The sequence below is a fragment of the Hyperoodon ampullatus genome, assembly GCF_949752795.1.
Source record: "Hyperoodon ampullatus genome assembly, chromosome: 4".
Taxonomy (NCBI): domain Eukaryota; kingdom Metazoa; phylum Chordata; class Mammalia; order Artiodactyla; family Ziphiidae; genus Hyperoodon; species Hyperoodon ampullatus.
The window spans coordinates 136,909,295-136,981,383 of record NC_136917.1 but is presented as its reverse complement, the minus strand read 5'-3'; the positions used below and the strand labels follow the sequence as shown (position 1 = coordinate 136,981,383).

Here is a 72,089-nt window from a genome sequence, read left to right as displayed (position 1 = left end):
GACAAAATCCTAGATTATGCCTTCAAGTTTGCATACCTAAGCCATTATAACAGTCTTATATCTATGTTTCTAGCGTCTCCTCTTTCCCCACTGCACTACTGATGCTGTTTCTCTCTCCTGTGTTAATCAGTTTACTTGGTTTACTTAGGTGTTACAGCCTCCAATACTCTTTTTTTTCTAAATTAATTAATTAATTTTTGGCTGTGTCAGGTCTTCGTTGCTGCGCGGGCTTTCTCTAGTTGCCGTGAGCGGGGGCTACTCTTCGCTGCAGTGCGTGGGCTCCTCATTGTGGTGGCTTCTCTTGTTGCGGAGCAATGGCTCTAGGCACGCAGGCTTCAGCAGTTGCGGCACTTGGGCTCAGCAGTTGTGGCTCATGGGCCCAGCTGCTCCGCAGCATGTGGGATCCTCCCGGACCAGTGCTCGAACCCGCATCCCCCGCACCAGCAGGTAGACTCCTAACCACTATGCCACCAGGGAAGTTCCCGGCCTCCAATACTCTTATCAGTGTCTACATGTTCCCTGACTTCTCCCCCACCAGTGTGCTGAATATCTGATGTTCCAACCATAATCTCTACTCCAACCATAATCTCTATTCACTATCTACTCCAACCATAATCTCTACTCACTATGTCCCAAATGTGCTCTAGTGCTTTCCTACCTCTGCTACCATGCTCACAGTCTCTCTGGCATGCCCTCCCACCACATCTGGAAGTCAGAATTCTTGTGAATGTTTGAAAACATTTTCACAGTGATGTTTAGCAAACGTGAAGACTTTTGACAGAAAAACTGTTTACTCACTCTGAAAAGATATTCCAGTCTGATGTTAAAGGGATACACATGGAGTAATGGCTATTTACTTGACAAGCTAGGTAGCTAAATCCATGTTGGTAATGAGTGGAATTAAAAAAGCTGACATAAGAAGAAAGAGAATGTCTCCTATCATATCTTAATTTTGATTCACTGAAGTAGCTATGTGGCTTTTATTCCTTTTGTATAAAATTCTGAACAATTATTTAACTTAGAGTTTAGCAGGCATTTTGATCTTCCAGTTTTATTTGCTAGCCCAAATCTCCTTACTGACTAACTTTGCATTTTAATCAAATGAATTTTATGCTTTTCAAAAGAATAATGCATATAACTTTAGTTTTCAACAGATAACTTTTTTGTACTTGACAGTATAGGTTAGGGTGAGTTGATGATAGAGGAACTGGCCATAGGGTGGTAGCTCTGGCTAGTAACTAGAACTGGGTATATGTTTAGAATCAGATCAGATAAGAATTGCAACAGTGGTTTTTCAAGAGATTTGGTGGGGTTGGAAGGAAGCAAAAAAGATCACCTTTTAAGTAAGATATACTAGAGAAAGATCAAATGAGCAGTATTCAAAAGATTATTAAACAGAGGAGACAGTCTTTGGTTAAGTTTTTAAGCAGCACCAGGGAGAGCTCCCTGCCTATGTTAGCCTCCACTTGGAGGAAACTAATGGTCTATTCTTTTACTGCTGGCAGCTGGGAACTTTTCAGATGGACTTGATTCCCAAAGGTAGTCTATCTGACAGCAAAATTCTCAGTCCTGTTTAGTCCGATCCCAGTCCTCAGTGGATGAGGCTCCATACTCATATACCTAAAAATTATTGGGATACATAATCCAAGTCAATTGGGAGTTCAAGCTACAGGATGAATTTTAGTGGAAAGAGATTCTCCTAAAGTCTCAAGGTCTTCTTGGTTAAAGTTTTCTTTCTCCATCATATAATCATCCTTGAGAAATGGGCTGAAAAAAGTCACCTTGCCCAAGAGTATACCTCCCCTGACCCCACATCCCAGGGCAGCACACAGCCCTGGTTGATACAGTGTTATAAAAGCCAAACTCTCTTTTCCCAATTCTGGGCAACTCTGAAAGCCCATTAAAGCTTCAAGGCCTTCATGGGGTCACCTGAAGTGTTGTTGGGACTATACCATAGCCCAGCTTCTTATTCATCCCAATTCTGCTTCATTCCCTTCTCCCAAAAGTGTTGATCGTGAGAACAAGCACCCTGGAAAAAACATTAAACAACCAGATTGATAGAACAATTCAGCCAGTTGACATCAATCCCAGTCTGTCATTAACCACCACAGTGCTGATACTATGGATACATAAATGGAGTAGCCGGAGTAGCAGAGATGGTAGCTAAGCAATGGCTAAACAACATGAATCCTCACTTGCTAAAGCTGATACAGCAGAATCCCAACCTGCTAGAGACAGAGACCAATACTGAGCACCTAATATGGCACAGCTCCTTGAGGAAACCAATTGGCCATTTGATGGCAAGTTTATTATATTTGATCCCTTCTACTATGGGAAGGGACAGTGACACACTTGGTTGGTAACTGACATGTATTCCAAGTGTGAGTGTGACTTATTGTCCACAGAGTTTTAACTAGCATTGCCATTCAAGGACTTATGGAATGTTTGATACACTGATACATCATCCTTTATAACTTTTCATTAGAGCTATGGGCCCACTTTACAGCAAAAGGGGTGTGATAGTGAGCACATGACCATGAAGTCCACTGGTCCTGTCACATACCATGCACACAGTAGTTGATGGCCTCATAGAGAATGTAATGGCCTACTAAAAACACAGCTGAGGTGCCAGCTGGAAGATGATACCCTGCAAGGATGACGGGTGTTATCTTCCTGGATACAGTGTACATGCTAAATCAATGACTACTGTAGAGTGCAATGATCCCAGTAGACAGAGTACATGGGTCTGGGAACCAAAGATGGAAGCAGAAGTGGCCCTGCCTACCATCATTCTCAGTGACCCACTTGAAAACTTTATGCTTCCCAACTCTGCAACTCTGTCACCAGGGAAAACAGAAAGAGTCTCACTGAACACTAAGCTACAGCTGCAGGGGTAAGAGCTCCCTTCTCTGAAGGAGAACTTGATAGGTTGCCTAAGCACTCTGAACAACTTTTGCCAAGGTACTCAGCAAGCAAAAAGAGAAATTACCATTCTGGCAGAAGTAATTAACCCAGACCATGAAGAGGAGGTAGGGATGCTGTTATACAATGGGGATAGGAAGGAATGAATATATTTGGCATCCAGGTTGTCAAATGAGATGTGCATGAGACAAGAGCAGCAGCCTCGAAAGAGCATGGTAAGAGGACCTTGTACCCCTCAGATCAGGGTCTTGCCACCCCACCAGATAAGCCATCTAGACCAGCAGAGTTGCCAAGGATGAAGCAAATCTAGAATAGAAAATAGAGGAAGGAGATGCTGAGTATCAGTTGCAGCCTTTAGACAAGCTGCAGCACCAGAGGCTGGAGATCAACCACTAAACTTTCTCTTATTTGTTTTGCTGAGGAAAAGAGGCCCATCAGAGCCCTGAAGGAGTTACTCTCGACCTCCTCTAAAGCAAGTGGAGGCAAGTAGCTCAAGGGTTGGACTGTGAGAGATGCTGTGCTGTCCTATTCGAATCCTCTTTTCAGGACTGAAGAAATGATTCTTCAGCTGCTGGGAAGTTTGTTGAAGGCTTTCAGATCTGTTCTCAGCCCCTCAAAGAATTACCATAAGCTTCAGAGAGCCAGACAGCTGTCTTGCCTCTCAGAGGAGCCTCTATCCAATGACTAGTCAATATGGGGTTATAAAGGCTAAGCTCCCTCACCTTAACTTGGGACAACCTTGAAGGACCATCCCAGCTTCAACCATGTGGTTGGCTGAGACCTTTATTGTATTTGCATCACAGCCCAAATTCTCCTTCTACTTAATCCTGTTTCCTTCCTTTTTCAAAAAACACCCTAGTCAACTTCCTGCATACTAATCTTCCATTTCAAAGTCTGCTTCCCAGGGGACTTAATCTGATATCTACAACAGTAAGTGAGTTAGGTACTTCTGAAAATTATATAAACTTTTGTTAATGGCTAAAACAGATATAACCTTCATGGTCTGTGAAAGAAATATCCATTATATTGTGTGTACTCAGTTATATCATTGATGTGTTCAATTTATGGAAAAGTATAAGTTCTCTGGAGTTATTCTGATTTTTATCCAGTAGGAATGTAGATATGTACAATTCAAAACATCCTTAAATGTTGGGAAGATACCTTAATACTGAAGAGAACTAAAGTTATAAATCCTTAATGTCCATATCCCATAATCATAGCCAAAGATTACATCATATATATAAATTAATTTTCAACTACAATATCCCAGGTTTTAGTTTCAGGAGGATCATTACTCAAGTAGAGTAAACTCTACTTTATTGTCCATCATGAGCAAGAAAAGGAATGTGTTGATTAATTATATTCTTTTTAATGGAGATTCCATATGTACTACGTTTGAATTACCAATTTTCAAATAATTCAACACATCAATATACATTTAAGATCCAGGTGACTAAAAATAATCTAACACTTTTTTTTTTACAATGCAAAAGTCATTTTAGGATCTTGTTACATCACACATTTATCAATATAGACATTGTCATTTAGACGTGCAGGAACAACTACTAATGGAGACTTCTGCTGTTGGGTCACAGAATACTTATACTGTTATAACACAGTTTGAACTACATGTTCTAGTTGCAAAGACCACCAGAGACCATCATGCTATATCTTAACTGTACCCCACAGTTGAAAAGGAATAGATGAAGTGTTTGTTTAGCTTTCTGGTTAGAAACTAGTTGGTCAGTATATACAACATAAGAATAACTGGGGGAAAAAAGTGAACAGTAGTAGTAAGGTAATGCAAAAATATGATAGGCCAGGGTTGAGTAACATGTGTATCTATCCCCTCAGCTCCGTGGAAATCATTGGCAACGTGAAGCTCCTTCATTAGCATCTTTGCTCACGAAAGAAGACAAGGTTGCTCTGATATATTTCCTCTGAACAACTACAACTCATTTTATGAATACACCTGACATGTACTCAGTACCATTTCAGTGCTTACACTACCTTGTTGTCAAGGAAACAGCCATCAGGATCACTTAGGAAGTAGTGAAAAGAAACCTGTAAAAGAAGAGAAGTATATTGTATGTTGCAGTGGTAAGAGTTTCCTTCTCTGAAGGAGAACTTGATAGGTTTCCAATGTTAATGAATAGAACCCAAACTCACTGCAAAACATGAAATCCGAGCATGACAGAAAAGATGTTATGAACAATGCTTGCTGAGGGCAGAAAATTAACAAGGGTGAACTGGCCTTATATTTACAGAGAGATTTAGTACATAATATACTCATTATATCCAACATAAGGTATGCTATGTCCACATTTGAAAATTAATAAACTGGTTGAACTTAGTAAGTTAGTCATTGTTTTTAACTTAGTTACTATAAACAAGTACATAAGCAGTTGACCAAATGCAACTAAGTTATTTCAAGTTATAAATTCACTTGCTTGGGGGATGTGTTTTTGTTAAAGTCACTACATTGAAATGATTAAGAGCTCAGCTTCTAAGTCAAATATCCTTGTAATCAAATTGCAGCTAACTTCCAAAGGGAGAAAAAAAAGATGGCACCTTCAGAAGGGTTTAAATAAAAATCATTGAATGGAGGAATTATTTGCAGAGGTGGGGGAAAGTTGAAAGGAACAACAAGGGATGCTGAATAACTCAGGGACTCACAAAAATGGGAAGCCATTGCTACCCCCAAGAACTCAAGAAACAGTATTACCAGAATTTGGTGAAACACCAACAGGAGCTATGACTGTATGGGAAACAGACTCTCCACAGCCAGGCAGGAAGGGAGCAGGGTGGCAGTAGGGTAGGGAAAAATAACACCACTTCCCTCTTCTTTCACCTTTAAGACTTCTGCTGAGATCTCCCTTGTGTTGAAGGCTCCCAGAAGCCAGAAGAAAAGGAAGCCTAGATGATGCAGCTTGAATAGTTTTGCCTCCCAGAGCAGGGGAGAGGAGAACAGAAAATTGATCTAGGGAAGCAAATGGAAAATGAAAGCCAACATACCTGCTTGTGGTTATATTACCTGAGACATATTACTTCTGTCTATGTTTCATCATCTCTAAAATCCAACTAATAATAGTATCTTCTTCATAGGGATATTGTGGAAATAATATATGAAATAGCTAGAAAATCATAACTACTCAATAAAACTTAGCTATTGTTTTTTTTAAGTCAGTTTTTTAAAATAAAAATTGTCAAAGTAATTCATGCTATGAAATGTGGAGAGGATAACTTAGGAAGCTGAAAATTTGGAATAGATTCAAAACATAAAGACCTAAACATATACAACAGTGTTAACACTAAATGGAACATTACTTTAACTTTTTTTTTTGCATTCCTCCAAAAAATACTTTTCAAATTATGAAAAGCAATGCTTTCTTAGTTGTACAATGTGTAAACAAAGTCTCTAGTTTTAATCTACCAATAGCAGAGGCATCAACTTCTTTCACATTCATAGCTAGTTGGGGGTCTGTAATCTGAACACAGAAAAATGGCTCCCCAAAGATGCCCAGGTCCTAATTCTTAGAAACTGTGAATATGTCACCTTATACTGCACAGGAACTTTACAGCTAGGATTAAGTTAAGGATCTTAAAATGAAGAGATTATCTTGGATTACCCAAGTGGGCCCAAAGTAACCACAGAGTTCCTGAGGAGAGGAAGACAAGAGGGTCAGAGTAACAGAAAGCAACGTAATGACAGAAGCAGAAGTTTGAGTGACTTGAGGCAGGGGTGATGAATCAAAGAATGCATGTAGTCTCTAGAAGCTGGAAAAGGCAAAGAAACGGATTCTCCTCTAGAGCCTCCAGAGGAATGCAACACTGTAGACACCTTGTGTTTAGAACTTTAGCTGTAGAACTATAAGGTAATACACCTGTGTAATTTTAAGGCACTAAGTTTGTGGTCACTTGCTACAGCAGAAATAAGAAACTAAAGAGGGTCTCTGCTTATTGTTGCTTTCTGACATCCCAGATCCATTTTCCACCCTTTCCTGTTTGGGTCTGTGCCATAGGAGGCTAATCTTTGGCTTCTAGCTGAGATCAGTGAATGGAGGCAGTGGCAGGAATGGGGAAGGCGAAGAGAGGCGCTAGAGTACTTATCCCTGTCCTGCCCACAGATCACTGCATTTTTGGCCTTTGATGGTGTCTCCCTACAGCTCCCATTCATAATAGGTATCCTTACTTCCACAGCTTCAGGATCCTAGGCCTAGGGTTGGTCACTCCCCACGGTGGCTAGTCCCAAATGCTTCACTACCCCTGTTGGTTCCCTTAACCCTGCCCACACTTCCCTAAATCCTTAATAATTCTCCGGTTAAGCCCTTTGAGTGTGCCATTTCTTTGCTGCTGGCAAACTGTCTGATTCAATACAGAATATCTATTTTCATATTCATTTAAGACACAATTAGTTGAGTCTTACATTTTCCTTGAGGTGTTCTGAAAGAATACCAAGCATAAGAAAGTTTAAGACAGTGTAATCATCTACTAGTAATTAAAATGATAGTTTGTTCATCTTTTGAATTGATTTATAACATGTCTGTCCCCACTTTAGAAAAACTGAATCCTCCTTCACTTAAAAAGCCCACAAAAAGTGTTACCAAACATACCTTTAGAGAGTAAATACTTTCAAGTGTTTTAGGCACTTTAATGTATTTTACAAAGGCACAAAGAAGAGTGGAGAGAAATGCTTTTCATGAAGTAATACAGTTCATTGCAATACTGAAGGTCAATCAGATAGACATAACAGATCATTACAGGAATAAATAAATGGTAACTAGAATTTAATTTTTAAAATGTATGTGCCCATCAGGAGCACATTTATTTTGTTTATAATCTATCAAAACTATTATTTAACATGGCTGCTTTTAGAAACTATATAAATGAAATGTTAAATATCTGGATTGATCAAAAATATTTAGTCTTCAGGAGATGTGCTATAATATGGAAAATAAGTATCCAAAATGACTTATAACTGAAATGCATTTGTCACTTTATGTCTAGATTAGTAAGTGTGTGTATATATATATATATACTTAATAATATATATATACTTAATAATATATGTATAATTAATATATATGTATATATATACACTTAATAATATATACATACTCTTAATTAATACACTTAATTACGCCTAAGTGAGAGTTGGTCAAAGTTGCCAGAAGAAGAAACTTTCTTCTGTACATGCTTAAATAACAAACATTCACACTTTATTGAATTAGACAAATTAGGTAAAGAAATAAGATAGCATAATTTAAAGAACACTCCACCAGTCCCCTCAAATTGGTCAAATAACTGTACTTCATAGAAATCATGAAATCCTCTCTCCTTTTGGAAAATATCAAGCCCTACGAGATTAATTTATGTTGTACAGGCAGATGATGAAAGATTCTGGGAAATAAAGCCAAAGTGGGCTTGAGATTCCTCACATCAAGTAAAATTGTTTTCAGTTACCATTTTGCTACACAGTCTACCCCGACTCAACTCTTTCCACATTGTTCATGGATGAATGTCACAAAGGAGAACAGAGGACTGAGGATGACTGGGGATACATTACTGCTCCTGGAAATGCCATAGAGTCTTACATATAGAGACACGATAGTGTCAGTTTTACAGTCTCACTGAAACAAAGATACAAGAACAGGCTTCACTCTCTAGATATTGCATACCAAAAAAAAAAAAAAAGCCTCAAATCAAAGGGTTGTGAAAATACAAAATTAACTAAATACGCACAACTAAGATTATAATTTTAGCACTTGCATTTAACTATAAAATAGGCTCCTGTCTCTACAGCCTTATTCAGAGCAGAAAAGTTTCATACATACACTGTCTGCACTAATTACTTGTTTGAACTACCCTAAGCTGCCTTCATTAGAGTCACTGGTACTCGTTAGTAAAACATAACATGCTTGAAGTGTACAAGTATGGATGAATGCTTGCCCTTCCAAGTTCAATTTAACATTTTTACATAATATTGTAATAAATAATTTGTACTTTACAAGAGAAGTAAAGATAGGACTGTAATTAATATATATGATAATTAGTCTGTCTTTGGTATGAGGTATCAGTGCCTCTTTAACTTGATGTGTACTGTATTGTAATATACATGGAATCTACATTATAGAAGTGTGATATATTACACATTACATCATGGATAGTACTTATAAAATCTATGCACAACATTCATAAATATGTGCTTATATTAGTATTTTTGCATGTTGTATATATATAATATTCCTCTGGCATCTCTAAGAAAACAACAAAGCTATATATTTCTACATGGCTAGAAAAATTATAATCATCAGCAATCTATTAACTAGCAATTATGTCTTTAGTGTATTTCCCATTCTGAGGTCTTTTGCCACTTGAACAGGAACATACGTCTACAATGTCCTTCCTATTGCTACTACTATATACCATCAATGATAATAACTATAGTACTAATAATGATAGTTATACTGCCTTAACTACAATGCCTATAGAACAAAACTGCTTTCTATTTACAAATTATTTTCACATCGATTACCTTATTTTGTTCACATCAACCTTGTGATATTCAAATATAATCTTTAATGATAGGGGTATGCATTGCAGTGGGTAGGAAAGAAAAATTAGATTATGTCTCATTTATCTCTTGCAAGTAAGGGTTACACTTGACCTTCCCTGTGAATAGACTTTCATGCATGCGTGCCTTTATGAAACCTTAAGCAGATACCTTCAAAATGGGTTTTCTGGGTTGGTGCTTGAAAACCAACCAAACATCAGCTGATATGGGGCTGCCTCAACCCATCAGTCACATCAGTTGAGAGCAATGAGGGTACCTGACTGGCCACATGAAAATAGGGAACAAATGTAGAATGCACAAGCCAGGGCTGAGAGAACAGGACCTACTGCATGATAGTCCAGATCACAATGCTGTGCACTAGAGCTGAGTCAGGATCAGTGTGGGTATCCAAACAACACCCACAGAGTTCAGAGTCTGGCAGGATGGCTCCTTAGGCATGCAGACCACAGTACTATAAGAAGTGGAAGGTCAGGGAGCCTGATTCCTCCAGCTCCATTTGTCTTTCTCAGGATTGCTTTGGGTATTTGGGGTCTTTCATGTTTCCATACTTACAATAGTGAAGACATGGAAGCAACCTAAATGTCCATCAACAGAGGAATGGATAAAAAAGATGTGGTACAGATATAGAATGGAGTATTAGCCGTAAAAAAAAAGAATGAAGTAATGCCATTTGCAGCAACATGGATGGAGCTAGAGATGATCATACTAAGTGAAGTAAGTCAGATAAAGACAAATATCATATGATATTGCTTATATGTGGAATCTAAAAAAAATGATACAAATGATATTTACAAAACAGAAACAGACTCACAGACTTCAAAAACAAACTTCTGGTTACCAAAGGAGAACAGTGGGGTGGGGGAGGCATAAATTAGGAGTTTGGGATTAACATATACACACTACCATATATAAAATTGATAATCAACGGGGACCTACTGGATAACACAGGGAACTCTACTTAATATTCTGTAATGACCTATATGAGAAGGGAATATGAGGAAGAATGGATATGTATATATGTATTGTGTGGGCCAAAAAGTGCCTTCGGTTCTTTAGCAAAAATAAAAGACACATTTTTCATTTTCACCAAGAACTTTATTTAACAATGTATTCACCCTTTTGTTCCACTACCTTCTGCCATTTTTCAGGCAATTTCATAATTCCATCTTCCCAAAACTTATCTTTTTGAGCAAAGAACTGTTCCAGGTGCATTTTACAGTCTTCCAGGGGATTGAAAATTTTCTGTTAAGAGAATTTTGTAAAGACCTAAATAAATGGAAATCCGAAGGTGCAATATCTGGTGAATACAGCGAATGAATCAGAACTTCCCAGCCAAGCTGTAACAGTTTTTAGAAACATGCGGTCTTGACTTATCCTGATGGAAGATTATGTGTTTTCTGTTGACTAATTCCGGGCGCTTTTTGTCGAGTGCCACTTTCAATTGGTCTAATTGGGAGCAGTACTTGTTGGAATTAATCATTTGGTTCAACGGAAGGAGCTCATAATACAGGACTCCTTTCCAAGCCCACCATATATACAACATCACCTTCTTTGGATGAAGACTGGCCATTGGTGTGGTTGGTGGCGGTTCATTTTGCTTGCTCCATGATCTCTTTCATTCCACATGTTGTACAGTAACCACTTTTCATCGCCCGCCACAATTTTTTTTTAAAAAACAGAACGTTTTCATTACATTTCAGTAGAGAATCACATGTGGAAATATGGTCAAGAAGGTGTTTTTCATTTTACTTACGTGGAACCCAAACATCAAAGCGATTCACATAACCAAGCTGGTGCAAATGATTTTCAACGCTTGATTTGGATATTTTGAGTATGTCGGCTATCTCTTGCATGGTTTAATGTTGATTGCTCTCAATTATTGTTTCGATTTGATTGCTATCAACTTCAACTGGTCTACCCGACCGTGGAGCATCATCCAACGAGAAATCTCCAACACGAAACTTTGTAAACCACTTTTGACATGTTTGACCAGTCACAGCACCTTCTCCATACACTGCACAAATCTTTTTGTGCGTTTCATTTGCATTTTACCTGTCTTGAAATAATAAAGCATAATATGCCAAAAATGTTGCTTTTTTCTTCCATTTTCAATATTAAAATGGCTACACGAAAATTCACCAACTTTGATGTCTTTTTTTAAATTCACATTGATATGACAGCTGTCATATACAATCTAACAAAATTGTTTCGAATGAAGTTAAAGACAACCAAGTGATACTACAGCCATCTTATGGAAAAAAACAAACAAAACTTTTGGCCCACCCAATATGACTGAATCACTTTGCTGTATGCCTGAAACTAACGCAGCATTGTAAATCAACTATACTCCAATATAAAATAAAAAGTAAATTTTAAAAAAAGAAGTGGAAGGTGTGCTAAAAATCAACTTGCTTCATCATTCTGCCTTCTCAAGAGACCACAGAGCCTATTCCCTTTTCCTTTGATTCACCAGGTAACCTGGATATGAACTGGCATATGAAGTAGATAGAACACCTGGGGGGAACAAGGACCAGGAAACTGAATAATGAACTGGGTGTCTTTTGGCCGCTAAACTGATCTATGGTAATTGCTTACTCACTTCTAGCAGAGACTCGTAAACACATGTTCTATGGCACCTTTCCAGGGGTTTTGGAAAGGAAAGAAGGTACAGTATTGTGCTTATATTACACCTTTTTCAACAACTTTAAATAGATTTGTGGAAGATTTCATCCTTTGAATACTGAAATTCAATCTAAACACTCAGAGATAACTTTCATTTTCTAACTTTTTCCCCCAAGAAATTACAAGTCATCCTAACTAATTTAAACAAGCAACCCACAGTCCCTTTCAGATAACTCTGTAACTACTTTACAGACAAGGCTTACAACACTTACTTGAAAGACTAGGAATGTGAAAAATACACATGACTCCAGCTGGAACTTCAGAATGAACTTCAAAGGGCTCTCTTTCCCTAACAGAAAACTGAAAAACCAGGCTGGTTGGCTCTGGTAGAATCTCACTTACTCCAACTTTAGAGAGAAAAATCATTAGCGCCCAGATCTATTTTGGACCAAGGATATTTCGATTACTAGAGAAGAATGCTATAAATGCTAGAGGAGAATTGAACTGTTCTTCTTTTGGTTTCAGTTGGAAGTATTTATTTGCCCACCCAAAAAGTTTCCCAAAATATAGCTTATTGAGATTATTAAAAAAGATAAATATTTAGAAGGACACAACATACTCAGCATATTTTAGAAAATGTTGTTGATATTAGCAGCAGCAGTTGGTTGTTTATACGACTTTGAAACAAAGACCAATCAAGATAAATCCTACAAGTTCTAACTAGTATACTGATTCAGGAAGTGATAGTTATTAATACTTTCTCTTAACAAAGTACATATAAATTATATATTATAAACATGTCTATAGATACCTTTAGAGTAATGCTTTCTCTTAAAAAGTATATATATGAGACATATATAAAACATGTATTTCATATATGTTTGTAGGTGTGGTGTGTGTGTATCCTACCAACATAGGATATTTTCAGACAATATTGAAATGTCTCAAAGTCTAGAATTATCATCTACATTATGATCCTACATATATAATTATGCATGTGATGGATAGTATATAAGTGTTCTGTCTCCAAATCAATGCACTATATTACCTCATTTGTATCTTTCTTTTTCTCTCAGTAGATAGATTCTCTGGGAGAATGAGAAAAGCAGCTCTTGACATCTGTGTACTTAGTCTGACACAGCTGGGGCTCAGTATTGCTAGGAGCTGGCCTGGCCCTCACACCTAAGGCTCAGTATTCACCCGTTTGACCCACCGAAACAGTCTCACAGATATCAACATGAAGCGAGGTTTCTCTGTGACTCTAAAGACTAAGACCACTTCATAATTTTGTCTACTCACAAGACAAAAACCAAGTCACTGTACAAACCACAGAAATATCAAATATCTCCTGGCTCATTTAAGTGAGCGCTGCTTCTTTAGCCATGACAGCTTTATTTTCCTTCTGGTCTTCCCTCCTTCTAGAAAAGATTGTTAAGATACCCATCACAAAATTATCCCTACCTTCTGATAGCATCCAATCCAGAGTGTGCAAACCCCCATTTCTTTGAACCCTCCCCCCAAATCACCCAACTAAAGTACAAATCCTCAATTCTTTCTAATACCCTTTTATCAAGACACTCCCAAGTTCTCCATGGTGTGCAGTCTCTCTTGCAGCAATGAACAATAAACCCGACGTGTTCTACTACAAGTGAATTCCTGGTGGTCTTTGGATGGAAGGCATTAACATACATAAAAATCCTACAACAATATTATGTATCACATGATTAATTTTTAAATAAACATAGATGTGTTATATATGTATAAAATATGATTAAACGTTTTATTATATATGTAATACATGCATATGGGAGTGTGTGTCGGTAAATGCACAGAAAAATGACTGTGACTAACAGCCTCTACTCTTAGGGAATGAAGAGGTATTGGGGTGTTTGAAAGAGGGTTTTTGTTTTTGACTTGTTTTTTAAATTTACAAACATATGTTTTTGTATTAATTTTGAAATTACTTTTTTTTACTCAGTTATTTCTTTATATATTTTCCCATACATTTCCAGAGATTGTAACAGTTAGGAATTTTATTTGGTTTTAAGTATCAGAGATGTGTCTGTCTATGGTGAAAGAAATGAGGGGTTTATCCTCTGAATGTAAAGGAAGCCCATGGGCAGAATTCTAAGACAGCCTCCAAGATTCTCAGCCTCCTGCTATACGTGCCTTTTGACTGTGGACAGGACCTGTGAATATTATGGGATGCCACTCCAGTGATTAGGTTACAGTATGTGGCAAAAGCAAAAGGACTTTGCAGATGTAATTAACGTCCCAAATCAGTTGATTTTTGAGTTAATTACAAGGGAGATTTCATCTCCCTTCATCAGGTGAAAACCCTTAAAAGAAGGACTGAGCCCTTCCTGAAGAGAGAGATTCTTCTGCTGGCCTCGAGGAAGCTAACAGACATGTTGTGAACTATGGAGATGGCTACATGGCAAAGTCCTGAACTAGATGTTGAGAGTAGTCCCTGGCTGACAGCTAGCATGAAAATGGAAACCTCAGTCCTACAACTGAGAGGATATGAATTCTACCAACAACCTGAGTGAGCTTGGAAACAGATTCTTCCCTCAGTCAAGACTCCTGATGAGAATGCAGCCTGGCTGACACCTTGACTGCAACCTTGTGAGACCTTGAGCAAAGGACCCCTAGGTGGGTACTTTGCTCAAGGATCTAGGCCATGCCCAGACTCATGACTCAAGGAAATTGTGAGATAATAAACAGGTGTTGTTTTAGGCCGATAAATTTGTGGTCATTTTTTATGCAGCAATAGATAACTAGCACAACATTTCAGAGATGGTATCACGACTCTAGAAAATAATCAGAGATCCAGGAAACTCTTCCATCTGCTCACTGTGCCTGGCTTCTTCCTCATGGTCATCCCAAAGATACAATATGGCTGCTGGAGCTCCAGCCACAATGCCCAAGTTCCAATGAAAGAGAAGAGGGGAAATAAGAGCAGGAGAGATGCATGCTAGTTGTCTGCTACCCTTTAAATAGTTTTCCCACAAGACCCACACATATACCTCCACTTACACCTTGCTGGCCACTCCTATCTACAAGAGAGGTTAGGAAATAGAGTGATTTAGCTGGGAATATATCCAATAGGCAAACAAACAAATACCAAACAGGATTCTATTAGCAAGGAAGAAGCGGGGTGGGAGAGGAATGGATATTGTGAGCAAACAGCAGTCTCTTCCACAGAGAGAAAAGGAAAAAAAAATTGTTCTGGCAACAGCATTTCAAATGGTCTTTTTTTTTTGCCACAAAAGTTTTCTGGGAGGGTGAGCAAAAGAGATGAAGGGTGTCACAAGGTGCAAACTTCCAGTCTTAAAATAAATGTCTTGGGGATATAATGTACAGCATGGTGACTACAGTCAATAATACTGTATTGCATATTTTGTAACTTTGAATGGTGATGGGAGAAACTAGTATGAAGAAAGGTTTCTAGTCAATACTAGTGTTCTTGATCTTGCTCCATCTCCTCTGCCCTCAAATGCCTCATACCTTTCTCTGACTTTAAGGGAGGTATGTGTTCACCCATGTACAAGTCCTGCCCTGTGGAACGACCCACAAATATAAGCTAAAGGCAAAGAAACTAGCTGATCCCTTCCCTTGTGAAGAATGTTTAAACCCCAAATCCAAAACATGGAGACATAAATCTTACATTTAAGCACTGCCACATTAAATCATTTCTCTTTCCCCTTCTTTCCACCTCACAGAAGGGCCTGTGTGTGTCTGAGTGATTAAAGATAGAACCAATGTGATTACTTGAAGATCAGATATAGAGGTCAGCTCACAGCAACTTAAGTTGACAAGGAAGAAGTGAGCTGGGGATGTGCTAGAGACCCGTCCACAGGGACAAAAAGAGGAACGTGGCAGCCTGTCTAGAAAGCCATGGGCTGCAGCCAGGAGTTGAAGGCAGTGCCTGAAGGGTGTGAAGAGCTCAGACATAAATCAGGCTGACTTTAGGACCTGCTGGGTGACAGAACCAAGTGTCCAAGAATACTATTCAGGGGAGCCACACACTGACATCTGGAGGAGTTCAGCCGAAGGCAGCAGGACTCATCTGGCTGGGAGACCATTAGATAATTCACCAAAGATCTGTAGATAGCCAATGGTTTATAATAATGGACTGGACGTGGACTCTCTGTTAAGACTTTCTGATAATGATGGAAAGACATATGCCTAAACAAAGTAGAAAGTGATGTATCATAAAAAATTATCAACAACGTGCTAAAAATGATAGAATTAATTTGACTTTGGGGAAAGCAGGATACTTGAGAAACCTTCTTGAAAGCATATCTTGGGATTCTCCCTAATAGTGATAGTACAAGAGGAAGGGAAAGTGCTTAAAATTATAGAATTAGGCAATAGAAAATTCAGATTGGCGTTCCTGATCAACTGCTGACAAAGCTCCAATCAGGGTAATGGCTGAGGTAAGTTCCTTCTCTCTTCAAGCACCTTATTTCATCATGTACAATGCTGTGCATTTGTCCTTTCCCCTATCACCTTACTGTAAAAGGTATATAGGAATGATAATAATAAAGAATGGGGCAACACAATACTTCAAGCTTCTTTCTTGAGGTTGATTTTTTAAGAGTTTTATTGAAGTATAACTGATGAACAATACACTGCACATATTTAAAGTATATAATTTGGTAAGCTTTGATATACACCAGTGAAACTATCACCACAATCAAGATAATGAAACTCCAAAAGATACATCACCTCCAAAAGTTTCCTTAAAGGCCCTTTTTAATCCCTCCCTGCCTCCCCTTCATTACCTGTCCCATCCCCAAGCCCCTACTTATCCAATTTCTGTCACTATACATTAGTTTGTATTTCCTAGAATTTTATATAAATGGATTCATACAGTGTGTCCATCTGTTGGTTTTACTTCTTTCACTCAGCATATGTATTTTGAGCTTCATCCATGTAATAGCATGTGATACAGTTCATTCCTTTTCATTGTTGAGTTGTATTCCATTGTATATCACTCATTTTTAGATACACCATCTTTGTTTCCTTTTTGACATCTTCCTTTCTTTTTTCTTATCATCAACCTGCTTATTATAGAAACTTTCATAATAATGCAAAAGGGTAAAGGAACAGGGAAAAAAATCACCTACAGAAAGCTCTCATATTTGAAATAAAAACCAACAAACAAAACTAAACAAAATCCTCTGAAGACTAAAAAGCTTTTATGAATGTCAAAGAAGTAAATCCTTACAAGAGTTGTTCGGTGTCCCTTGATAGACCCTGGGGGAGGCTTGTGGTGCTATTTCAGTCTTAGTAGCCTTGCCTAGAGCTAACATTTAGAGCTACCTGTTCAGTCCTTCAAAGGCCGTTATGTAAATGTTTTACTTACACAAAGGATGGCTTAATGAGGAGAGGTTATGAAATGAGGCAACATGCTAAATCTAGTAACATAAGGGATATACATAAAAAGTCCTGAAGATTCACAGGCTAATAGCATCCAATAATCTTTATAAATCCGTGTTACTCCCCAAAGTGAATGGCATGAGTGCTGAGAGGGAATGCAATTTTGATTACCATGTGTTATCAGAAGTATTTCTACTGTTAAACCACAAATAATTTTTCTTTTTTTTTTTAACATTAAAAATCTTTAAGTGTCGTCCATCTGCCATGGGATACACTCAGCAGCTGCTTCTTTTAGCCTAGCAAAGATCAACCTGACCTTGACCAATCAGCTTGTACTTTGAAGAGTGTACTTTGTGAAACATGTGAGTAGAGAAGTATTCATGCTTGGCAGAATTTGCTGTCTCTTCTGCTCAGTAGTTTACCATGATTAATCCCTATCCATCTCTCTTCACTGCTGCTGCCACTGCTGAAGATGACGCTGTCAGTCTCATATTTCTTCTCTATAGCAGACGCCTTTCAAATGTTGCTGGATTCTGGCTGGGTATGACATTTTATGGGGCACTGCTGCCTCCAATCAGGCTTTTATGGGCTTGTTGGTTTGTGCACATGTGCAGACATTCTGACCCCATGACCTCCGGAATAGATTCTGAGAACAACCGTATCTGACCATTCCAACATTTTGGACATCCCAACTCTTCCCAAGGGCATGGGTGCGAAGAGTGCTCCCTTGTGGTTTTGGCTTACATTCTTCCCACATCAGAAGAACTAGTCTAGGAGAATGTGAAGCCAGGTCAGAAATGCTAACAGAGCAACGATTTTGCTGGCAGCCCTTCAAGTTCCCTGGCATGAATTTGAACATAGGGTAGTTTTTTCACAACATCTTTCTGTTTTTATTATGGTTTAAGTGAGCAGTTCCAAATACGTGAATTACACTTTCTGGTATAATCCAATCTGTAGAAAGGGCAATGACTGACAAAAACTCTGGAAAACTTTGAAGCCATTTTATAAAATTCCTTCTCAGATCTAGTCCTTTCTCCTTTCTGAGTCCTGAATCTTGTTGTTAAATGAAAAAAGTTACATTAAAAAATGTAGAAATCCATTCTGTGGTATTTCTAGTAATTTTAGTTTGTATGTTCTGTGCTGATTCAGTTTAACAACAGTGAGTTTACTTTTGGTAAGCATTCTAGCATAAGACATTTAAAGATACAATACAACTTTTTAAAATTATTGCCAAATAGTCTACAAAAAATCTCCCCCCTTAAATCAGAGTTTTAAAGTATAAATGCCAGATTAAAATAATTATAAAGTCTATTTTTTCCCAAATTCCGTCTACTGCTAGTAAAGATCTGGGTGCCAGATGAACTGGGTCATCAAGGCCTGTTCCTTTCTTTTGTTCCACTTGACATTTACTCCACTTTTTCCTTTTCCTCAATAAGCTTTCTCTTACCCTTCTCAAAATTGAATACTTTTCTCTTCTTAGTCTAACATCTATTTTCATCCTCTCTTTTGATGGCTGATAAAGTCACGTACACTCAATTCTTTCTCCACCACCATATTCAAAGGAGTGATGTTCTACCCACTTACCTTTTCTTCCACTTTGAGAGCTGTACTCATGTTTCCTCCTCACTACTGGCATAATTCAAAAGAATATACTTGCCCTGGCACAGCATATCCAAAATCATGTCAGCAGATCTGCAATGACTTGGGTACAGGATTATGGAGAGGCACATCATGTGATGTTCGGGACAGCTAAATTAACATCTCAGGATTGGAAGAAACACACCATCAAGACCTAAAAAGATAAGACTTCTATTTTGTCAAAAACCATAGGATATTCCAAAGCCAATGATCCAATATCCAACGCTTCTCATCACTATCCCCAATGGTTTGTGCAGCTCATAAAAAGGAGAGTGAATAATAAATTCTAACACTGAGCCAAGAAGACAAAATAGCACATTGTACCACATTCTGAAGTCAGACATAATTTGAGTCCTGATATTCAAGTGAAAGTCAGCAGGATGCTAGTTATAGGTAATAATATAATATCTGATTTAGCATTACAGTTGATGCAGTGATCTTCCCAGGCTATTACACATACCTAGGGAGTGTGGGGAGGATTCTTCAAAATGACAAAGCATTAATTTAACTACATTCAAGTGAGAGCACACATGATATAATAGTTCAATGTTTTTATAACTAGACTGAACACTCTGATAGCAGAGTGGATAGCTACATTTTTGTTACTCATATGAATCTTAATACTATATTTTGATAATAGACCCTAAGTAGACATTACAGAAAGTAATACTTGCTCTTTCACTATATGAATGTCTTGTAAATTATGAGATGGTGAAACTATCCAGTTACATTACTATATTAATATTTACATTTAAATAAAGAAGAGCACAATACTGTCAAACCACAAAAGTTAATCGTAGTCATTCCTTAAGCATTATCTAGGACTTATTCATATTTTAATTCTTGTTGATATGATATGATTGGAAATTTCAGAATAGTAAGTGGTAAAATACATACTTTAAATGCACAACTGAAATAAAATGAGACTGTGCAAAACAGAAGGGTATTTCTTTATAGAATTAAGCTGTAGCAAACTAGTTATGGACCATGATGTTTGATGGGATTTTGGTCTATGAAGTTTCAGATTTTGTTCTTATTACAAAGCACCCTGAATATTATTTTGAAGCCTGCTAATTATTTTCTTGGAAGGAGGGTGTTATGTGTACTATGAAACAGCATTTCAAACATTTCTTTCTGGAATTATATTAAAATATTAAATAATGTTATCACTAGCACATAATTATACATAAAACATATACTTTTAATGTTTTTCATATATCTGTGAGGTATATACAATCCACACACAAAGTCAGTTAAAGTAGACCTGTCTTACCATTGTTACCTTTTTGCCTTACTTTTTTTTCATTTTTGGATTGAATTTTGTACAGTGGAGGCATTCCGGATACAAGTCAACAACAGAGAATTGAGAAAACGCAACAAGGTAATTGTTACCTCTTGCCTGATGAACTCTTAAATCAACAAAGGAGTCCGCTTCTCCGTCTAATCAACGCATGTGGGTCCCCCGCCTGACAGAAGAGCACAGAAGTGAATCTACGCTGCGGGGCTTCTCTCGTTTTCCAATTCAGACATTTGCCACACAAAGTGAATAAAATAAACCTGGAAAAACATGCCAACGAATACTCGGGGCTATCTCTATTTTGGTGGTGATATTAAGAATTAAAGCACTCACTCCAATGTTCTGTATCAATACCTATACCATCCTTTTCGGATGCTGCCACCAAGGCAAATGCAGAGGGAATGTCGTCCTTACCACTTTCTGGAATGTAGGCGCTCAGATCAAGTTGAGCCTCTGGCAGCTGGCATAAAGAGATGATTTGACAAAGGGTTTGGAGCAATTAAAATGGTACCTTGATTCTTTCATTTCCACACGTGTATTCATCTGGGGGGGAAGCCCGGGGGATTGGGGTATGGACAGAGAAGGGGGCAACCTAACACTGAAAGTTTTACCTTCCCACAGGGTTAGTATCTGAGCCTGCAGCCGCGGGTTGTGCTTTCTTCTCCACTCTTCGGGTCTAGGAGGTTGGAGGGTCTCCCAGCAGGCAGCCCCCAGGTGGCAGGCAGAGACCCCTGCTCTTTTAGTGTTCGGCACCGCGGGCAGGCGACCTGATTCACTTTTACTTTCGAGTCCCCACCCGGGCCCACCAGAGCGCGACAGAGATAGGCCATCCGGGGCTCTGGTCCCAAAGGTGCTTGACAAGCGGATTCACACTAAGGAACTGAGTGGCCTCTCTCAGGGGGCCGCGCTTGCCAACCGGGACAGAAAGAGGTCTGCGGGACGTTGGTTTTTTCCCAAGTCTAGCAGGAATTAGGGCCGGGGGTGTAGATCCAGTTCGATTTTTCCACTTCTTTCGATGGGAAGATGAAATTGAAAAATGCCCTTAAGCGCAGAACACGGGGCGCGGGGAGGTGGTGGTGGTGGGGATTCCAGCACAGGGGTTGGCAAGTTGGAAATCCGGAAGGGAGGAGGCCGAGAGACGGAGATGTGTGTGGGGGGTCTCTTTGTTTCGCGCTCCTCTTATCCTAGGACTGTGGGCAGGCTAAATTTCTAGCGACCTTTGGTGCTTGAACGCGGGCGAGTGGGGTTCTAGGAAACACCAGAAACGTGATCGCAAAGCTCTGAGCCCTACAGAGAACAGTCAGACAGGGTTTCCTGCGCCCTCGATGAGAGGCTACCTGGGGTAGAACGGTCGACCTCGCGCCGCGCGGCTGCACCAGGGGGAAGGGATGGCGTTCTTGACCCCTTCCGGGAGGCAAGTGATTAACTCGGTTGAGTTGATCAAATGACGTTCTTTCTGAAAGGGGTCGTCTCCTGCGCCCCTTTCTCAGCTGGTATTTAGCAGGTAGAGGGGCAAAGCAAATTCTCCTCTCAGCCTGAAGTCGCAAAGAATTAATGATTTTTTCTTAACACCCTGGATCTGGAGGCGTAGAAAATTCTGTAAATGTACACGCGCCCGGAGCTCATCCTCCCATTCACCTTCGCGGAGTCGAATCAGACGGCGACCTTTAAGACTGTCCTTGAAATCATACCTTCCGAACTGACCAGCCATTTACTGGGGTTTGGAGATTTTCCTCCAGCCCCGAAACCACCTTCTCTTCTACGCTCACAGTCTGCCGGTAGATGCCACCAATGATTGCCTCCACCCCTTAAAAACAGCCTCCACCCACGCTCCTCTCAGATACAGTAAACGGCCCCGACACGCTTTAGCCACCAGTTTTATTCGTAGAAGGTAGCTATAACTCTTGACATCACCTCCGCAACCTACCCGAGGACTCCAGCCGAGGACACCTTACTGAGACTTTTTCTCGAGCGCTGAATTCTGAGACGTAAGGGAAGGTTATTTGAGGCATAGTGGTAGATTTCCGGGCTTCCAACTCCCTCCCCCGCTTGGCCGGTAATTTTCTGCTGCCCCTCCTCCTCCTCCTCCTCTTGACCTCCAACAAGGTACCTTCGCCTCCCTTCCCCCCACTCGTTCCCAGTAAACCTCCATCGCGCGTTGGAAATCAATCCTTTGGTGCTAAACTCAGAGCTGCCGGTTGGACAGGATTGCAGTGGGGCAAAGGGTGTCACTTCTTTCGGAAAGAATGTCATTTGATCAACTACACTTGAGTTAACTTGCTCCGGGTTTCCCGAGAGCTCGGGTGGACCCGTGGGTGTTTTGCTAGATTCGGTGCAGATGTGGTAGCTTTCAGCTGAACCGCCCAGAACCTGGGAGATAAGCTTTTTCGCCCCTCAGGACTCCAATCACCCCCGCGAGAATCCGATGCATTTAATGAAGGCTTTGCCAGAGGTAGGGTTCAGTGCGTCCTTGGGTCAGAACCTCTTAGCACATTGCACTCACTGACTCCAACCTGGGGTCCACGCAGACCTCTGGTCCAGTTAAAAATTGCCTGTTCCTAGTCACATAGGGTTTCAAAAAGAAAAAAGAAAAAAAAAAAACTTTAAGAAGGAAGAAAAGGGTTTCACCTGACATGGCCAGCGCTTTTGTGAAATCATGAATGTTTCCAAAAGCACAATTTTAAAGGGAGGGTGCAAATTTCTGTCCTCGCTTGGTCGAAGTCCTACCGGCAGTGAGATGCGGAACCTCGCATTCTCAAGACTGATCTGAGGTTTGCGGCTTCGCCGCTTCCGGGAGCGTGGAATTCTATCTTGACTGGGAACCGAGCAGGAGACCGCGCATGAACGCTGCCTCCCTGACTGCCGTCCGCCAGTAGAGAATAGCAGAACCGCTGGTGACAGACACAGCGGTTACCTGAATTCAGGCTAAGAAGCTCTGCATGCAGAAGAAAATGCTTGCTAATTCACCCAGATTGTTTTAACTGGTTAATAAAGCAACTGACACTCAACAAAACTACAATCACAGCAGGAGTCCTTGGCAATAAGAATGACAACTAAAGGTTTGTTGTTGTTAACAACTGCCTTTATTATTATAGTTGCTTAGAATTATTTTTTTTAAAAGTAAAAGGAGAGAAAAAAAGACAATCATTTCATACCCAATGGTACATAAAGAATATCCCTTCCATTTTTCTCTGAAATTAGAGTGCAGATTCTCTTGATTCATCCTTATTAAGCCACCACCAGCAACTGGAAGAGAGGCAAATTAGTTCTAAACATCCACACCCGGTTCTGGGTGGAATATAAATGGTTAATCATGACTCTCTTTATAGGGCTGTAATTTTATCTGACCCTTGGACGTGATTTAAGATACTGATGGTTTGTATAGCCTTATTCTTATTCCTATCTTACATAGGATAAGTAAAAACAAATAGTGTGAATGGGATAAATATACATATATTCCAGACCTATTTTCTGAGGTGAATATGTCCATGTTTCATTTTGACCCCCAAATTATGTATTTGTGGATATCAGAAAATATAAATCCTTCAGTTATATATATTTTTTATATCTGAACACCTTACTCGTGGAGACTGGCATTCCAACTGTTATTCTCAAGCCTGATCCTGATGTGGGCTAAACTGAGCATCACCTCCCTGGGAATAAGTTCCCAAACAAATCCATAGTTCAGGGAAAGCTGATCAAAGCCACCTCTCCTTCCCAATCTTGGTTAGTTGGGGAGGAAAAAGTTTTCCCCCTTATCGTACGTAATTTCCCAAAGAACCTACTTAAAATCCACTTATATCTGCCAGAAGTTGTTGGGAAATAAATAAATCCTAAATATGTAATGTTACTTGTCAATTGCAATTAAAGCCTATTTAGATATTTGAAACGTAGCTTGAGAACATGATATTTGTTTAGGAATCTGTATTTGGCATTGTTTGATGTGGAGTGTTTAAATTTTAATCAAAGCAGAGAAAGAAAGCAACAATACACAAAACGCAGCTGTAAGAGCCCACCAGGCATTTTAGGTGGAAAAGCTGCGTTTTGGAAGGTGTGTACAAGCCCATGTGGGTGGATGCCACAGACTCAAGTGGAACTTACTAAATCTTAGCATCACTTTTATATTCAAAGCCACTAAAATATATTTGTGATGGCCAGGAGGTAATGGGAACTATACTTAATAAGAACTCATATTCTTCTTTTTTCTCTCACCAGTAAAGGAGCTGACAACGGGATTCACACAACTGCGGTTTTTAAGGATAGATTTTTTTGACCTAACAGAATATACAAAGGTCAAAATTGAATACATTTTTGACAAGAGAGGGTCTAATCCCCCCTTTGAACACAAGAGGTCGCTCCTGTGATCAAATACGGGGGGGGCGGAAATATTGCTAATCACAGTTTGATGTATTCTATAAAAACATTACAAAATTTTTTACAGATATATTTGATGCGTTAAATGTGTGTATAGAAATCATTTAAACAAACAGGGGAATAATCTGTGATCGCACTTGAACTTCAAGGTGAAGTGAAACAATAATGCCTGCTATCCTAACTTTGATTTTAATGCAAACTGTATTAGCAACAGACACACAGAACTCCAGAGTACATCCATCATGGAACAACATAATTGGGTTCCCTCAAATTTCTCCCTTTGACAGAAGGTATCTTCTGCATGATCTTTACCTCTAACAGCTTAGAAACTTAAGAAAATACTTGTTTACAGTAACAGTGTGGGCTGAAGAAAGGAAAACATCTTGTCTTCATCATTGTGATAAAATTGCTTATTACTAACGGTTTACCTCCAAGCCACATGCCAGCTTTTCTATTTGGACTTGCTATCATCACCAGCAATAATTCTTTAGAATAGCTTATGAGTTTAGGGAGTTAAAATACCACACTGTGTGTGTGGCTGGTTTGAAGGAGGATGGATAGTGAGGGTGCTTTCTGGATCTGAAATATAAGTCATCAGGCTTCTGGCAGCTTCTGTTGTTTAATTCCATGTTATAAAGGTGCCATGATGGAATATGATTGGTTAAAATTCTCTATTTACTTCCTGGAGATATAGTACCTTTTTAAAAAATAGAGTCGGCTTGGTTATCTGTACAGGAAACATACCCGTATGCTGGGAAGATTTGCTTCGTGTTGTCATTACCAGCATCAGTTTTACGAAAGCAGCCTGACAAAAGGCTCCACGCATATAATACCAGCGAGACTAGAAACTATGACCAAAAAACAAAAACACCCCGCCCCCGCCAGTCTGGTAAATGTATCAACCTACCTCTAACTTTCGATTTCACACACGCACTCTGATATAACTTATTGATACAATAAAAACAGAAGGGATGAGATCCAGTTAGAAATTTTCCTTGAGACAAAACAAAACAAATGCATGTTCTTGGCAAAGCCCCAGCCAGATCAGGAGGAAATTCAGCATCTTAGTTTCTCTCTGCGCTCTGGAGAAGTATATCCCTGTAAACCGAGCCACTGAGACCGGCTGAGGGCTCACGGCTGTTATCAAGGGCTAGATCTGGCGAATGATACAAAGAACGGAGTTTCCTAACACACCAGGTTTTCTCAAGGCAACGAGACACCGAAATTAAACCTACTACTGCGTGCGTTTGCGGGCCTTTTTAGATAAAACTGGCAGTCACATTAGATAAGGAATAGCTATTTAGGAGCTTTCGGAGGAGTGTGGTGGGGGGAGTCTTCGTGGCCTTCCTGTGACTGTTTTGGGGAGATGGTTAAGATATGACGGGAACATGTAAGAAATTATTGAAAAGAGTTATTTACCGGCGAGTTGCAGCCAACATTCTTCTCTCTCCAGGTTGTTTCCCGAGAGAAAATGATTAGATAAACACACCCAGTGAAGTGAAATAGGTATTTCGCTGTTCTTCTGTTAGACCTCTCCCTAACTCACGCCCTTAGACTGACGCATTTTTTAAATCTCTAGAGAGACATGGAGACTTGTCCTTACAATTATCAAACACCACCAGCTAACTGCACACGTTTGCTTAAAAACAAAGGGCAGGAAACCAGCAGAGAGAGGAACTGGACAGGCTATAATCGCTTTGCAAATTTTAAACTACTGGCCGATCACTTTGCACTTAGGCTTCGGGTTAGTGCACTTCCTAATTCTAAACTGCAAAGCAGACCTCGCGGGTCGGAAGGAGAGAGTAGTCCGCGGAGTCAGCTTGGTTTTACCTGTGCGCTTCCAACCTGATTTTCCCCTTAGGCAAGAAGTGCCCCTTCCCCCCATCCCCCACGTTTCTGGAGATCTGAGGTCAGGGGTAACGGGGTAGTGGGGTAGCAGCAGCGAACAATTCCTCTGGGTCTATTCATCCCATGACCGGTTCGTCTTCCCCTAGGCAGCTCCCAGCGCGCTATGCGCAGCCAGTTAGGGAACTCACCCGCCCCGGCAGCAAAGCCCGGCCAGGCCCGGAGCTGTGCGCCAAAGCGCGAAACCAAACGAGGCAAATGGCCTGTTCCAAGTCGCCCCTCTTCCTAAAGCCCGGGAAGGACCTCGTCATCAGGAAGACCTACCCACCAGCCACTCGCCACCGGCGGCGGAAAAGTGAGCCCAGCGCGCAACACGGCCAGCCGGACTGCGGGGACCCCAGGAGCGCAGGGCGGAGGAGCAGCGCGATAGGAGGCGAGGGCGCTGGCGGCACGGCCGAAAAGGAGCAAGGGAGGGGGCAGGAAAAGGAGGAGGAGAAGGAAGCCAAAAGCCAGAGCGGCAGGGCCGCCAGAGCATCGGCGGAGAGCAGCCTGAGCCCCGAGCTACTCGCCTCGGGAGCCCTAATCCTCTCCCGCGGGCTCGCTGAGCGGTCAGTGGCGCACGGCAGCAGCGAGGCTGAAATATGATAATCAGAACAGCTGCGCCGCGCGCCCCGCAGCCAATGGGCGAGGCGCTCGCCTGACGTCCCCGCGCGCTGCGTCAGACCAATGGCGATGGAGCTGAGTTGGAGCAGAGAAGTTTGAGTAAGAGATAAGGAAGAGAGGTGCCCGAGCCGCTTCGAGTCAGCCGCCGCCGCAGCGCCTCCGCTCCGCCAGCTCCGCCGGCTTAAATTGGACTCCCCGATCCGCGAGGGCGCGGCGCAGCCGGGCAGCGGCTCTCTCAGCCTTGGCAACCCTAGGGGCCACTGTTTCCCACTTAGCCACAGCTCCAGCATCCTCTCTGTGGGCTGGCCACCAACTGTACAACCACCATTTCACTGTGGACATTACTCCCTGTTACAGATATGGGAGACATGGGAGATCCACCAAAAAGTAAGAGGCGATTTTACCTTGTGGGGCTCGGTGTGCTGTTCTTGTGCGGGGGTCTCTCTCAGGCAAGGGTGCCAAGGGCTCTTCGGAGTTCGAGTCATTGCTTGGAGAGAGAGAGAGAGAGAGAGAGAGAGAGAGAGAAGGTGGCTTTTTCTTGTTGCCGCCACGCCTGCATGCTTGCTGTCGGTTCTGATCTTCGGGAAACTGATCGTACCTTGTGTTTGAATTCGCCTGCGTGCCCTCCAAAACCCTAGCCTTCTGGTGCTAAGCGGTGGTTTCCTCCTCGGGAATCCTGAGCTCTCCGAGAAGGTTATTCTGTTGCAAAGGTCCGCCTGCAAGTACAATACCCGGAGATGTGAATTAGCATTAGACTTGCAAAAGAGAACGAGTGACAACTGTATTGATGTCTGCTCTTGCTAACAATTTCCAGTCCTATGTGCTATTTAAGAGCCTGCTTCATGGAAAATATAGACATCCCTGCGTTCACTTAACGCTTCTAGTCAAAACCTTTTCTTTGACTTGACTTATCCATAATCTTTCCCAATGATTATGGCAAAGAGGGAGGAGGGAGGAAAAAGAAATACAAAATGAACGGGTTTGATTGCGTGCTAGGCTTACAAATGTAGACTATTCAAATCTTCATTTTACATATATTCCACCTCCTTTTAAAAACGAGTCAGGGTTTTGATGGCACACTCCAATTACCATCCCAAAGTGCAATACTCTTAAAAGAAAAAAACAAACTCCCAGAGTACGCCCTATAAGAGAACGACACTAAAAGTGTGTTTATCTCTGTAGGAAGTAAACGGTTAGTCAATCATGTATTTATTTTCATTTCAGAAAAACGTCTGATTTCCCTATGTGTTGGTTGCGGCAATCAAATTCACGATCAGTATATTCTGAGGGTTTCTCCAGATTTGGAATGGCATGCGGCATGTTTGAAATGTGCGGAGTGTAATCAGTATTTGGACGAGAGCTGTACGTGCTTTGTTAGAGATGGGAAAACCTACTGTAAAAGAGATTATATCAGGTACGCCATTTATACTACTTCCTTAATTTTGTGAGATTTCCCTCTCTCTCCCCATTCGTTATTATTTTGTGTGGCTTTGTCCTTTGGTGAAGTTTGCCTTAATGGATTCCAGCGTGCAAAAGTTACCCTTGTAAGTGTAATATGTAAATTAACCTATGCTGTTCATTTTACTTTTTAGAGGGAAAAAACCCCCCGCGAAACTCGATAGTGGTTCCCATAAATTATGTGGCATTGAAGCTTGTATAATTGCTCTTGGAATTTGTGATGCTCAAATTATTTTCTTCTGTTACCCTCCCCTTTCCAAAACAAACAAAAATAAATTCAAGATGGAAAAGTTGGGGTTTCTAAACTTAAAAAAAAAAGGTTGGTTGGTTTTTATTGTATCATGCAATGTTTTTTCTTTTTTATTTATTTTAATTAAGTATTTTATTAGTAACTTCCAGATTCTTCGGAGATGTCAATGCAATAGGTGAAATAGTTTGACCTAAGCATATTTAGAGATGTACTTTGAAAGCGCAAATAGAGATATTGCCCTTTTACTTTTAGGGTAAGGACTCCTGCCTAGAAAATTTAAAAACCAACCCAAATATTCTCTGTAAAAAAGACCGGAAATTTAATCTTTTAAAATATTAACCCTTTGGTGACATCTGACTGTCTTCTTTCTTATCTTATCTGAGCTGATGAATTAGACAGAGCAGATCAAATTGCCCATCATCTGTCTACGAACAATTGGTATATTTAGATAATTGAACAGCTTCCTTTCTCACATTAAAATCTGGTAACTGATAAAATGAGCGAATTGCCCTTACTGTCAAGAATAAAACCACATAAGGAACTTTCTGAATTTTTTTTTCTTTCAATTTATTCTGCGTCTAAACTTCATGCTTTGCCAATCTCAAATTTTCTGACTTGTGTATACATATGTCAGAAACTTCATTTTCTGCCTTAGGAAGGAAGTAGAACTTCCAAAGAAAATATTATTGTTTTAAGAACAAAACAGAAGAGATAACACCTTCGTTATTATGTCGAATAATATCAAAATATTATATTTAAAAATAAGTTCTCCAGTGGCTGTTAACAAGTAATTAGCTCTGTAAGTCATAGAGTTTATGGAGCTTAGAACTTAACCTTAAAGTTTAGCTGTGATTTAAGTATGCAGTTACAATTTTTTCCTGCTCACTTAGTGTGCAGTATTTTTTGTTATTTTAAAACCATGAAGTGGACAGTGTAATTTTAATAAAGCTGAACAGTGCAGAAAAAAAAAAGTTTATTAATACTTTGATGGTGGGGGAGGAGAACGGGAGGAAAGAGGGGAAGTGGGGAGCTAGAGGAAGGGGGAGGGATTTTCCAAATTGTTTGGTCACAGGCAAGGTAAAGTCCTCATCCTATGAAGTGGAAGATCTCACATAGAGTAGGCGGAGGGAGGGAAAACTTTTGAATCTACCTTCTAACCTCTGACAAATGAGCCATTTTCAATTGTTTACTTGATTGGTTTGTGAACTGGAGATTGTGGAGAGGGAGAGCTCACTTCTCAACCCCCAGCAGTAGCTTTACTCCTGTGGAGATAGTGTTTGGCTCAATTGTATTCAGACCTGCTTGTGCCTAGTTCTGGCTAAACGTTAGTGGAAGGAACCAATCGCTTTTACATTTTCTTCTCCACTCTTTCAACTGTGTGTGTGCGTGCGCGTGCAAGTGTGTGTGTCCCTTTGAAATCCTGTAGTTGTAAAAGCAGAACAGAGAGACCCTTTAGATTTCCGAATGCCTTTCTCCCCTTGGGGGAGCGAGGCTCCCCCTTACCCCCCTTTGTGTAGGTCTTTTCCTCTCCTCCATTCTCTCTGTTTGTAGGAACGCGCCTGCTTTATTAGTGATAACGCGGAGAGGGGGCCAGGGCAGAGCCTCTAGATGAAACCTACAAGGATTGTCTCCTGGTAAAGAAAGGTCAGCAGTGAGGAAGACCTTAGGAGTGGGTCTGTTCATTTTTCTGTCTGGTCAGGGTTCTCAAACAAACTGAAATAAAGGTAGATGCTTCAGCAACTTGAAAAAGATGGAGGGAACCAAAGCAGATTTTAAAAATAATAATAAAAGGAGGAAGGGAGAGGAAACTTGCTGCTAACATTGCTGCCTGAGGAAAAGATCTTTAGCGGGGGAAAAGTGCAGTGGGCTTGTGCGGAAAGGGCTCTGGAAACCCTCAGAGGTTTCATTTTGTTCTTCTGCCTGTGCATTTGTGTGTTTTCAAACCGAGTGGGGTGACAATCTCATTCCATAACCTCATTTTCTTTTGAAAGGAGGATTTGGGTTGCAGTTTTAGAGACGTTTCTAGCAGCAGAAATTGGGGGATAGGGAGGCGAAAATTTGGGGCCAGTGACTCCCGGAGTCCCCCTGGACCCCTTCCTGCCAAGAGCGGCAAGGGCCACCCTGGACTGGTCGCTGGAGCAGCGGCCCAGGCTTCCAACACGTCAAACATTTTTCGATAGTTTGGATTGGGCGTTTTCAACTAAGAGATACGGATCGAGACACAGAAGCTCATAGGAAAGGGAAATGGAGCGGGAAACGAGAGAAATCTAATCATTTCCACCCTCCCATTCCCAGCTTGTCTGCGAATGCTGATTTCAGTGTCTCAGGGCGTTGTGGCCGAGGTTGCCAGCGACCTTGGGTCGGGGGCAGCGCCCGCCTGAAGTGACCCCCTCTCTCTGTGCTTCCCTCCCGCCCCGGGCCCGGCCCCCGCGCAGGTTGTACGGGATCAAATGCGCCAAGTGCAGCATCGGCTTCAGCAAGAACGACTTCGTGATGCGCGCCCGCTCCAAGGTGTACCACATCGAGTGTTTCCGCTGCGTGGCCTGCAGCCGCCAGCTCATCCCCGGGGACGAGTTCGCGCTGCGGGAGGACGGGCTCTTCTGCCGCGCGGATCACGACGTGGTGGAGAGGGCCAGCCTGGGCGCCGGCGACCCGCTCAGCCCCCTGCACCCGGCGCGGCCGCTGCAAATGGCAGGTACTCCTGGGCGCGGAGGGAGGCCCTCCTCGGGGAGGCAGGCGCCAGGCGAGGCCAGCGCCACCCCTGCCAGCGCGCCAGCGGCCGCAGCAACCCTGGGACCCTTGCGGCGGTTGCTGCGGTCGGAGACGGAGGGTTCTGGGTGCGGTTTGCACCGAGCTTCACTCTTTCGCAGCAAGGTTCAATGCCCTCACTGTCTCCCTTGACTCCCCTCAGCACAGCTACCCGTCTGTGTGTCTAGATGTGGGTGCCCGTGAATGCACACTGCTTGGGCACACGTGTATGCACACGCCCAAACAGTACTTCCAGTTCACCTTGGCCTCCAAAACGCGGCTTACTGCAAACGGGCTTCAGCTCCCCGCCAGGTATTCTCCCCGCAGCTGCCTAATTAAAGGGGTGGAGCTCTATGCCCCTGGAGCTTCCTCCTTTAACCCAATGAAGGAAGCTTAGGTGGCCTCAAGTTATTTAGCCTCTCAATTCCTTTTCCCTTGCAAACTGCCCCCCACTCCAAAATATTTTAAAATTTTATTTGTATCCCTTTGTGAGAGAGTGGGCCTGCAAAGATACAGTTTTAATAATTGCAAGCCTTTGCACGGAGCCGTAATTTAAAACTGTCAACAAGCTTATCTGAAGTAATTGCCTTTTAAAGGGCGCCTCCCTCTTTAAACCGTTCATTCTACTTGATTTGGTGAGAATTTCATCTTTGGGCCTGTTGCTGTGACACTAAATTGACCCCACAGGTGTTGACCTGACCCCCTGGGGGGGTCCTGGAAAGTGCAGGATTTGTAACAAACAGATCTGAGGGTCCTTGTCCCAGGAAGGAGAGTAGAAATAGAGCAAGGTTGACCAGGAGGGGGGGCCACAGGTAAGAAGGCAGACAATGTTTCCATCCCTGCTTTCCGGTCTTGATAGATCTGCCCTGTGCATTTTTAAAGTGTCAATTCGCCCCGAGTTCTGGCTGTGAGAAAACTACAACTCTTCCTCCTCTGCTCTCTGGCAGCTCTAAGAATTCCGTCCTGGGGGATTTGTGACTTAGCTTGCAGGGGGGGGCAAAGCCAGAGGTGGCAACTTCTGTTAGGTGCAACCTGTGCTCTGCTGTGGGAAGCACAGACGAGGCCGAAGTATTGGCAGGGAGCCAGGAGCCAGAACACTCCCCAGCTGTCTTTTCTCTAGAGGCCGGGCAGCTCTAAAGAGTTTCGATTTTCCTTTTCTTGGAATCAGATCACATCAGGAACATCCAGGTAGATTTAGTAGATCCAGGTAGACTAAGAAAGATCAAAGGCTGGAGAGATGGCCGAAATCCCGAATTTCTTTATCCCCTTGATATAACTCTACCCTGGGGACTGAAGTGCAAGCTCTCTGTCAGAATTCTCCTCAGCCTTTGCGCTGCAGACATCCCACTGGGGTAGTGTCTCTGGCTGTCACTGGGGTGTTCTGCGTTTCCTTCCCTAGTACCGCCTGTGCGTTGGGGGTTGGGCGGGGTGTGGACTCGGTGTAACCTGGGCCCAGTCCGGGTACTAGAAAAGGCACGGAGGGAGGAGAAACAAGGCAGAACGATGCCGTCCTTGCTGTGAGCAGGGGGACAGGCCCTGAGACGTGCGCCCCTTTGCTGACTCCATGTTGACACGAGCAGGGGCGGAGGCTGCTTTCCGGGCCCGGATTACTGAGCACTGACCTCTGAGATGAGAGAGCGAGATTTTATTCTCCCTTTCGCGCCCTTTACCCCCACCTCTGCCGCCCCTGCTTTGTCTGTCGAGGCTGCAAAGAGCTGTCCATTGTCCGGGAGCGGCGCGGGCGGGCGGCCCGGCCCGCTCACGGCACCCCTTGCCCCGCAGCCGAGCCCATCTCCGCCCGGCAGCCGGCCCTGCGGCCCCACGTCCACAAGCAGCCAGAGAAGACCACCCGCGTGCGGACTGTGTTGAACGAGAAGCAGCTGCACACCTTGCGGACCTGCTACGCCGCCAACCCCCGGCCCGACGCGCTCATGAAGGAGCAACTGGTGGAGATGACCGGCCTCAGTCCCCGCGTGATCCGGGTCTGGTTTCAGAACAAGCGGTGCAAGGACAAGAAGCGGAGCATCATGATGAAGCAGCTCCAGCAACAGCAACCCAATGACAAAACTGTGAGTGGCCCTGGGGCCCGGACAGGGGACGAGAGGGGGAAGCCGAGGAGGCGTGCGTGCCGGCTGCCCAGGTGGGCCGGCGCCGTTTCCCTCCGGTTCCGGAGGAGGACCCGGCACTGGCGGCCCCCCCGCCACGTCCCGGGGAGAGGCCCCCCCACCGGTGCCCGGCCCAGCGGCCACACCGCGGCCCGTGCTGCTCTGGGAGGCCCCAGCCCGCGGGGGTGGGCTCGTGCCCTTCAGCCTTGCCCCATCCCGGATCCGGAGGGGCCGTCGCCCCCTCTGTGGGCAGTGAGGCCTGGCGCTGGTTTTGCCAAAGTTCCGGTCATCAGTTCCTCGGGCAGCCGAGAGGAGGAAGGGACAACTCCTTGGCTTCCTTTTTAACCCAGGGTCATCCCGGTGTCCCCCGTGCGCAGCCTGCAGCAGAGCCCCCAGGTGGGCGAAGTGCCCCAAGGTGACCCGTGAAAACAGGGCACCCTCTGCTCCAGGTCAAGCCCAGGTCTCCAGAGATGTCAGGTCCCTGGCACTATTACCCACTATCATCCCTGGCCCAGAGCAGCACCCAACTGGTAGGCCTCCTGGTTAAGTTCAACTAAAGAGTTTCTTTCTTGCCCCCACCAACCAGCATTTTTTTTTTTTTTTTTTTTTGCTTTTTACTGCTTAGGCCCTATTTTTAAATGCCATAAAACCTGCTGTCATTAAATTTGGCAGACTGGCCAAGCCTGGGCCAGGGCATTTTCTAAGTTGGTTAGTGCATAATAGCACAATAGTGGCCAGACCCAAATGCTTGGGAGTCGGGGTTGGCTCCTGGAGAATTGCCTGCAGAAAATCTACCCCCAAATCTGACTAACAAACTGCCCAGAAAATCACCATGTCTAGAGGCTGAAGGGAGGCCTATCCTGCCTCAGCTTTCCACTGAGATGCTATGGCCTGGAAAGGCAGACAGGCGGAATTGGGATGAACCGTGAATTTAAGGGGAAAGAAGAAAGTCGAAACAGAATTTCGCTTAATAAGGTCCAAGCAGACCTAATAGTCCAGCCCACAGAAACAGAAGAACAAAACGTAATAACACAAAACTGAACCCTGGCTAATATCCATACGCGCAGCAGATTAACTGAGTCAATAAAGGCCGCTATATAGATAAGATAATACCAGGGTATATTTGCTTAGCCTGCACAGACAATGGAGGGAGGGAGTTTGCTCATTAACATGTTGGTCTTGGGGGGGACCTATTCACAGAATATCCAGGGGATGACAGGAACTCCCATGGTGGCTGCCAGTCCAGAGAGACACGACGGTGGCTTACAGGCAAACCCAGTGGAGGTGCAAAGTTACCAGCCGCCTTGGAAAGTACTGAGTGACTTCGCCTTGCAGAGTGACATAGATCAGCCGGCTTTTCAGCAACTGGTAAGTGTCAGCTCCCAGAGTGGGGAGGCTGAATCTCCAGAGAAAGGAGATTCTGGTTAAACTGTCACATAAGGAAAGATTCTGGGGGGTGGGCGTTAGCGAGGAGGGTGCTCCCCGTCCCCAGGGTCGGGGAGGGACGAAGGGGGTGTGTTGGAGAGAGGAGGGAAGCACGCAAGGAAAACAAACCTCTTGTCAGTGTTTTCTGTGAGAGTTCATAGCTTGACCATATAGGTTGAATTTTCTACCAATCAGGCCTGTTCTGAGGGGTTAACTTCAAGGTGCCTAACTAAATAGACACGCGTGGGAAGGTATCCTGGGTTGCAGAATCATACATCTTTGACTTGTAGCGTCAGAAGGGACATTAAAGATCACCTTGGCATTTTGATCAGCAGCCAGTAAATTTACTCCCTTCTCAGCTCCTAGAGCATGGTACAGTTAAGGACCTAAATCAAGGTGATTGTAATACTAATCAATGTTGTAATACATAATAAATGTTATTATCAGTGGTCAGCAGGCACCTATCTGTGCACTATTCAAATATACCAATAAAGAGTTCAGTTTTTCAAAGATATGATTGATACTTTTTGTGACTATATCTCTTTCTGGGACTATATCTTAATCTAAGATGTAGGACTGCTTAAACATTTTTTTAGTGTGTAAGTTCAAATATCATACACAGTCACATACTGTGGGGCATGTATAGCAAAAGGAACCTGAGTTCTACCGATCAGAGAGATAATAATGTGAAAACCGGTTTTCGTGTTAATATGTTCTACACATCCAGAGAAGAGAAAACTCAACACCTTTCACCTGGGTGACGATAACTAAGATTATTAAGTATATATCTTCTGTGAGATGATATATGTACACATACGGTTTTTTTTCTTAAGTAATAAACAGCCCTATAGGATCTTGTTCTATAAAACAAGATCCATCCGAAAAACTTGTTCCTTTCTTTGAAAATAAAGCTTGAATTGAGGTTAACTTTTTCCCCTCACATTTACCTGGAGGGCATTTTCTTTCTTTGTGGCAACAGTTGGGTAATGGGCCACAGGCAGGGGTTAAAAGGGCTTGGCCCAGGTGTCTGTTTGCAAGTGGGCCAGTCTAGAGGAGGCAGATGTGAGAAGTCCCTTGGCCTCACAGTGGGAAAGTTCAATAAGATAGCAAGGAACGTAGACCCTGGAATTAGGAAAAAGAAATTATTTTTAGTGTCAGGCTAATCTTACCAGTTATTTGGATCGTAGAAGGCAGGTAAGGGGAGGGTTCAGGGCAGCCAAGTGTTTGCACCTCCTGAAACTTTAGTGTCAGCTGAGAGCAGTGGAAGGGAAGCCGAGGTTGGGGAGGTGTTGGGAGCAGAGTGGAGAAGAAGGTTTACAACAGCAACACAATACTTTCGGCTTAAGAGAAGGAGCCAGATATTTATAATGTGGATGACGTTATAATATATGGGTCTCCTCTCGGAAGGAAGAGCCTGATTGAAAGAGAGAAAGAGGCCAAAAGGCAGCAGGACCAACAACAAGGAAGAAAGGCCACGCTGTGAACCCTCTGAGGAGTTAATCACTGTTCTGTGGAGCCTCCTCTGAATCTCCCGTCACACTATCTGAGCAGCGTGTTATGGATTTTCCAACTCGAGAAGAGAGGCTTTGACGCCTAGAGACTGAGAACTCGCCTGCTCCCAGGGCAACACGTAGCCGGCAGGATAATTTTATTTCGAGCATGCATGGTAGAGTTGCGATGCCATTTTACAGTGGGAAACACATTTGTTCTTAAATAATTGAATGCAACATAATGTTGGGAATTCAGTTTCAGTTAAAACAGAGATCTCTTGGAAGATGGGAAAGAGAGAGGATTTCTTCCCAAGTTCTTTTCCTTGTAGGCTTTCTTTAAGCCTGTTAAAATTCAATTATATATGTGGATATCTCTATCTATATATCTGTCTCTGCACACAGACACGTACACACACACAGACACACACACACACAGAGGACAAGTTTATAATCCTTTTGTGAATACGATCACAGCCTCCTTTATTCATTTCTTAACCTTCTATGCAGGTCAATTTTTCAGAAGGAGGACCGGGCTCTAATTCCACTGGCAGTGAAGTGGCGTCGATGTCCTCTCAGCTCCCAGATACACCTAACAGCATGGTAGCCAGTCCAATTGAGGCATGAGGAACATTCATTCAGATGTATTTTTTTCCCTGTTGGAGAAAGTGGGAAATTATAATGTTGAACTCTGAAACAAAAGTATTTAACGACCCAGTCAATAAAAACTGAATCAAGAAATGAATGCTCCATGAAACGCACGAAGTCTGTTTTAATGACAAGGTGATATGGTAGCAACACTGTGAAGACAATCATGGGATTTTACTAGAATTAAAACAACAAACAAAACCCAAACCCAACATAATGCTATCCAATGACCTAGGAGTACTGAAAAAAAAAAAGACGTTTTTAAAACGTAGAGGATTTATATTCAAGGATCTCAAAAAAAGCATTTTCATTTCACTGCACATCTAGAGAAAAGCAGAAATAGAGATTTTCTAGTCCATCTTATTCTGAATGGTGCTGTTTCTATATTGGTCATTGCCTTGCCAAACAGGAGCTCCAGCAAATGAGCAGAAAGAGAAACTGGCCTCTTTGGCTGAAAGAGTCCTTTCAGGAAGGTGGAGCTGCGTTGGTTTGCGATGTTTTTAGTTGACTTTAACAAGGGGTTAATTGAAATCCTGGGTCTCTAGCATGTCCTGTAGCTGATTTCTTTTTTCCTTTTGCCCCTCCCCCTCTTTTTTTTGAGATCCATCCTCTATCAAGAAGTCTGAAGCGACTTTAAAGGTTTTTGAATTCAGATTTAAAAACCAACTTATAAAGCATTGCAACAAGGTTACCTCTATTTTGCCACAAGCGTCTCGGGATTGTGTTTGACTTGTGTCTGTCCAAGAACTTTTCCCCCAAAGATGTGTATAGTTATTGGTTAAAATGACTGTTTTCGCTCTCTCTGGAAATAAAGAGGAAAAAAAGGAAACTTTTTTTTGTTTGCTCTTGCGTTGCAAAAATTATAAAGTAATTTATTATTTATTGTCGGAAGACTTGCCACTTTTCATGTCATTTGACATTATGTTTTGTTTGCTGAAGTAAAAAAAAAAAGATAAAGGTTGTACCGTGGTCTTTGAATTATATGTCTAATTCTATGTGTTTTGTCTTTTTTCTTAAATATTATGTGAAATCAAAGCGCCATATGTAGAATTATATCTTCAGGACTATTTCACCAATAAATGTTTGGCATAGATAAATAAATAAACACAATGATCCAGGGTCCCTCTTTTATATGTTTACAAGTAAGTCATTAAAATGTCTGAAATTAAGGACTGCATGTGAATCGGGGTAAACTGACATATAATAGGTGTGATATTTTATTGCAGATAGTTAGGGGTGAACTTGCAAGTTTGCATTTCAATAGTTGGATCAAAACTGGTTGGAAGCCTTTTGCTCTCAGCTGTGATAATGTTACTGGTTTTTCGAAAATGAGATGCTTTCCTCTGTCCTGTTTCCCACCTTTCTTTCCTCCTGTCTCTTTTCTTGCCCTACCCTCCATCCCACCCCACCCCACCCCAAATAGGAAGAGGGTCCTGCTTAAAATGGATTTTCATCCTGAGTCACTATTATTATTTTCTTAGAGTGCTTTATACCAAAGTCTTCTGCTTAGGATCGTTGAAATGACCCATATTTCAAATATAAGCTCTCGCTAAAAGAGAGGCTTTCTGCCCAGCCAGTGAAGTATGACCATTATTTACCAGTGGCGGCTGTCAGCCGTTTGAGAAATGCTCCTTTATTTGCGTAGGAAGACCAGACGGAGAGAGGGGAGTTTTCTCACCAGTTCCCAGACCAGTCAGTGGGTGTCTTTTCTTGCCTCTCCTTCCCCACTGTCTCTAACTTGTTTCCTACCCCCCTCCCCTTCTCTCTTTCTCCCTTAACTCCGACCCCCAAAACTTTACGAGGGTGATTGGTTAGGGCGGAGGGGCGCGGCGAGGACTAGGTGGGGAACCGCCTTCTAGGGGCAGGGGTCCGGGTTGCGTGCGGTCGGAGTTTCGTGGACGTGCGCTCTTAACACCTTGCCCGCTGGCATTTATCAGCGGCTCCTGGGCCAGAGCCAGAACCCAGGGAAGGAGAAATGGTCCTGTTCGAAATCAGCCTTCTCGGTTCGTTTGTGGGTGTAGAGTTAGGATTTGGGGCTCCACCCTGTCTCCTCCCCTCCCCCTCCCTCCATGATACTTCGGCTCTCTACAGACTGAATGCATTTGTACGCGCCAGTGTAATGCCTTTTTAAACATCTGACAACTCGTAATAAATACGAAAGCTAACGTACCCTAATCGTGTGTCTCGTGGCGTGCGCCCCTTAGGACCCCTGACGGCGAGCGGGGCGGAGGCCGGGCTGGAGCCCCGGGAGCCCCGCGTCTCCCCAGCTCTCAAGTCGCTTTCACCCTCTCCAAACCTGCCGCAAGTCGGGAAAGAGCCTCAATTAGGCTTTTGTTTGGCTTTGTCCTACATAAGGGGTTAATTACAGACTCTAACGTGGTGGGGCCAGAGAGAAAACAAACTTAGCATTGAAAATGTTACAGTGCATTAGACATGCCCGTTGATTACTTTGATTGTTGTGTCTAATTCTTGACAGAGGGGTAATAATTTGGCCGGCAGTAATAATGGCTTGTAGTCATCTGTTGAGAAAAACAGGAGTTATGTCTTATCTCACACGGATCTTCTCCAAGAAAGGCCTTTTTTCTTTTTTTTCTTCTTCTTCTTTTTCTTTTCTGTCCCGTCTCTCTCCTTTAATCTCTTGCACCAGACTTGACTTTTTCAGATTCCCATTCACTGTTTCTATTCACCTGTCTTTGGTTTTCCTTTTTCCTCACTGCCCTACCTGAGATGACTAACTAATAAGTGCAGGGATGGCAGGTACAACATGAATATTGGTGTCAGGAGTGCGGAGTTACTGATAGCCCAAGCCCTGGTTTGAAAACCATTAAGTTCCCTTTCCCAGCCATAACCTTTAGTAGACACTTTTGAAAACATTAGGACTTGGGAAAAAAAACTTTATTTAGGGTTTGAATGCAATAGAGGTACCTAAGTGAGGCACACATCTTAGTGATGGTTTTTCATCCTGACATTTATTTCTAAGATTAGGTTTGTGTGTGGGGAGATAATGTTTTACATATAGAGATGTCAGTCTGTTCTGAAGTCCACAGCTCGAATTTAAGTACAGTAATTTGGGAGGGAAGTGTTGAATGATTTGGTTTCACTTGCTAGATTCAAGATATATGTTGCCTGATGGCTGAGAATGGATTGATGGGTCGATAGCATTCCAGTTCTTGTATTATTCATATGAAAGGTGTGTTCCCTTCTAGACTCCTCAGCATGTGCTCTAAAATGCGTAGCTGAAATGTCTTCTTGTTTGCAAACCATCTTTTGCACATACTCTCTTTTTCCCTGCACACCTCTGGAGATTGAATTTTGAGCGGTGCTCTTCTAATGAAATTCCTCCCGTTTGCCATTATCTTGGATCCTCCCTCCCCTTATTACTCTGAATTCTTCCTTCTGGACATTATGACTCATTTCCTCCAGCTTCTGCAAGCTAAAATTTAATGCAACTAAAAACATACAGGACGCTCTTCTTAAATCAGGGAATCTATATCAACATCTATACTCCTAAAAAAGACAGGATTTTTTTCTCCCTATTGTTCAGGGCAGTAACATCCTCTGTATCAGTTTACTGTCTCCGTCTTTTCCTTTCATCAAATGGACCTGACTTTTCTTACCATTAAAAAAAAAAAAAAGGTCCTTTCTAAGTTAGAATCATATTTGAAGAGATTTTTTGTTTCTTCATTGAAATAACATTTCTGGTTATTTGAGATTCTGTGTGGGTGTGTCTACCCACTTCCCAATTCACAACTTTTTTGGAATTCAAGATTAAATATATGATTTTGTGTTGCTCTGCTGCTCTTCACCCTGATCAAGTTGTTAAACCTATCTATTGACCCCCTTTTTGGTCTATCTTATCCTTTTGGCTAAAAGCCAGAAAGACACAATGTGCTTCTGAGGTACCTCAAAGTACTTGGCATTTTTCTAGCACCTTGAATTTTTAAGCCATAAGATCGATCTCATTGAAATATCTCTTATAAGCCCCATGTGGATTTACTTAGTCTTTTCCTTTTTCTTAAAAAAGAAGGAAAAAAAATGTAAAAACTAGGTCCAAACCACCAGAAGAGCTAAGTTTGGATGGAACCCAGCCAGTTTGAGTTTAATCTCACCTCTAATACAAGTAAACTAAGCAGAAAGTACTTGCTTTCTTATCTGTAAAGTTCAGTTTAGTCAACTTTTGTAAAGGAGATTTATAATCCAAATTATGCTTGGGTTCTATTCATTAAGGACTCTTTACTTCCTCGCTGCTAATCAACAATTAAAGATTATGTCACAACAAGGCAAGTCACATTTTCTTTGGGGGCGCTGGGAGAAAGCGCCTTGTGCCTTTATTTTAAAAGTGTTACTTTCAAAACATGGCTGCAAATCTTGAATTCTCATTAATTATTTAAAATAAAAACAATTAACTTGTACAGTGTGAGTGGGTATTTTTAAACTAAAGTGTAAGTAGTTAATTCAGGGCGCTGGCAGCCGATTCTGTTTACTGATCTTTTCTGATTGTTGTTTTCTTGATAACCGAGCAAGCCACTGAATGGCTGTTTGAGCCCAGGCGCCACAAACATAAACTTCACAGCTTACAATGTCCCAAGTCGTGATGGAGGATCTCTCCACACCTCCCGGAGACTTCTGAAGTGTAGACAGAGAAGTTGGTTGACTGGGAGCGAAGGAGGGGGAGGGGCAGGAGGGAAGGCTGCTGAGTGTTTGCTGTAAGCATTGTTACTATCACATCCTTTAATTTTTATGGCGCTTAAGCTGTTGGCTCCGAGAAGCCAGTTTCTATGCCTTGGAGAAGCCAGCCTCTCCCGGAGCCGCACTTAAGAGTACTTCATTCTTTTTAGTTTTTGAACATTTATTTTGCAAATCTTTCTGCTTAATTATGCCTCTGAAAAAGCGCTCAGCAATGATAAGCAAACCATTCTAAAAAGAAAACCATTTTTTTTTCTCCAAAAGAGGACGCCTAAGGTTAGGGGGGAAAGTTGGGGGTAAGATTGCTTTCCACCAGATGGGAAGAAAGGCACCTTGACCTGAGCTTTACGAGAGCCCTACAGGGAGACTCTGCTCAGCCCTCTCCACGCCTAGGACCCTCTTTCCCTTCCATTGAGCAAAAGTTCGTGCTCATTTCAGGGTGATGTTATTTGTGGATTTGATTGGGTTGGCAACTTATTTTTCCGGTCTTCCTAGTGGTCTCCCCTCTGAAGTGTTTCCCGTGTCCAGCGGGCAGGGCGGAGCCGGGCTGCACTCGGGTTTGGCGTGGGTGGGTGCTAGGAATGGGGGACCCGACAGCGGTCTAACCAGCCCCATGACTCCCGCAGGCAAGTCAGCCCTTGATCCCTTAAAGCAGGGACAGTCGTCCGGGAGAGGAAAAAAGGGTGTTGCTGGGCCCTTCTCTTTCAGGGGTTGATCAGGTTGGCAGATCTGGAGGGCTAATCCAAACAAGGCGCTTGACTTGTGAGGTCGCGAGTCTAGACAGAGCTGGTGGCTCGGCGGCTCCTTATCTTTCCCTGGAATCAGCCGAAGAGACGCTCCCCGGCCCACTGAGCTCGGCTCGCCCCGGCCGGAGCCACAGCGCGGCGCAGACGGCACAACAAACACGGCACCTGAGGCTTTACAGCTCGCTTTATTGTTTAATGGGGAGGGCCGCAAAGCAGTCATTTGTTTTCTTGGCCCCGATCCGGGCCGTTCTGCGTGGCGGTGGGCCTCGGACACCGGGTGGGACGCGCGCCAGCGCAGCCGTCCGCTCGGTCCCCGCGGGCCACCGCGCGCGGCCATCCGGTCCCGTGCCGCCCCCGCGCAGCCCCTGGCCAGGGCTCGCCGGAGACCCCAGCGCGGCGCGCATCCTTATCCGCGCCTCGGAGGCCGAGGGGGTGGCGGGCTGTAGGAGAAAGCTCAGCGCGAGGTGTCCTAGACTAATCCGGTATCTCCTCTTGCTGCCTGGAAATGACAGGTCTGCGCTATAACCACTTACGGTCTGCGGGGTCAGTGGGCTCTGACTCAAGGGCAATCAGTAAAAACATTTAGTTCAGTAATAAGCTTCTTCCCCCCTTCGCCTCCCACCGTGTACCGAGAAAGATGCGTCACCATCTCAGAGTGTCCCTGAGCGGCGGAGCGCCCTTTCTTTCCCAGCAAGCACAAGAAGTGGCGTGACTTTCTTGTGTTTTCGTGACCAGTTCACTGCGCAAACCGTGGAAGCCTGCCTTGATCTTCCGGCTGGCTTCCACCACAGAGAGGCTGGCACTACCATCCACTTGGGAGCGAGGGGACCATTGGGACAGAGCTTGCAGTGCCCTTTTTGGAATGACGAATAACCCAGCTTGGGGATTTATAACCAAGGATTTTGTGGCTTGCATTTCAAATTAATTGAGTAGCACTCAGTTAATTATAATTTTGGTCCTTCCCTGTGGGGTTTTTCTCTTGTTTCAAAAAGAAGGGAGAGTTTCTAGTTACATCTTGTTACTCACTATTCTTCTAGTTTGCAAACAGTGTATGTGTCTCTGCGTGCGTGTCTTTGGCATGGAACAGATAATACTGCCTCTGTTTGAAAACTAACCATCAGTGGAGGTCAGAAAATTTGGTTATTTGCTTCATGTGATGGTAATACAGACAACACCATCTCCCAGCTTTGGAGGTATACGAATTCATATCATGTTCTTCCTTGCCTGGGCCCAGTCTCACAAGTGTGTCAAATGAAAGAAGACAAAACCCAAGTTTCATGAAATCAAAGAATTTCTGTAGGGAGCTTAAATTTTTTTTCTTTCTCCAGAAAATAATCCTTAACTGTAACTCAGGCATTGACTTTCCTTTTTCTCATGGGTAAGAGTTGCTGTTTATTTTGACCTGTCACAAATACAATGTGTTGTTTGAAACTTGTTAAACTTAGCAGGTATATGGAGATAATACTAGACAGGCCACTGAATATGATAAGGTAAAATATGGTGGGAATGAACTTTTAGGGGCTATGAAGGATTTTACTTTTTCCCAATAGCTTTTTAATTAATTTCTTCAAAATGTTACATCTATTTTTTTTCACAGTTCTGTAATATCATAGAGTAAACAGTTGTTCAGAGCACAGTAAAGACATGACTGGCAAAATGCTACTTGTGCAGATTCTGGTCTGCAGTTTTTTTGATAATTTAGATTACTTATAGTCTCAATTAGTTTTAAATAAGTTTTCTTTACCATTAATAAAAAATGCCCAGTTAGTTAAGATCATGTTTTGCCTTAAATTTTTCAATAATTACTTATTAGATCAAATATTACTTTGTTTTTTATTATATACAGGAGGTTTACTTCAAAAATACGTTTAGCAAAGGAAAAAGAATATCTGACTTCAGGGGAGAACTAGCAGGAAATAGAAAAAAAAGGGTTTTATTTGAGAAGAGAGCATATATACTTTGAAACAGTATATTTTAAGCAATAAAGGGGAAAGTGCTTGTAGGCTAAATAGTTAAAATATCATTTTAAACTCACAGACTATAAATAATAGTTATTTAAAAATTTGTCCAAGAGTTTTTGTCGTGGGATATAAGTTCTCAAGAAGAAATACTTGAAATAAAAATAACCTGGCAACCTAAATAACATTTAAGATTTAATTCATGAAACACAATGAGTGATTTTATTTGTAAAATACAGTAATTTTCTTCCACTAACAATGAATGCTGATGTCTAAAATGATTAAGTGCGGAAAATGCATTATTGTCAGTTTCTGGAGAATGAAACTGATTATCAGTTTCTGGAGAATAAAAATGCTGAATAAATTCTGAAATCATTTACTTTCTTCAGTAATATATATGAAAATATTTTAGAGATCACTACTTAGAATTTCATTTTTGTATCAAAGTACATTTCGTATTTTTAAGACTATGCTATATCCTTGAAGTCTTTACAGCTTCAGAGATACTAGTCACTGAGGCATTTTATGCATGGCCAAATTTCTCCCTGTTTACCAGAATTTGAACACTTGGCTGAAGGATTGTATATCACCAATAGAAATTCACCTTTTAGTTCTATTATCCCATCAATGGATTCATAAGTCTCATGAATGTTAATGGAAAATGTCCTTATGTGTCATTTGCAAAACAGGGCTTGGAGGTATTTCACCCAGCAATGTCTTTATAGCAGGTATGTCAAGGCCAAACCGACCTAAGCAATAATTTCAGTCACACCTAGGCCTAGATAATATATTAGTCTCACAGGTGAAAATCAGCATATGAAATGGTAGGATTAGAATTGACTTTAAAAACAAATGCATTAAGTTTTTTTAAAAAGGCCTAAAAATATTTTCCCTCACCTTTTAGAATTTTAGGAGTAAACCTTATTAGTTAACTGATTGTTCAGAAATATTCCTGCCAGGCCAGGCAAATAATACAGCTTCTCTACCATTGAGATCTAGGACCAAAGCTGGTGATATACTGCTTACTCACCATATAGGAACTTGTTTCTAATGAATTATCTACCGGAATTGAGTAATGCTTTGTTTATTTGTTTTCATTTTGTAGTGGTGATGGACTCTATGAAATCATTCTTGTGGATAAATGTGTGCATTTGTAACGTGTATTATGGCAGCCTTTGGCCGTGGCATAGAGTTTTCTCGAGGGCCAGGCTAAGTGGCTGGTATTAGAATTGAATCTGTAACATTACAGAATTGAGTGATGGTCCAAGAATATAAATGATGAATGTTGTTCATCATGAATGTTGTTCATCATGCATGTTGTTTTGGTTATTCAAGTTAAAATCTTCTAGAACCACTATATAGACTAAGAATATTTTAAATCGTCTTTATAGGGAATATCAGGGAAGGAGGCAGTTTCTCCTAAAGCAAGAGATGCATAGTGGTTGTTTCTGCTATGACATGACACTTTTCTATCTGTAAAACACTTTACAGTCATTAGTTATGCATGAGAGCCGCCCTGAGCCCCTTTTCCTAATGACCTCTCTACCTGTTTCTCAGCACAATTCTCAATTCCCTTGTCTTTCCCTCATATGTGTAAGAGCAGAACATCAAAGAAGCAATACTTTGTCCTTGATGGCTTCAGTGAGGACTAAGTTAGATCAGAGAATGGACACCATTTTATAAACATCTTCAGTGAGGTCCACTCTCCTTACTTCCAGGAATTGAGGGGAGATGCTGAAGTGGGTGCGTGAAATTGACTAGCAAAACTATAATTTATCTCCTTAAATAAGTGACTCTCAAACTTTTTGATTTCAGGACCCGTTTAAACTCTTCAGAATTATTGAGGATCTCAAAAAGTTTTGGTGTATGCAAGTTATATTTGTCAGTGTTTACTATATAAATTTTAAATGATGATTTTGAAATATTTATTATTTATTTAAAATAATGTGTTATATGATCACATAAATTAATTTTTAGTGATAAATAAGTATAGATTACAAAGCAAAAACTCTAGTAAGAAGAGTGATATAGTTTTCTTTTTAAAATTTTTTTAATTTTTTTAACTTTTTATTTTATGTTGGAGTACATAGCTGATTAACAATGTTTTGGTAGTTTCAGGTGCACAGCAAAGCAACTCAGCCATACATATGCATGTATCCAATGGTCTCCCCCAAACTCCCCTCCCATCGAGGCTGCCACATAATATTGAGCAGAGTTCCCTGTGCTATACAGTAGGTCCTTGTTGGATATCCATTTTAAATATAGTGGTGTGTACGTGTCAATCCCAAACACCCTAACTATCCTGCCCCCCCCTTCCTCCCTGGTAACCATAAGTTCTGTTCTCTAAGAAGAGAGTGGTATAGTTTCCTATCTTTGCAAATCTTTTAGATATCTGGCTTAATAGAAGACAGCTTAATTCTCATATCTGCTTCCTCATTCAAGCTGTGGTCATATCACACATCCTGTAGCCTCTGGAAAAGTCCATGTCCTCTCATGAGAGGATGAAAGTAATAAAGTAAAAAATGTCTTAACATTACTATGAAAAGAGTTTTGACCTCACAGACCCCCTGAAAACGTTTCAGAGACACCTCCTCAGAGGTCCCCAGATCACACAGTGAGAATCTTTGCCTTAAAAATGGGCTTTTACCAAAGGATTATAGAGAAACTATTGCTTGAGGGAATTTAATTGCTTAGGTTAATGTTCTAGTGATAACAGGTTTGTTTTTAAGGCAAATTCTCCTTGCAGTTTTATTTTGTGACTTTCCAATTCCATCATCAAACACTGATCTGAAAGTCACCTATATCCAGAGCCTTGAAGAAAAAAAAATATTGTGATGTTACATAACTGAAAATTTAAGACTCCTTTCTAAAAAACTTTAGGAGAAACAGATCCATGAATGTGGACTAGCGTATGTAATATGTGCTGGAGTCATTTATTTTATTTTTTTATCTTTTAGAATCTCCTTTACCCTAGTAAAGTTGGAGGATGATGAGCACTGAAATCCATAACGAATAATTCTGACTTGACATATGTGGGAATTGCTAGCTTCAGTATTTTGAGACAGCAAATTAAAAATGACAGTTATAATTTGGAAAAGTCATTTGGATTTTGGAATGAGATAAGCTTGTGAGATGAAAGACTAAAGGCTGGAACAACAACAAGTCAAGGATCATAGTGGTTCAGGCAAGGGAAGGACTTTTTTAGATTTGGCAGGAAGAGAATGGAAGGAGTTGGTCTGAAAAATATTCTGAGAAATTGACTGATGTGGAGGAGAATGGCAGTTGTCTCATCAGAATCTGTTTTTCCCTTTTTTCATAAGCTATTGTATAATAGGCTTATATCCCAGGTTCCCTTACAGGTGTATGTGGGATGCACATGATCACATCCTTGCCAATGGAATCTAAGCAGAAATAATGTAGGTTATTCTGGGCTTGGAGATGTGCTTCATTCATGTTCTCTTTTTCCTTCTAACTGGCTGGAACCCAGGAAAGTCCAGCGTTAATAGGACAGATGAGGAAAGTGCCCTACGGGTATGGTGGATCAACATGATGGAAATAACTAATGTTTTAAATAATTTCAGGGAATGGAGCTGCCCAGCTGCCCAGTGGAGCCTGAAACAGTTCAAACTATAAGTGAGAAGTAATTTTTTTTATCTTCGTTAAGCCACTGAATTATTGTTAGTTCTATTTATTACATCAGCCTAGCCTTAGGCTGGTAGTTAGCCTTATTATCCTAATACAACAGGATATAGACTAGAGCATTGAGCTAGTAAGAAATCAAGGATGATTCTAAGGTTCTGAATCTGAATGACAGATTCTGAATGAATCATGCATTTATTTACTTAATCACTCACTCATTCATTAACCCATTCTAATATTTATCTTGTAGTTACTTCATGCTATGTACTATTTTATGTGTTGGCTATATAGCAGTAAACATGAAGCTTTCATGAAGCTTATATTTTTGTGATGCATTCAGATGACGTACAATAAATGCACATTACAGTGAAAGCAATAACAAATGCTATGAAGAAAAATCAAGCAGATTAAAAAACGGGGGGACAGAATTTGAAGTAGAGTGATCAATTACAGCTTCTCAGAAGAAGTGACTTTTGAAGAGATGGTGAACACTTGAAAAAGTGAAAATGAGATAATGTATGTACTGTATCAATTCTATATTGAAACTGTATATTTGAGTTTTAACATGTCCTTGATGTACGGAAAGAAATGGATCAATGTTAGAGAGGTATCTGTAAATTATTAACTTACATAACTTAGTGAAAACAAAAGAATCTCTGTAGAATTAAAAAGAAAAGCAGGAAGACACAAGGAAAACAGTAATTCATCAAAGATATGTTTGGAAGAAAAGTGACTGGAAAGGTATAAGGAAAAAAGAAAGACAAAGAAATGTGAGAAATAAGTGAAGAGATCAGGGTGATGATGAAGAAAAATAAATGACAATAGAAATGTCTCAGGAACTAAAGCCAGAAGCCTTCAAAGGGGCAGGTATGAAAAGCTGTGCCCCATACATCAGAAAGATCAAGGAAGATAAGGACAGAGAAAATGCCTTTGAACTTGGCTGAATTGAGATCATTGGATACCATAAAGAGGCAAAGATGGAAGCCAGATTTAGGAGGGGAATTAAGGGGGAAATATTTTAAATATAGTTCATCTAACTCTTCACCATTGTTATTGGACATTTATTGAGTGCAGTGATTCTATAGAGTGCTGTTCTGATAACCAAAGTATTCGCTGAATCCAGTTACCAGGTTTGCGAAGAAAGACGGAAGTACCAGAGTCTGGTACTTCTATTTTAGAAGGGCTCTGGGGGACAGAATTACCTAAAATGCTTTTAATCCCTTTGGCCGTCTGGCTTTGCTGAGTTCAGGAAGACTCAAGTATCCACAATCTAAGCAGACAAACCAATTAGATGTTAAAATCCCAGAGGCTAGAACTAAGCTGTCAAAAGAAAGTGAGTATGAAGAGGTCATTATCCAGTAATTATAAGAACGTAGGCAAAAACCTAAAAGAAAAAATGTCCTATTGGCCTGTTGTAAAAGAGGTTAGCAATTTGCTTAGTTTTGTTGACGGTAGGCTAGTGTATGTGATGTTTCAACAGAAAGTAATATTCCTTGGGCTCTATATTATCATACTATTAAAAACTCAACTGAAAACACTTTGAGAAAGAGCAACAGGTTTGAAAACCACATGAAGTAAGGGAAAAAAAATCAGTTGGGCCTTAGAAACTTAAGTGGCAGGAAGCAAAGTCCTCATATGTTTTGTATTGTGACTCATCATCCAGCTGATGCTTTGCTAGTCTGAAAACACTGGGGAATCAGATGGTATACTGTTTTGCATCACGGAGGTGTCCATGGGAAGAGAAAACCGGTAATAATATCTGCTACAATGTGCCTCTCATGCAATGGATGCCTACCAAGAATTCAAAGTTTCTCTTAGTTTTACTTTGCTCTATGAGAAATGGTGGGTTGTATATGTACCACTATAGATGTGCCTATAATGTAGGCCCTCTAGAGGGAAAAGTAAAGACTAAATCTAGTAACATAAAAACACACTAGGTTAGTTATTATTTGTAGTTAAAATAATTTGAAAAGATTAATTATCCCCCATCCCGTACTTTGAAAAGATTAATTATCCCCCTTATTTGTGTACACAAGAAGGTAAAACATAAAATCTTTGGTAAAGGTAGGAATGAATGGAGGAAGAAGAGAAAGGCTTACTTGATTCTGAGGGCCAACATAAAGGAAATGGGAAACACTCATCGGATAGCTAAATGTGCTAGATGTAGTATGGACAAGTGTGTAAAGACAAAACAAAAGACTTCAGTAAGTATTGTTGAATTACTCAGTTTTGAAAATGTTTAGTCTTGGTGAGTTCTTTAATACTATTTTCCCCTAAAATGATAGAGGTTCCATATTTTTTCCCCCGAAGCTCTAATTTTGGGATTATGTTAAAGTGCATCAAACGATAAAATGAAGACACCTCCATAATTGTAAAGGTTTTAGTTATTCTATTCCTTGTGGAATCCAGAATTGGCATATAAAATACTTTCCAATATAATCTTTGACTATTTTTCTGAATGAAATATCTGTGTTCATGTGATAAACTTTCCAAAATGCACATCATGTGGAAAGTATATTAATAGTGGGAATGTAATTTACCTCTTATAGCTAGATTAATTTGATATCACCTGATATTAATTGTCTTTTTTCAAAGACAATGTCTTGATTGTTTCTCTTTGTGGAAAAAAATGCCACAGCAATCCAAACTACATTTGTTTTCAGAAAAGTGGCTTTCTGCAATCAATTGGTTAGAGAAAAATCATTTCTCTTCAAAATGATGATGATAAATCTATTTTTATACTTGAGAGTTAATGAAGATCATTTTCTTCCCCACCGACCACTACTCAGAATGGCAGCCTGAATCAGTCAGTATTGCTTAGCAAGAATGTATAAGAGACATAGCCTAGAAAGTTGTAGAGTTAAATAAAGGTCTTGATTTTGTAAGGCATGCTACAGTAAACTATCTCAGAAAGAAACATGCCAGGATAAATTCACAACAGTTGGACGCTCTACAAGAGTCCCCAAACCTCTTGGCGTTGAACTAATTAGTTCTATAGCAAGCTGTGCATAAGCCACATAGGTGGCTAGATGACACAGGCAGTGAACGAGAACTTTTGTGACACATCCTTCTAAGTTTAGGAATGTTCTAACTGTGCCTAGAGGCCTTATCCTCAATGCATCAAGCCTTCCATTCTGATCTGTAGCCATTGATCTGTAGCACATATTCTTATATGCAACATGAATGCACATGGAGTAAGGGAAAGACAGGAAGGCTTTTGAGTCATTAACACAGTTGAAGTTCGCTGTTAATAAAATAATCATATATTTGAACAGCCAGTCAGTATTGGGAGCAAAGTGTGAGGCAGGTGAGCAAATGGCGCTTCCTTCTTTTCTTCCCCCCCTTCTTCTTCTTGTCACTAAAATGATACTTTATGGGCATTAGGCTTTCCAAACTCTCCTACTACAGTTATTATTTCATGGTTGTCCTCTATGTACCAGGCACCCAGCTAGGTGCTAGTTTCGTATTGTTTCTCTTTCTCATCCATAAACATGTAAGATAAGTTCATTCCATTTTGCAGAAGAGGAGAGTAACCTCCAGTCAAGAAAACTTGCCCAAGGTTTCAGAATTTGTGGAGCTAGACATAATGATATTTAAATTAATTGCACAGGTAATTTGCATAACAAAACAATTTAGGTGTGCTCATTCACCAAGAAGTTTTTATTGTTGACATGCAGTGAGGGAAAACCTAAAAATTTTTAAATGTTGCTTTTTGACATCATGAATAATTTTTTCCTTGAAAAGCAAACCCTCCAAGTCTTCAAAAAATAATACTGTTTAGGCACAACAAAGTATTTATGGTTATTACTGCACGCCAAGTCCAGCTATATGGGTCACTTTCGGCTTCTGGAATACACCATGTTTGTTTGCTTTTGTTTTTGTCCTCTTTTTGTTTTCCCCCACCTTGGACCTCTACAGGAATTATTTCTTATAATGCACCATTCATCTGCTAATCCTAGCTCATCCCTCAGTTTCCCGGTTCAGATGTCAGTTCCTCAAGAAGCTGAAGTCATATGCCCCAGCTATGAGCTCCCATCACTGACTGCACTTGCCTGCTTGCCTGTTTCTATCTCCCACTTGCCTGTAAGCCTCCAGAGGGTCTATTTTCTTCAGCTCTGTATCTCCAGAACCAGCCCAATACAGAGCAGGTACTCAAGTATTTATTTACTGCATGTGTATATTAAAGTATGAGTGAATATCAGACCTGCCAAAATCAGATGAGAATTGCACCGCTTTATTAGGGACAACAGAGGAATGGAAAAGAGGGCTATTTCAGAATTATGACTGGACCTTAATAAAATAATGAGAGAGACAGAGAGACAGAGATTGAGAGAGGTGCAATTTAGTGGTTAAAGACAGAGTCAGGCAGTAGTTTTGGATATGAACACTTGCTGTTTGACCTTGGACATGTTACTTAACTTCTCTGAACTTGTTTCAACATGTTTAGGAATGGCTTGTTGGACTAGTTTGAAGTGTGTGCCTACTATGTAGGATTATTATTATATTATGAAGGGCATAAGAAAAGTATTATTCTCGTGAATGAATTTACTTGGTTCTTTGCATCTTTTTCTTTGTTCCCTATTGAGATGGATACTGAGTCTTTATGTTTTTTCTTGTTTTTATATTTTTACATTTGTTTTCCTTTCTGTGGTTACAGTTTTCTTCATGAGAATGCTTGTATACATATACTTCTATAATTCTCCTTTAACTGAGGAGAATTAAAGGGATTTTAGCAAATGATTAAAAGATAATTTTTAAAAATCATACCACCCTACATAGCACAATCCATTTCTTTTTTACCTATAACTTCCCACAAGCACAGATTCTCATATAGTTATGATTATAATGTGTATGTATTGTTTTATGCCCTTTCTGCTTAATATCCCATAATAAGTATTATGTGCACTTTCAGAATCAAAAACTCTTGAGAAAATGGCTTTGTTAACATCAGTTGTTCCTTAAGCCTTTCTCACTGGTTGCCATTGACAGTCCATTTAACATTATTGTGTATGCTTAATAATTTCATCACATTTCTTGTGGCATAGATTCCTAACCTTTTAATTATGGCAAAATATTCAAAAGTTTAATGAAACAACCCCCAGAGGAGCTTCTTGTACAAACAGTAGCACAGGCTTATTTTCCTTGGCTTAGAACTGATTGTGTGAAAGAACAGTGTGCACCTCTGGAAAGGCTAGCAATTCTGCCGTCAGATAAATGATTGCATCTTCAGTGGGCTGGCTCCCTTTATTTGAGCTACTAGTTGTGGAGCTGGGAAACAGAAGCCTGCACAGAGAGTGAAGGCCCAGACTTTTTTTTTTTTCTTTTTCTTTTTTTTTTTTTTACTGAAATGTCAAGCTATGTGGCTATGCACGGCAGAAGACGACCCCCTGCGAGATGTGATAAGCCCCAGGCCTGCTCCACACACTACACTGAAAATGCCGTGGGAGGGCTTCCCAGGCTGATGGAACTAATGACAGTAATAGCTCTGGGTAATTTGTCTTTTTCCTTACTGTGCACATTCTCTACATGTGGTGCACTTTACACCTACCACCAGGCTCACATCTGGAATGCTACGACCCTCTCAGGCCTGATTCAGATAGGTTGAATTCTCCTGTAAAGTAAATCTGACCTCTAATTTTCTTAATAATTCAGGATTATGCTAATGTTAGCAACCAGTGAAGAACAGTACAGGAGCACTGAAGAAAGCTTAAGCCCTTGTATTGGAAGCAGGACCAAGTTTTCCTGACATAATGGGTTAGAATTTTTTCCTCTATATCGTTCTAAGAGAGAAAATATAAATTTTGGAAAATGTGTAATTTGCATTATTTCTACATCATTTCTGGTTATAGGACATCCTCTGCTTGAGAAGAAATTTTCTGTTTCTTTTCCTTGGTAAACAGATTTTCTACAGAGGATTTGTAAGAATCCTAATGATAGGTTTGGGTTTTTAATTCTAACTGTAAAAAATACCTAGATAGTTAAAAAGACTGACAAAATAATTTCAGTAATAGATAAAAGAGACCTCACAGCAGCTTAATCTCATAAATGCAGAGTGCTTTCAGGGAAATTTTAACAGTAAAAATCCTGTTTTAGTGCTGGTTCCATAGCAAGACTATACTTTTAACATAGTCTTAAATATCATATTTCGGTCTTGTATTTTCTGTATTTATGTAAAAAGTAGCCATATTATTAAAAGTGTAAACATCTGTGCATACCTTTTAGAAAAACATAAATGAACTTAAGTTTTAAGAAATGTTGTACTACATTAAAAGGGTAGGCTCTCCAAACCTAGCTTTCTGTGAATAAAGGGAGACTAAAGTGTTTTCATAAATTAGTAGGTGAACGATTGCCCCAGAGATCATGAGATTTTCAGCATCGTGGAAGTTGGAGAACCACACTGTTTTCCAGAAGAAAATATGTGTGCTCATTAGTATGGGCATCTGAATCATTCTGTCAGAATATTTGTAAACTTTTTTCTAAGTTATAAATAAACACTTAATTTCATTACTTTTTTCTTCAGTTCAGGTCCAGGAAGGTGCTAGTGAAACACTTTGTTTCAGGGACTAAAGACTGTGCACAGAAACCCACAAATTACAAATTGTTTATTTTGGTTAGTAATTTATGTTTCTCATAAACAATGTAGAGATTGTAAATATTTTTCTATAAATAATGTCTGTGGCTATAATTGGTCAACAAAATGATAAATCATCAACAATGTTTGGTCTCTCTCTTGGTATCTCTGACTATTGACTCAGTTATTCAAACTCCACACCAATTAAAGGCAGAAGTGTTTGCATCTTTAAGTACTGGGTCACCTCAGAATTTAACCATGGACTCAGACCACTCTGTAAAACCTCCTATGTACCTCCTACATGGATGGTACAGATGGATTTTAGAAAAGAATTTTTTTTCTTGGAATCCTAAGAGGTTGACACTTACCCCTTGGTTTAGGGTAAAGCCAATCAAATTAGGGAGAGAAAGACAGATGAGGGAGAAATGGCAAGCTGAGTGCCCCTCCCCAGACCATTCCCTTCTGCTGGGTCCGAGCCTCTAGGAAGGATTACTCTAGGAAAAATAATAATCATCATTATCCCTGGATGAAGCAAAGGAGGCTGCAGAAGGACTGCTAGAGAGGCTAATTGTGACAGGTGTACTGTATTGACCCTTCCTGGGCCACATCCCTTTGGGCAAGATTTGTGTACAGAGTGGAGCCTTCTGCCTAAATGACAGATCATGCAGACTGAGGTTGCTGAGAGCAGTTTTGCTTGTGAGTTTGGGGTTAAACGAAGGTGAAGCATTTAAATATTACACGCTCTTAAATATATATAATGCTTTAAGATATTTGACAAGAAAATTCCCCAAAGAACAACAACAGATTAGGTGGTATAATGTGATTTCAGCAGAATCTGTGAAGGGTGAACTATCAGTTAGTTCATTTCACTGAATGAGTTGAGAGCCCAGTAACGAGAAATCTACAAGGACATCCTGTTCATAAGACCAAAGTTGACGGCACTGGCTGTTTTTATCAACACCTTCCATTTACTGAGTCAGGGTCCCCATAAGCTTCGTTTTACACACTCCTCACAACAGCTCCAAATGGCCCATATGATTACAAAGAAGGAAGCTGAAGATCGGAGAGGTTCTGTATAGGGAAAGTAGTAAGATATGAACCTAGATTTGTCTCACAGCAAAGTCCTCTGCTCATTCATCTTCTCTGTCATCCTCTTAGCCACCCTCCCTCCTCTTCCCCATTCCCTTCCCTAGTGTTTGTGGTTTTACTTTCCATAGTCAGCAGAGCTCTGAGAAGACAGAGGTCTGTAGAAAGAAAGAATCTCTCATACAGGGGCTTGAATCCCACTTCTGCCAGTTGGGTGACCTTGGGCAGTTAGTTAACCTCTCCAGATCTCAGTGTTCTTAATAAACCATGGATAACCCTAACTCGGAGAAGACTGAGAGAGAATCAGATAAACTGCTGAGCATGGTAGGCTCTCAATGAGTGCCAGGCATTAATTTATAGTGATAACCCCCCCAAGTCAGAGTTTGAAAGTTTTTTTTTTTTTTCTTTCCTTTGGGAATCTGAAGTAGAGGTCTTTACAAATATATATCCCTTTTCTTTAGAGGCCTCCTAAAATTGCAAGACATTTATACAGAAAGGCATATTTACTTACATTTTTATAAAACCTCTTAGGATATTTAACACTTTTCGGACACAGTTTTTCTATGCAAAGTAGTACTTTGAAATATTTTTCTTGAAGCCAATTTCTTTAGTTTGTAAAACTGGTAAGAGTGGCATTTTGATTTAGAAAGTAGTTAAGCTTTTTTTTTTCTTTTTGTTTTTTTTTTGCGGTACGCGGGCCTCTCACTGTTGTGGCCTCTCATGTTGCGGAGCACAGGCTCCAGACGTGCAGGCCCAGTGGCCATGGCTCACGGGTTCAGCCGCTCCGCGGCACGTGGGATCTTCCCGGACCGGGGCAGGAACCCGTGTCCCCTGCATCGGCAGGCGGACTCTCAAACCACTGTGCCACCAGGGAAGCCTTAGTTAAGCTTTTATAGCTGGTTCTTGAAAAATACTGATAGTCATTTATCTTGAGCTGCCTTCCTTCCAGTACCACCTTTCCTTGAGAGGTGCTTCTTAGTATACTGAAGGTGGAATGGGGATGGTAAATAGTCCTTAAGAGAAGAGAGCTTGCTGGATAAGTATTCTGGCTGCCATCAGCTATTATGCTTTCATTACTTCATTGATATCATATACGTTTATTGAATGTCTAAGTTCTGTGAGATTACAAAAATATGTAAAAAAAAAAAGGCCCTTTGACCCAAAGCAGCATATTGTTGAGTAAAGGAGCTGAAGCAATATATATAAACTGATGTAAACCTGTGCAAGGGGGAAAAACTGAGTTCACAGGAGGAAGGAATCACTTCAGCTGAAGGGATTAGGCTTCATGGAGGGGCAGTTTTTTTTGCTTTTTGTTTTTTTGTTTGCAGTACGTGGGCCTCTCACTGTTGTGGCCTCTCGCGTTGTGGAGCACAGGCTCCGGACACGCAGGCTCAGCGGTCATGGCTCACGGGCCCAGCCGCTCCACGGCACGTGGGATCTTCCCGGACCGGGGCACAAACCCATGTCCCCTGCATCGGCAGGCGGACTCTCAACCACTGCGCCACCAGGGAAGCCCGAGGGGCAGTTTTTGAACTCTGTTACAGAGTAGGGAGGATTTGGATGAAGATAAGGGGAAGGCATTTCAGGTGGAGGAAAGGAGGAGTAGAATGAACCAAGGCTCGGGAGAGGTAGCATGAGGGCTGAATGCAGGGAGCAATGGGAAGGCCTGCTCTGATGAGCATGGGTGGGGCGGGTGTTTCACCCTGAGTTGACAGCGAATGACCTGCGGAACTTCTTAAACACCCATGTTCCCAGAATCAGCATGTTTAACATGGACCCTAGTTAATTCTGAGGGAACGACTGAGAAACACAGGCATGGCTGGTTCATGGGAAGTGATGGGATGGCTGGAGGGTGGACAAGTGGCTCCTAGTCCAGGCTGCTCCTGCACTAGGATCACCAGGGAGAGTTCCCTCCTTCCTACTTTCCTTCCTTTTTCCCTCCCTCCCTCCATTCCTTTCTTCTTTCCATTGTTTCTCTTTCTTTCTCTTCCTTCTCCAACTTTTCCTCCTCTTCCTCTCTTCTCCTCCTCTCTCTCTCTCTCGCACACCTGAGCCCCAGGCCAATTAAATGAGAATTTCTGCGAGTGGGGCCTTTGTATCAATGCATATATTTTTGGCTTTTTATTATGGAAAGATTTAAATATATATAAAAGTAGGCAGAGCAGGATCGTGAACACCCGTCCCATCACCCAACTTCAACAATTGTAAACTCACCACCAGTCTCATTTCACTTGTATCCCTACCACCCTCCCCATCTTCTGTAGTGTTTTGAAGCAAATCTTGGACATTATAAAATTTCATCTGTAACATTTCAGCATGTGTCTCTAAATAAGGACATAAAAGTGCCATGATACCATACTTTTTAAATACCATGAAAGAGCCAGTTGTGTTTTAATTAGTTACTGTTTCATCAGTGTGAGTGTGAGTGTGTATGTGTACAGTTTTCTACAGATCGTTTGACTCAGGATTTTGACAGGGCCTATACAATAAAATTGGTTGGTATGTCTCTTTGAGTCTATAATATATGTTCCCTCTCCATTTCTCTCTCTCTGTTCAAGAAATTAGATTGTCCTACAGAGTTTTCCTCACTCTGCAATTTGCTGATTTCATTCCTATGGTACCATTTAGCATATTTTCTAGTCATGTATAGATAGTTGGATCCAGAGGTTTTATAAGATTTCAGTTCCAGTTTTTTTTTTTTTTTTTCGAGACCAATTTCTAGGTCGTGATGTGTTCTTTCATTAGGAGCATATAATATCTGTTTGCCTGTCTTATTAAGATGTTAGCAACCACTGATGAGCAATGCCTTGTACCATTAATTTAATAGAAATTGCAAAATGATAATATTCTATTGTCTCTTCATTAACTTGGTGAAATACTTCTACAAAGAGACATTTCCTTTCATCTACTAGTTGCTTAAAAGGTGGTACAGTTTAGACAGGAAAGGCAGGATACATGATTCTTTCCCTTATTTACCAGTTTTCAAAAATAATGAATTTGTTCATTAGCATCATGCAGTGAATTCAGTTATCTAATTAATTTGTTTAATTTGTTTATTTAGTATTACTATGAATTTAAACATGTTTGGGATATTCCAGTCCATTGCAATGTTACTGTTACTGATTCTCAGATTGTTCTTTCTTTGCCTGGTGGGAACCTCTTCAGTTTGGCTCCAGAGTTCTTCTGATATGATCCTAGTAGTATTTGAAACATTATTTACTTTCTAGTATGACAAGATGTCTCAGGATCATCATGTACATTTCCTGTCCCAAACCTGCAGTGGAGCTCTGATATCTTTCACTAGGAAACCATATTTTAAGATGACAATCTGGATGCTAGTGGTTTACGTTGCTATTAGGCCATGTTTCTAAGTCTTTTAAATGGAAAGAGCCAGGGAAGATTTTATTCTCTAAGATACCATCACATCACAGATATATACTGATACATTCCATTCAAACTCAGCACCACAGGGTTTATTTTATGTTGGTATCTTCTTTACCCCAGTCCTCCCCCGAATCCCAGCTTTCAATGACACCAGGAATGTTAGAAGGAGAATATATGAACTATTTGCTTTGTCCTATAATGAACACACAAAAGTTTCAGACTAATGATAATAACATCTTTTCTAATGATATTATTACTGGTAACTTTGTTATCTTTTTGTTCTTAGTGTATATATCAGTAGGGATATACAGTCAATTTGCTCTGATTTAAAGTTACTTTGAATAGTTCATCTATTTGATTGTACCAGCAATTGGTTATGTATTAAGCTCATTTATTTTATTTTCATTTTGAGAGATTAATTTATAAATTTAATTTTGTTTTATAATTATGTAGAATATTTACATATTTCCAAAGTTAAATTTACAAATCAAGTTATTGTCAGAGTAATTTAGCCCATCCCACCAGCCTATCTACTTCCTCTCCCTATAGATACCCATTTAAACAATGTATGATTTGGCATTCCATTGTCTATGCTCAGTACATAGTTGTAAAACTCCCCCAGTGATCTTACATGGAGTCAGACTGGAGAGCCTTTACTGTAGAAATGATGAGCTGGAATGTCAGTCTTGTGAAGCAGGGACTTTGTACAATGTTTTAAAAATGGTATTTCCTACACCCAGATTAGTGGCTGTGACCTAGCAGGTGATCAGTAAATGTGTTGAATGAATGAATGAATACTTGTTAGGAGTTGGCAATCAGAAGAGTGAGAGGATCAAAGCTGTGCTTTTTTGAAAAGCTAGTCTGACAGCAGTGGTTAAGGTAGCTTGGAAGGAAAAACTGAAAGCTGCATCATCAGTTTGGAGGTGATTAATTGGATGACAGTAGTTTTGAAGGAAGAAACAAAAAACTCAAGAGTGTGTGTGTGTGTGTGAATTCCATGGATTGGCAAGGTACTCTGTCTGGGCTGGCCCCACTGTTCTCTGTTGGGCTTACTCACGAGTCCATGGAGCACTGGCAGGCTGGCTGGCCTTAATACAGAACTGGCAGTTGGCAGGTTTTTCCTGGAGGCTGTCTGATTGTTGTCTGTGTCACCTCACTTCTCCTTGGGGTCTTTTCATCTTTCATCCTCCAGGAGGCTAGCGTGGGTTCTTTTCCATCCATGGTGGTCTTACGATACCAAGTATAGTAAAAGGCAAGCCCCGAGGTGGAAGTGTTTCTCAAGCCTCCCCGCCCGTGTCATGCTTGCTACGGTTCCATTGGCCAAAGGAAGCCACAGTGACAACCCTGATCCAAGAGGTGGAGAGACAGACTTTAGCTCTGGTAAGGGAAGATTTATGGCTGTTTTGAGTCTCCCCATGTGATGCTGTGTGAAACAGATGTGTAAGTCATCTACTTATAATTTTTAGTCCCAGTCCCTTATATGGTTATTAGTTTCCAACTCTGTGTCCTGTCTCATGTCCTTTCCTGAAATGTTTGTTTTTATCTACATAGTCCATTTTGAGTTCTGTATCCTCAACAGAGCCCTCCCTTACCAGTATTTCACTTATGAGAATTTCTTTAGTATTTCTGGCTTTTACCTTGGTGATTACCTTTTAATTTTTCACTATTTTGTATTTTTGCATTGTTCTCTAAATTCTTCATGTATGTTTCTCCTGAGTTCTCACCTAATTTGTCTTATGTTTCTATTGGAATCTTGAATGAATTTAGCATAGTACTAGAATCTAAATTCTCTATAAATCATTGTTACTTGAATTTTGGATCGACTAAGTGAACCCTCCTGGGATTCAACATTACCAAAAGCCTCTTTGCTTCGATTTCTAATGGAGCTGTCCAATCGTGGTTTGCCATGTGTAAATAATGGTTAAAGCAATCTGGTTGAATTCAGTAGACTACTTGTTTTTAAGTGTTTTGGCAATTGGATTGAATCAGTTAAAAATATTTGAAATTGTGCTTTTTGAATGAATTTACACATGCAATAATACCGCTTACAAGTAAGACATATATAATACCCTTGCTAAACCATGTGTATGTCTGAGGAGGGGTCTTGCAGTGGCCTGAGTAGTAAAACAAAACAAAACAAGCAACAGAGATTGTGATGATCCAGAGTGTGTCATTGGGAGACCACCTTCAGTTTCCTTTAGGACCAGGACATATTGGAGAAATCTCAAGAAGAATTAGTGGTGTTTGTGAGAGGCAGAAAAATAAAGATAAAAGCTAAGAGGCTAGGTGGGAGAGAAGAGAGTAAGGTAGTGCAATGCTAGGATGGCAGTATCAACTTACAGCTTCTGGCTCTGATTTCGTTTCCCATGGGCCGCAGAAGAGTACTTAGGAATTCTCAGAGGAGGAAGAACTAAAGAAGCCCTTTCCTTCTCATCCTTACTGAAAATTTCAGAGAAGAGTAAAGGCAAAAGGTGATGCTGCTGAGAGATCAAAGGATAGGGTGGGGATCATTCTAGGTCCTGGAAGGGAGAAGGAAGGGGAGGTGAAATGCAATTTGTGCAAAAGCCACTTCTCTTAAGCCAGTATTTTTTTTTATTAGTTTCTGCTTTATAACAAAGTGAATCAGTCATACATATACATCTGTTCCCACATCCCTTCCCTCATGCATCTCCCTCCCTCCCACCCTCCCCATCCCACCCCTCCAGGCGGTCACAAAGCACCGAGCTGATCTCCCTGTGTTAAGCCAGTATTGATCTTTGCACCATGGTGCAAAGAGATCTCTGTCCAATTATGGGTGAAGTTTTCAATTCAAATTAAAACTACCCAGAAGGTCTGGCTCTAATAAAATTATTTGTGAAATGCTCTACCATTTTGGGGGTAGGGTGGTAAGGGTGTCAAAAATCGTGAAATTTTTTTGACTAATGAGAGATTTTGTTTTGCCTGGAGACTGTCAATCTAGACTAAAGTGAACCTCAAAATTCTGTATCTATCTCCTACTTAAAAAAAGAACCACAGAGGAGTTAATATGAATACATGGAAAGAAATGAGGCTTAGCAAAATGCATAGCAATTCATCAGTGAGAGAGATACTAGTGAACAGAAGTCTAGTAGATGCTATCATTGTCAATAAGTGTTAGGGACTGCTTGTCAGCAAATTGGAATATTTGTTATAGACAGTGACACACTAAAGTATCTGGATCTTGTACTTGTTGCATATGTTTTAAATATTTAGGTAAATATGTATATGCACATGTATATTTTAAATGAGACTAATGTTTTCCTGTGTTACAAAGTTTCAGGATTTGTCTAATAAGGCTTGAAGTCTTTTTGCTAAGTGGTGGAACTTATCATGACATTTATATACTCTAACATCCAATCATATTGGCTTTAATGAAAATATTTTCCTTAAATATTTTGAAAGTAAAGCATCTTCACTGAATCAAAACTGACATTTTAATTTGAACTCTCCACTCTGGAAAGAGTTTGCAGTCAAAATTTGTCATTAAAAAAATTCAATGAAATGAAAAATAATGATATGCTGGCTTGCTCCTACAAGCATCTGGAGCAGAAATGCTAAAGATACTATATTTTAATGCTTAGTTGGCTTTTACTGCCATGCAGGGATTAAGTGGGAGGCAGCTCTCCATGCAGTAGAAAGAGCCTCGACCTTAAACTCAGAAGAGCTGCATTTAAGACAGAGCCTTGTCATTTGTCAGTGGGATGACTGTGTTGAAATAACTTAGTTTCTTCATCCTTAAGTTGGGACGATAATAGATATGTCACAGAGGCTTCAGACAATCTTGTATGGAAAAGTGTTACACACAAAATCTTATGTAAATGTAGGATTATTAAATATATATTTTATATATTTTTGAATAAATGGTCTTTTTTGCATTCAGGTTCTATAAAAATCAGTGTACATTTGTTTCAGTTTTCTTATTACAAAAGCAATACCTTGTGAAGTTAAAAAAAAAGCAGAAAATTAAAATAAGCAAAAAGGAGTAACTGAGAATCATCCATAATCATTCCAAACAACTATTATCACATGTTTATATCATTTTTGTCTTAATTTTTACCTATGCATATAGTTTTTTAAAGTATACCCTATTATTGCAGTTTATAATGTACAATATGTAGTTTGTTCCTTTTCCCTTAGCATTGAATAGGATTGCATCCGTTAATATATACTCTTTCATGTGAATGAACCATAATTATAATTTACTTACAATTTCCCTATTGAACAAAACTTTAGGATATTTCCAATATCTCAAATAGATGAATATACTTTTTTTATTAATCCTTATACACATTTACTAGTATTCCTGGATGAAAGAGTGAACAGCATTTTGAACCTTTTGATATAAATTAACAACTTGCCTTTCAGGCAGACTGTTTTTAATATCCCCAGTAGTGTGTAAAACAGCCTGTTTCCCCACATCGTAGTCATTACAGTAATTAAAAAAAAATTTGTCAAGGACATAGGTGAAAATATTATTTCACTGTTTTTAATGAGCATTAAATATATATATATATATATATATATATATATATATATATATATATATATATATATAGTGCAGTTGTAATTCTTCTTTTTGAATTGCTTGTTCATGACTTGGCCCAACTTTTTCTTATTAATTTTTAGATCTTTATACATTAAGGTATCAATCCTCTGTAGTATATATTATGAATATGTTTTTTCATTTACCTTTAAATTGTATTTATGATTTTTTTAAAAATGATGTATGCATTTCTAATTCATAGATAGTAATGCTTCATTTGGGATTGTCCAAGAATGAGGAATTCTACCTAAATAAAGTTTCAAAATAATTGAAGCCTTTTTTAATGCAAAACTTTAAAATGGGACAATTTTTAAATGAAAAATCATTTTAAATTGTATTATCTACCTCTTTGCCTCCTTATACAAAATGTACTGAATACAGTTATATAATAGGCACTTTACATTTTTTTTTTTTTGGCCTTTAAAGCAGTCTTGCAAAATAGTTATTGCTATCTCCTTTTATAGCTGGGGCCACTGAGGTTACAGAGATAATAAATACTAGACCCAGCTTATAAGGGGTAGACCTATGATTTGAACATGAGACTAGACCCACTTCTTTTGATAGTATGCTCAACACACTTCTTTTGTGTGTTAATAATCTGAGGCCCTCAAGTCTATATAATGTGCAGGGCTTTATTTGCATGATACCTGCATTGGAGGTTAATGCTTATTTCTTTTTAATAGTTTCTATATATGATTCCTCAATTTCAGCAAGGTAACTCTAAATGTGTCCTACCCTCAGGTTACTTGCTTCTGACTTGGCCACAATAGCAAATACAGTTGATCCCTGAAGGACTCAAGGGTTAGGGGCACCCACCCCCCATGCAGTGGAAAATTTGCATATAACTTTTGACACTCCCCAAACTTAACTAATAGCCTACTGTTGACCAGAAGCTTTGCCTATAACATATACAGTCAATTAACACATATTTTGTATGCTATATGTAATATATACTGTACTAAGTAAGCTAGAGAAAAAATGTTATTGAGAAAATACATTTACAGTACTGTACTGTATTTAATGATACCGTAAGTTTACATCATCTGTACTGTATTTAATGATACCGTAAGTTTACAAGATGAATTGTCTGTCTGGTAACTACATCAATATTGTCTTACATGATTCAGAGCACTGAGGATGTTATACAACTTACTAACATTAGACATCAAAAACAAAAAGATAACATGAAAAACAAATTCATATTTATTTATTTATATGTGGACTCTAAAGAATGATCCAAATGAACTTATTTACAAAACAGAAACAGATTCACAGACTTCAAAAACAAATGTATGGTTACCAAAGGGGAGAAGGGGGCGGGGAGGAATAACACTTACAGTGGTTGCTTGGAGCTTTCCCCTACCATTGTTTTAATTGGCTACGCTTAATCTGTTGTAGGGTGGAAAATAGATAACTGGATTTGTAAAAACAGCAGATGAGTAAAACTATTTTTTGAGTGACATCTGAGAACCTTTTCTATAAGTAGACCCCCTGAGTTTGTTTTGCCTCAACCTAATTCTCAAATTTATTGATGTTGGTGTCACGATCTGCAGGAAACACTTTAGTAACTTTATCTCATTTAGTTCTTAATATAATGCTGCAGATTAGAATTATTACCCATTTTCATTTTATAGCTGAGGGAATAACTTGCCCGAAATTCTATTACATAGAGTTTGGGGCTTCTGTTTGGAACTTAAAAAATTCTTTTTAATATATTTCTTTTATTGAAGTATAGCTGCTTTACAATATTATATTAGTTTCAGGTATGCAGCGTAGTGATTCAGTATTTTTACAGGTTATACTCCATTAAAAGTTAGTAGATGAAAATTGCTATAAGTCCCATGCTATACAATATATCTTTGTTGCTTATCTGTTTTGTCCTTTTCCCCCCTCCCTTGGTAATCAGTAGTTTGTCTTTTTAAATTTGAGTCTGTTTCTGTTTTGCATACACATTCATTTGTATTAGTTTTTAGATTCCACATGTTAGTGATATCATACAGTATTTGTCTTTCTCTGTCTGACTTATTTCACTAAGCATAATATATGCTAGGTCCATCCACACTGTTGCAAATAGCAGAAGTTAATTCTTTTTTATGGCTGAGTAATATTCCATTGTATATAAATATACCATCTCCTTTATCCATTCATCTGTTGATGGGCATTTGGGCTGCTTCCATGTCTTGGCTATTGTAAATAGTGCTGCTGTGAACATTGGGGTGCATGTATCTTTTTGAATTAATATTTTCTTTTTTTTTTTCTTGTTATATGCCCAGGAGGGAAATTTCTAGATCATATGGAACTCTTTATTTGCTGATTTTAGGCTAGGTTGCAAGATAGGTAGTCTTAAAATAACTGAAGAGTTACTATATCTCAGCATTCAGTTGTAGGAGTCTCACTGAAGAATGCAAAAAGTAGAATGTTTTGTTTATATGATTTAAGCTATAAAGAAAATATGCATTTTTAAATAAAGTTGAATTTAATGCCACAACATGACATCCAGATTGAGTGTTTTTTCCTTACCAAAATATAAACATCTTGACCTCTGCTAAAGATATTTGCAGTGTACTACAAAATAAGATTCCTATTATGATGAGAATGTTTATATGGAATAAATTATACATGATTATACTAGTATAAGAATTGATAGTGATGATTCAATTCAATCTATATTTGTTGAATGCTTACCTATACCATATATAGGTATAGTTGGGGAAAAATACTAACATATTGAATAACTATGCATTGCAGAATAATATTAGTATGCACATCTGTATTTACAAAGTACTACCATATTAGATTTATTCCTAAGTGGGTTCCTAACTGAAAGAAATCAATGGAAGTCATAGTAAGACTTACCTTGGGTTGTAAATGAAGGTGAGATTTTGAGAGACAATGAGAGAACTCAGGTAAGGGGGAAATAATATTGTATTGGTTGTCTTCTTGATAACCAGAATTAAAAAGAGATACTGGGGCTTCCCTGGTGGCACAGTGGTTGGGAGTCCGCCTGCCAATACAGGGGACACGGGTTCGTGCCCCGCTCCGGGAAGATCCCACATGCCGCGGAGCAGCTGGGCCCGTGAGCCATGGCCGCTGAGCCTGCGCGTCCGGAGCCTGTGCTCCGCAACGGGAGAGGCCACGACAGTGAGAGGCCCGCGAACCGCAAAAAAAAAAAAAAAAAAAAAAAAAAAAGAGAGATACTGGATAGCTGCCAGAACAGAAAGAAGAGTTAAAAAATCGGTTATTTGGAAGGAAAGGAATCAGGGCAGCTTCGAGGGTCCAGGAAGCAGAAATTTCCTTCACCAATGAAATAATTCAACTCCAACTGTTTGCAGTCTTCGTTTCCTTCTGACAAAAAATGATCTAGAGGTGTTAAAATCATTGTGAGGTGATTAGAACTTATTTATATCTTCACCAGTCAGGAGCTCAACTCATCAAAGATTTTAGTGTAGTTTTTTTTTTTTTTTATTAAGCCATCATCAGTCCCTGTGATCGGAAAATCATCTAAAAGAGCTTAGAGTCAGATCTAAACTATAATATAGTTGATTTATTCTACAGCTTGATTGATCTTGATGACTTTTTGCCTGGTCACCCTGGCTGTGTGCTCTGCCCAGTCCGAGGTTATGCACACCTACCTCTCCGCCATGTTGGTTTTGACCACTCACCTGTCTAGACCTGTGGAGGGGGCTGGGGTCTGAGCTAATTCCATCATTTTCTTAGTTAGTTGGCCCCTCTTGTTGCTCCACTAGTTTGCCAGACATAGACAAATATATCTGACTCCCAGCTTGGGTATTAGTTGGTACTTCACTACAGGTACAGTACTGTATGTATAAACCAAACCAAAAGGGCCTGCATATTACTCACATAGTTTGTTGTTTACATTTTACACATGTGTTCTGATCAGTAAAATGGGGGAGATGGTATAGCAGTGGGATATGCAGCCTGTCTGCCTATTTTAAATCCTAGGTCCACCTCATACTGTTTGACCTTGGGAAAATCACTTAAACTATTCCTGTCTTAATTTTCTCGCCTGTAAAACAAGGATCACAATAGTACCTAACATTTAGGATTACTATGAGGATTAAAAGAGTTCATACATATGAAAATCTTATGTCTGTGCATGGCTCATAGTTAATTCTATACATGGATTAACTTTCATTATTGGTGAAAAATCTACATGGGTCCCACTCTATATCAGTGAATTTTTTAGACTCATTCAGAATAATTAGGATCATATTTCTGAGGTGAATTAATTGATCTTTAAAAAAAACCTGAAAAACTGATATCTTAATATCAAACATTTCAAATCAAAATTCTTTTTTTTTTTTATTGCGGTACGCTGGCCTCTCACTGTTGTGGCCTCTCCCTTTGCGGAGCACAGGCTCCAGACGCGCAGGCTCAGCGGCCATGGCTCACGGGCCCAGCCGCTCCGCGGCATGTGGGATCTTCCCGGACCGGGGCACGAACCCGTGTACCCTGCATCAGCAGGCGGACTCTCAACCACTGCGCCACCAGGGAAGCCCCACAAATCAAAATTCCTAATTAAAAAATGTAAAATGTATTATTTATTTTATTTTTTGTTTTATTCTAGTTTGCCAAAGTTACTAATTGCCCTTTATTGAAATATAATATAGATTCTAATTATTCCAAAAATGGTCTTTTGAACATGAAGGGATTTCTACCTCTAGATCATGTCAGAACCACTCATTATAAAACTAGTAAGTATGACATATATATCTTCTATAATAGTAATGTAGAATCCAAACATATTTTCAAACAGTAATTCCATGAAGTCATGGGCATGACAGGAAAATTAGTCTACATTAATATGGTAAAAAGAGGTCTATCCTCCTCTTTTCACCAAGGCAGATCAGCTATCCTATGTTAGATTTAGATGGTCTATGTCTGTTTTGCCCAAATAAAGAGACATGTATTTTATTTATTTTATTTTATTTTTTAACATCTTTATTGGAGTATAATTACTTTACATTGTTGTGTTAGTTGCTGCTGTATAACGAAGTGAATCAGCTATACATATACATACATCCCTGTATCTCCTCCCTCTTGTGTCTCCCTCCCACCCTCCCTATCCCACCCCTCTAGGTGGTCACAAAGCACCCAGCTGATCTCCCTGTGCTATGTGGCTGCTTCCCACTAGCTATCTATTTTACATTTGGTAATGTATATATGTCCATGCCACTCTCTCACTTCGTCCCAGCTTATCCTTCCCCCTCTCTGTGTCCTCACGTGCATTCTCTATGCCTGCATCTTTATTCCTGTCCTGCCCCTAGGTTCATCAGAATCATTTATTTTTCTTAGATTCCATATATATATGTGTTAGCACACAGTATTCATTTTTCTCTTTCTGACTTACTTCACTCTGTATGACAGTCTCTAGGTCCATCCACCTTACTACAAATACCTCAATTTCATTTCCTTTTATGGCTAATATTCCATTGTATATATGTGCCACATCTTCTTTATTCATTCAGTCGATGGACACTTAGGTTGCTTCCATGTCCTGGCTATTGTAAATAGAGCTGCAGTGAACATTGTGGTACATGGCTCTTTCTGAATTACGGTTTTCTCAGGGTATATGTGATACATGACCCTTTTTGAAATATGGTTTTCTCAGTGGGATTGCTGGCTCATATGGTAGTTCTATTTTTAGTTTTTTAAGGAACCTCCATAGTGGCTATATCAATTTACATTCCCACCAGCAGTGCAAGAGGGTTCCCTTTTCTCCACACACTCTCCAGCATTTGTTGTTTGTAGATTTTTTGATGATAGCCATTCTGACTGGTGTGAGGTGATACCTCATTGTAGTTTTGATTTGCTTTTCTCTAATGATTAGTGATGTTGAGCATCCTTTCATATGTTTGTTGGCAATCTGTATATCTTTGGAGAAATGTCTATTTAGGTCTTCTGCCCATTTTTGAATTGGGTTGTTTGTTTTAGTGATATTGAGCTACATGAGCTGCTTGTAAATAAGAGACATGTATTTTAAACTTTAGCAATGTACTAATGTATAAAAGATGCTGGGTGGTCTACTTCACATGGTATAACTCCATCTTGATTTGAGATATAGTATTGTGATTGTTAATTTTTTATGTTAACATAACTGGGCCACAGGTTGCCCAGATATTTGGTCAGGCATTATTTGGGGTGTTTCTGTGTTTTTGGATGAGATTAACATTTAAATTAGTGGATTTTGAGTAAAGCAGGTTGCCTTTCATAATGTTGGTGGGCCTCATCCAATCAGTTGAAAGGCTTAACAGAACAGAAAGACCAGCCCCTCCCAAACAAGAGAGAATCCTCCAACAGACTGCCTTCAAACTTCATTTGCCCTTCCTGGTTCTACAGCAGATACCCTTCAGACTGGAACTGGAACATTGGCTCTCCTGGGTCTTCAGCCTGCCAGCTCACCCTGCAGATTTTGGATTTGCCAACCTGCATAACCGTGTGAGCCAATTCCTTATAATAAATCTCTTTCTATATGTATGTACATACTATTGGTTCTGTTTTTCTGGAGAACCCCGACTAATGCAGGTATGGTATTACACTTCTGTGAAATTTCAATATTGCCCCATCACCTACAGGATGTATAAAACTCTTTAGCTTACATACTCTACCTTTCATGAGCTAGTCTCTTGGAATCAAGATACATAGAATTCTCAAATGGGCCATACTTTTTCTTGTACATGCTGGTCCTTCTACCTTGAATGCCTTTGTGCTTCTTGTTTGCCTGGAAAAACCTTATCCTTTAGTTCTTAACTCAAATACCATCATCAGTTCAGGGAGCCTTCCCAGCTAACCAGTTAAAGCTAAGTGCTTATGATTTGGAAGCACCTGCTCATCCTCTTACACCGTTTTTTATCTCATTGCTCTGGTTATTATTATTATTTTTTTTACTTTTTTTGCAGTACGCGGGCCTCTCACTGTTGTGGCCTCTCCCGTTGCGGAGCACAGGCTCCGGAAGCGCAGGCTCAGCGGCCATGGCGCACGGGCCCAGCCACTCCGCAGCATGTGGGATCTTCCCGGACCGGGGCACGAACCCATGTCCCCTGCATCGGCAGGCAGACTCTCAACCACTGCGCCACCAGGGAAGCCCCTGCTCTGGTTATTTGTTCATATGTCTATCCTCTCCATCAAACTCTGAACTTCATGAGACAAGTGATCTTGTTAGTCTTTATGTTTACAGTATTTAGTAAAGCTCCTGTCAGTATGAACAAGAAACCCATACTGGTATATTATTCTTTCAATCGAAGAATTATTCTGTGGCCTGTGCTTCCAGCACCCAGTAATTAACCTACTTGAGAGTATTAATGATTGTTGGAGTCTGAATTTTTGTGGATGCTCATTAGTTTTGAATTTCTGATATACTCCAGTAGTTGTAAGTGATATATAAAAAATTAAACAGCCTTTGGTTGTTTAAAATAACATAGATTGTGCAGTATCTTCAATGATGATCTTGGAGGCTCTTAGGACTTACAAATAGGCATTTCTTAAGTATATGCATTACCCTTCCTCCTGTTCTACTCTCTCAGGCAAGATTAGTTTACTCCCAGTAATTACTTCTGATGATGAAATTTCTAATAGCACACGGTATTGCTAAAGTACCTTCTTTTCCTTGTGAGTGAAGTCTTAACGGTTCTTCTCCATAAAGCCTGACGTGCATTTCTGGGCACCTGGTCTTCTGGAAAGTAAAAAGTTCTTCCTTTTTTCCTGCCCTAAACCCTTGAAGTCAGTAAGACCTTTGCACAAATCCTGAAGAAATTATCCCAATGTTCCTGCAGACAAACTCAACATAAAATTACTGAGCAGATGCTTTTCTGTGTGAAGTGTCTGCTGGGGGGCATGGTGTGCCCAGAACTCTATGGAACTGGCCTCTTCAGGGTGAGGGGAAGACCGGGTTGCAACAGCTTTAAGCACTGCTGACTTTGTTTCCTCCCTACTTTGGTATATAGATTTTCATCATTTTAAATAAGTTACAGAGTATTCCACAGACTGATTAGTCACA

The 72,089-nt window shown here is 40.5% G+C and overlaps 1 protein-coding gene across 1 annotated transcript; it reads left to right on the top strand.

The window, feature by feature from the left end:
• Nucleotides 1-27,679: 27,679 nt before the first annotated feature.
• On the top strand, nt 27,680-37,420 carry ISL1 (ISL LIM homeobox 1; the record flags this gene model as incomplete). Its single annotated transcript, XM_079702608.1, has 6 exons — nt 27,680-27,707; nt 28,545-28,734; nt 31,464-31,723; nt 33,559-33,845; nt 35,082-35,249; nt 37,304-37,420. The coding sequence occupies 6 exons, from the start codon at nt 27,680-27,682 to the stop codon at nt 37,418-37,420; spliced, it is 1,050 nt and encodes a 349-aa protein (XP_079558734.1).
• Between the last annotated feature and the right edge of the window lie 34,669 nt (nt 37,421-72,089).